Here is a 72089-nt window from a genome sequence, read left to right as displayed (position 1 = left end):
AGGACTAAATTTGAGGTTGTGGATTGGAGATGCCCTAAGAATAAGTTCTCTCTCCTTTGTAATCATGAAGGGGAAAAAACATTGTTCCTCTCACAAGATACTACTGATAAACAATATAATATTTTAGTGTATAGTCTGTGAACAATATTGATTATTATGGAAGCAAGATTTTTTGAGGCAATATCATACTCGAACTCTTAGCACTTTAAGATGAGTTATCAATGGAGGACAAGTGGTTTTTCGAAACTTTACTCATTAATATTAATTTATTAATGATTATTATTTGTGAATGTTATAAAAGATCTAAATAATAGTTGTTTACTAGTTATATGTTATGTGTTCAAAGATATAAAATAGTAGGAAGTTATATATTATAATTGTTTTAATTCTTGGTATAATTAGCTCATATTGAATTTTATAATATTCAGACTTATTTGGCTGGTAGGCATGTAAAACTTTATAATAATTTAAAGGATATTCATATCAGACAAGTTGAACATAACAGCATTGTTCATATTTGAGTGTAGAATGTGTGCATATATATGCTCTAATAGGTCAAAGTCATTGTCAATTTAAATGTCCAAATCATGTAAATAATGTTATTGCCAATGGACATATTTGAATCTAATCATTTTCATAAAGTTCATTCGATGATTGATGTGACAATTTATTTATTAATACATTATTTTTTATTTTTTTTATTTTTACGGATAGGCTACCCAATTTAAAAAAAATCATGGATGTGCACAAAGATGGAGAGTAACTGTAAGCTTAACAAAACCTATGCTCTCACCTTGCGTAGGACTTGTGATTTGATTTTAGACCCTCCTAAAAATAAACATTCTGCGCAAATAACTCAGTACTAATAACTAGTAGGCCAAAAGGGCATCAATGCATTTATAATTTTCTCACATTACCAATAATAAATATTAGCATTCCTAATATGCAACCCAACAAAATCCATAAATGTTATAATTAGTATTTGGTTTAGTTTCTATAATATCACATAACTATAATATAGCTTTTTTTAAGAAGATAAATAAATCACGTGAAATATATTAGAGGTATAGCTATTACAAATACAAATACAGAGAGTGTGGTACAAAGGAGAGGGTACTAGAGGGATACAAAAAAAGGTATAAGAGACTAGAAAAAAAGAAGAGTATAGGGGATGAGTCATATATATTGAGATGGGTAGGTAATTCCAAAAAAAACCAAGACAACTAGAAGGAAAATGAGAAAAACCAAGACAAAGCTTCTAGGAAATGATCACCCATTGAATCATCTATTCATAGGTGCTCTATTAATTGTTGGGATGCTATAACCAATTTTTACTGTATCTATAGTCAGCCAAACACTGTAGTTGTTTTAGCCAGCACTGTAGCAGCATGTTACTATAGCATCACGAATTCTTCATTACTTCTTTCTTCTTTCCTTCTTCTTCTACTTGCTTTAGCTCGTTCGACCAAACACCTCAAACCTTAGAGATTTCTCTCGCGAGCTTTTCTGGTGAATCAAAGCATCCATTCTCCTCCTCACATCCTCTTGAGTAAGGTAGGAGATTCAATCCAAAGGTTTTCTTCCGTATTTTCTCTCGTTTTTCTTTGTTTTGAAAATCTTTGAAAACCTAGAAATACACCTTTCATTGGGTTTTTTTGTAGGCTCAAATCGAAGCCAATGCCTTTGTTTTTCATTTATGTGATTTTTTGTAAAACAATTTCTTGATTAGATGTTGTAAATCGGGAGAAACCCTTTGTATTATGGCCGGTTCTACTATAGTAATTCGAGTTTACTGTAGCACCAATAAGCTTTAGTTGTTTCTTTGATTTCTTTGGATTAGAGTGAAGCTCAAACCCTTAGGACTTCATTGGTAACTTTTAGACCTAGCTTTGAACTAACCCTAGGATCGATTTAGGGTTGTTTGGTACAAGGAATCTAGGGTTTCTTTACTTGGATTTTTGTACTAATCTTTGATGTTGTTTGTTGTGATTGGCAAGCAGGTGAAGCCTTGGCTTGAGGCAAAGAGTTAGCCAATGATTATCTTGCGAGGAAGATAAATCATCAATTTAGTGAGTGGGATTATTAAGCATGACCCTATTAGAAGATTACCAATATTTATATGTTTATATATACTCTATCTTTCTTAATGAGATTTTTGTTGGTTTCATGATTGATTTTGAGATGTTTATTGCTTTGGAATGAATTTATGGATTAGGTAAATCTTTATTGGTTTATACTTTTTTGTATTTGTTGAATGTTAAAGATCTTGAATGTTTTATTTGGTGTTTGAACATTCTTGTTTGGCTTGTGATTGAAATCCTTCAAGGAGTTTGCAAAATCTTTGTTTTGTGAAACTTGGGATTTGTCGTGGAATTCTTTGATTTTGCGTAATCTAAGCTCGAACTCCTTTTTGGTTGTCGAAAGGATAGAATTTCCATGTTGTTTCTTGTGTTGGATTTTGTAAATTGATTTTTGTTAAAAGCTTGAATTTTGCTTGTGCTTTTATCATTTCCTTATGAAAAGGCTAAGGTATTGTTGGCTATTGTACTCCGTGTGGAGTTGTATTTATTGTTTGAGTTGGATGGTGATACCCTACTGCAATAGGCGGTCTCCACAGCCAGTCTTTTGAGGTGGCATGGTAGACCGACTGATTACTATGAGGACCAATTCATGTGGGAGTGTAGAGTCCTGACTGGATATTCATCTAGTAGCCGTTGTCACCATGCGGTAAACTGATGGGTCATCGTCAAGGACATGAGTATTTTGATGGCTCTAAACCTAGATGCGGCAGCGGTGAAGGTTTAGGGAGGTTTTTATACCACTTTATGTTGGGTGAGTGTTGGGTGTTGTTTTATGATAGGTTTGAGATATACTCCCTTTTTGTTTCTTTTGTTGTGTTATATTAAATTTGCGGTGAGGGAGCGAAGCCCAACTGTTGCTTTTAGGAGGGCAGTCTCCTGTAACCGATTTGGTACTAGTATTATGTTTACTTATTGTGAAACTCATGTTATTTACTTTGTTATACTTATAATTGGGAACTATTTTGATTTACATGTTTATTATGAAAGCTTTGCTTCATGATTAGCTTATTCCTATAATTTAGAACTCTATATTTAGTAGTTTTACACTTTGATATTCTAAAACCCTAATTGCGGTAGAATGACTTCTTATTCTATCTTTCTTGCTATTTTGTATTAAAGTTTGCTATTATATGTATTCATGCTCTAAACTAGTTATTTTTATTTGTAAATATCATATTTGGAGATTTATGTCATCATTGTGGTATATTTCTATTAGAGGTTTGCTAATCTCCCCTCACTGAGTAACGCTAGTTGCTCACCCCCTTTTCCCCTTCCCAGCCTGTTACAGGTAGTAGGTGCGGTGGTGTGGCAGTGTGCTGAGCATTTGCTACTGTTTTCTCTATTGCATTTCCGTTCAGTTCATGTATGTTTATTTTGTTCATGCATATGTTGTTGAGTCTTGGAATCCACTAGAATGTAGTAAACCTTGTTGGCTTGTAGTATGCAACTTGTAAACTTTGATAAACTCGCTTTGTTACTGTTATTAGTGTTGCTTCCCTGTGCATTTGTAAACCTCTTTATGTATATCCTTGTTGTTGTTACTACTTCCGCTGTGTATGAGTGTACTTCCATATCTTGTACCAGTGTAAATATTGTTGTTTCCATATTATTGGTTAGCCTTGCGGTGCCCCAAGAGTTGAGTGGCAGAGTGTCTCTCCTCGGGATCGACATGGCGGTTGTCGCATTCTGTGGTCCTGTGGGTCGGGGCATGACATGGGATGTCAATGATCTTGGACTCATCTCATCCCTCAAAGAAATAGATAGAAAGTTGAGGCTTCATTTTATAACTTGAGTCGTCCCCTAACCCTCAAAGTCAACCATTCGAATTCTAAGATACAACTAATGAAAAAAAGTATGATTAATCTTAATAAAAATTTAGATGTCTGAAAGAGATATCATTTGAATATGAGGCTATAACTTTTTTATTTCTAGCCAAATAACTCAAATGAAGAGATCCTAAATATCCCGGGAGTCATATTCAAGGTTAGTCTCTTAGGAGGATCATGTCTCAGATACTAAGGTTGGGCACTTTAAAATGAAGGAGCATTGCAAGAACTGATAGTCAGTTTCCTATACAACAACATTGCAAAACACACATATTGCCAAGGGGAGGCCAATCTATGTTTTTTTTTTGTTCAAGATATCCAAAGCAATAATTTTGTTATCCTAGACCAAAAAATTGAAGCTATTAGTTTTATATCAGCCCTTTGTCTTGTGTTTTCATGTCAAGAATTCTTTGTAGATGAAGAGATGTCAAAGGGGCTTATTACTTCCCAAAGAAATCCATCTAGTAAGGTTCTTCGGTTCGTATCGAATTAAACCACATGCTTCACCGCTTGTGAGGGCTTCCATCAATTCCTTTGAGTTTCATTCTTGTGAATATACTGTCTACGGGATACTTAACGCAGCTACTGTCATGTGATAAAACCAGTTGTTGCTAATACTTCTTTCTCGGTTCCATCTTCCATAACCTGAGCTCAGAGAAAGAAGAGATAAGAGGGCCCTATCGAGAATGTGGTCAGAAATCCAACTCATTTCCATTAGAACCTGTCGTAAATTTGAACTTTAATATAATTTAATAGTTTATTTATTCTACACTACAAATTTTTAAAACACTAATAAAACTATAAATTAGTAAATTTACTTTCATCATATAAGTACTTTATTTCCAAAAGATCACATGCGACACACACAAATTACTTCCAAACCACTAAACGAAAAAATGATATATTTTTTAATAAATTAATTTCAATAGAATACATGCAACATAAATATGGTTAATTGTTAGAACCCAAAAAACCTAACAACATGATCATCATGTCCAATTTCCCAATGCATAATATGATCTTTGATCTTACATATATATTTTTAATTATTTATATATTTATTTAATAAATCCAAAAAAAAACATCCACGTGGACAAAACCAAACCACCCAAACCTACCCAACCATCCAAGTGTGGATAACAGCAACACCCACCTCTTTCTTTCTTCTCCTTCTTCTCAATCCAACCCTAATAATCCCATGGCCATCCTCTTCACCACCAACCTCTCCACCACCTTCTCCTCCACCTCCAACCCTAACCCTAAACCTTGTTGGATTTTGGGCCACACATCATGTAGGGATTTAAGGATATATGTGCACAAGTTGTGTAGATGTACACAAATAATATATATGATTGTGTATATCTTATCATATTTAATTTTGAATGGACCCAATTGTGATGATCTAATTAAAGTTTGGATAGGGTTCTAATTATCTAATTTTAAATGTGTGGATTTACATATTAATTATATGTTGTGTATAATTGCTGGGGGCAAAATCGTCAAGTCTATGATTGCAGACTTGTAATTAGCCACATAAAGGTTTTTTATAATTATGGTGTGGCCCCTGATTGAGCATGCAATGATCTGAGATTCAGAATTAAGTCTTTCTGAATTAGGGTTCCCATATCCCCTCTCTGCGTGTGATCAGTTAAAAGAACCACAAGGCTCAATTATCATCATCATCAATGGATTCAAGTGCAGGTATGCTTCCGCAATCTATGTTATTTCCAAATAATTTTCAATCAAGAAGAAGATCCTAGCTTTTCATAGGGATTATTCCCATTGTGAAATCCATCAAGTGGTACTAGAGCGATCTTGCTTTGGAATTATTTGGGATTTATGATTGATTAGATCTTTTGATTAAATCTTAATGCTTGAATTTATTGATTTATATATATAATTTTATTTGCATGTTTGGGTTGATTTTCATGCTAATATAAAATTATATTGAGTTATATATATATAGTGATCTCAATGCAGAAATCATTTGACTTCCTTAACATATATATGTGATTGGTGTTAACATATATATGTGATTAGTGTGATAATTACACGTTGATTCGATATCCATGTATGTATGTTAAATTTAATTGCTTATTTTAATCTCATGAGAGTCCTTCGGAAATTTTGAAAATCATTAGTTGATTTATATATATATATATATAATATGATTTTCATGAATGTGGGCCCTCTGATCTCATGGACACTGAGACTTGTGTGATATGTGTGGAGCTTTTGATTACACACTAAAGTGTTTGTGGTCATCGGATTATAGTTACCCACTTAAACTTGATTTGCTGACTTATGGATTTTGACAATAGTTGATTGGCCATATATACATTGGCCTTGTTTGGGTTGGCTTCTCAAAAAAGCACTTTTTTTAAGTTTAATAGAAGTGCTTCTGGAAAAAGTGCTTTTCCAGAGTAAGTTAAGCACTTTTATATTTTTGTAGTTTGTATGTCAGAGCTTTGCAAGCGTAAGTGCTAAAAAACAGCCTTTTTCGAGTCGCTCATCACTAGCTTCCGAAAAAGCTGTTTTTCAGCTTTTCTACGCCTTGCAGAAAAGCCAATACAAACAACTTTTTTTGAACCCAGAAGTGCTTAACTTATAAAAAAGCACTTCTGGGTTTTCCAAAAGCTCATCCAAACAAGCCCATTATCTACTATTTAAAGTTATATTTATGCATTAATCAATCCATAAAATTGAATCTGTGATTAAGATGGATTTTGTTATAGATTATGCTCACAGATTTCAATATATATTTATATTAAGTTTATTTTCATGATTATCAAATTCAGAGTTAAGGAGATAATATTAATTTAAATGTTACTTTGATTTTGAATTAAGATAATATTCGGATTTTAGTTTAATTATTGAGGTTTATTTTTAAAATAACATGAATTTAATTTTTGTTCATGATTATAAAGTTATTTTAATAATCATTAGGAAAAATAACAACTTAGAGTTGCTTTTATAAGCTTTATTGGGTATTTACTGCAATTGGTAGAAGCAACATCATCACCAAAGTGGCCTCTGTTGTGAAAACTTTTTGTTTGTGAATAACCGTGGTATTAGTGCATGCTTATTCTCATGTAGTCAACACGTCAGCCTACAGGAAGACTGTTGTCTGGCAGAGATTTGTTTGCACATGTGGTAATAAGTTGTTTATAGTTATAAAGTGTCTATTATGAGTATTTAGTGGGCCCAAAAGAAGACTTTATATTTTACTGGATTTTACTATAAAACTTGATTATTGCAACAAGTTAATTACTAGTGAATTGAATCTTTGTCCAAAGAATAGATTTGATGTTACTCGATTAACTTGAAGATGGGTTGTTGTTATTTGTATGTTTTGATTATTAGAACTCTATTTAATTTAACTGTGAGCTAATTATTTATTATTGCTCTCTGTACAGTTGCCATCATGAGTGTTAATAATGTGTTTGCTACACTTAATGGCATAAAATTTTAGGTTTGGAAAGATAAAGTAACACTCATTTTGGGATGTGTGGATCTCAACATGCGTTAGGAGAATCATGTCTTGCACCTCTGATAGATCAAAGCTCCATTCATTATAAGAGGGTCTTTGAGAGGTGGGAGCGGTTTAACCGTATCAGTTTAATGATCATGAAGAATACAATCCTGAAGGTTTTTCAGGACACTACGTTTGAGAAAAAAGATATTTGTAATTCCTCGACACCCTAGAAGAGTGCTTCGTAAGAAGTGATAAGGTCGGAGACTAGACTAGCACTACTATAAGGAAACTAGTCTTTATGAGGTATAAGGGTGAGGAATATACAGGAGTACTCCTTGATTTGTGTCATTTAGTTGGGAAATTAAAGGGCTCGATAATTGAGCCACCAAACATAGAGAGAGAGTTTAGAGTGGTTATGTGAAAATTGAGCTCATAAGGATAAAGTCCATTATTGTGGATCCACTTGCATTAGCACCTGTAGTTTTCAACAAGCATGTTGCTTATATGATTGGCATTAGTAAAGATGCTTTAATTAGTAGGAGTTTATATTTAGTTAGCTTAATATTTATATTAGTGTCATGACATTTCTAAGAGATTTTATGAAATTTTTAGATTATTCATTGTTTTACTCTGAACTTTGATCTCATAAAGTTATTAAAGTTGGACCAGTTGGAAATAGACAAACGTAGATCACATTAGCTTGTAATTTCCATGCTACACATCCACACTTGATCTATGTCATTAGTTAAATCGGTATATGTGATCATTGTGGGTTTAGTTGCATTATACTGGTGACGACTGCCCCTTTGTTCTATGTATTGATGAGGCTAATGGACGGGATTTATCTAGGTAATTTTTCAGTTGTGATCACATTTTGGTTATTGATGGTAATTTATATACATTTTTTTTAATTCCTAAAGATGCATGATTGTATGGTCCAAGTGGGAGATTGTTGGGTTTTGGACCACACATCATGTAGGGATTTACGGATATATGTGCACAAGTTGTGTAGACGTACACAAATAATATTTATGATAATGTATATCTTATCATATTTAATTTTAAATGAAACCGATTGTGGTGATCTAATTAAAGTTTGGATAGGGTTTTAATTATCTAATTTTAAATGTGTGGATTTACATATTAATCATATGTTGTGTAGAATTCCTAGGGCAAAATCGTCAAGTCTATGATTGCAGACTTGTAATTAGCCACATAAAGGTTTCTTATAAATAGGGTGTGGTCCTTGACTGAGCACACAATGACCTGAGATTCATAATTAAGTTTTTTTGAATTAGGGTTCCCATATCCCCTCTCTGTGTGTGATCAGTTAGAAGAACCACAAGGCCCAATTATCATCATCATCATCAATGGATTCAAGTGCAGGTACGCTTCCACAATTTATGTTGTTCTCAAATAATTTCCAATCAAGAAGATCGTGGCTTTTCATATGGATTATTCTCATTGTGAAATTCATCAAGTTCCATCAAACCCTGCTTAAACCCTAAACCCTCCAACCTCCCCTTCCTAAAACCCGTGGCCACCTCCCTCTCTACTATTTCATTCCTTCTCTCCCTCTCCTCCCCTTCCTTCAACCTCTACCACTTATCACCACCAATGAAGCCAACTATAGCGGTAACTTCTCCAAACAAGACACCTCCGAGTACACCTACGAGGTCCCTTCCATCTGGAAAGACTGCCTTGTTTCCAAGGTGGAGAAGGGCACCAACGGCACTGACTCTGAGTTTTTCAACCCTAAGAAGCATTCTGAGCGCGTCTACCTCACCTACCTCACCGGCTTCTGAGCTCTCGCTCCTATGGACACCGTCCACTCCAACCTTGCCTTGTCCGACGTTGAGCTCCAGGACTTAATCTCCAGCGTTGATACTGTGTGCGCAGTGGAGAAGAAGGACGGTAATGGGCAGGTTTATTATGAGTATGAGATCGACGGCGCCGCTGCTCACTGGCTCATTAGTGTTATGTGCACGCGCAGCAAGCTTTACCCGCACTTCATCGCCGTGCCGAACATTGAGTGGCTATGTGACAAGGATATGCTCACAAAAATCCATGACTCTTTCAAGACTGTAGTTACTTTATTTGTTTCTGTTTATCTTAATTTTGAGGATGCACGTTAATGGTGATACTGGTGATGCAAAAAGTGATTGTGATATTTCATTGGCAACAACAGTTTACTTGTTCTCTTGGCCATTGAATTGTATGTGTTCTCTGTAGGGTTCTCATATCCTTCCCTTCAAACAAGGTTCAAGGCATACATATAAACAAGCTATCTTTACATATCCACATGTACTTATGTAAGAGAAAGATGGATGTTTTCTTGATGATATTAATATATTAATTAGGATTTTTCTAGACGGATGTTGTACATGTTAAAAGACATTAATATGTTAATTAGAGTATTTAAAGGATAAATGTATATCTACACACACACACACACACACACACACACACACACACATACACACACACACACACACACACACACACACACACACACACACACACACATATATATATATATATATCTATTTATAAAGATTAGGGTTTTTCCACATATATTTATGTAGGAAAGTGATGAATGTTTTCTTGAAGACATTAATATATTTCTGGGATCGAAAATACGCGTCTGGCATCATGTCTGTGAAGAATATTGATAAGTGCTTGTGTAATAGTAATACAAAGTATTCTTTTCTTATATAGAGCATTGCTTTTCTCAGGTTTTATCGCTTATGCATGTGTATTTGTGTTCTTTTGCGCATGTAGGGTTGTGAAGACAATTATGAAAGAAAGAAACCAAAAGTAGATCATGGATGTAATTTGTTGATGAAATTTTGGAGTGAACAAACGTGAAGACACAAGTTGTGCTCAAAGACATGTGAGTGTGTGCCAACCTCCGTTGTGCTCGAGTGAACATGCAAATTAGAGGGGTATAAAGCCAGTCACGCTCATGTGTTTTGACTTGTGTAACACTAGTAAGATCTCCGTCAAATGTGATTTTTTTGAAGATGTAATGCGATCTACTGCGTGGATGTGTGCCCATTCATGTGGCCTCGATGAAAAGTGTGGATTTAAGAGCATTTTGGCGAAGTATTGTAGCAGTTACTATAGCAAATCACTGTAGCAGTTACTGTTCATAGCGGGCTGAAAATTCAATTCCTGGAGATTCACATGGGCCTGTGGAAATTCCACACACTCGTGTGGATGCCCGATTCCATCCCTATTTAAGTCGCTATTTGAGGTGTTTTGAAAGATCTTTTTCCCATCTTTATCTCATCTTTTCCCCAACTTCAGAGGTGCTCGCGGCTAGGGTTTGGAGAGGCTTTGGCAATATTTTTGGAGTGGTTCTACGGCTTTCAACACCGTGTTCCTTCGGAAGATAGTTATTGGGGGAGCTTTCGTCAGCATCGATTCGGCAAGGTGTGCCCTAGGCTTGACGAGGGAACCTTTGGAGAAGACGAGGCTACTCCACAAGACCATCGATACGGACTACAAGGGGGTTTTACTTATGGATTGCATGTTTCTACTTTCAATTTCATTATTGATTGTATCTTGCTCCATGGAGAGCTAAACCCCTAGTGGGTTCTTCGACTTGTAAACCCTAAGATGATTTTGTTTCATTGACCTTTCATTATGTTTTCTTTAATTGATGTCCTACTTGAGTTCCAATCTTAAATACTTGTTGAAGTGATTTTCCCTTAGAGTGACACTAGGGTTGAGAATCCATCTTGGTAATCTTTGTGGATGAGTGACACACCATGAGGGTTAGACAAAGCTAGATTGAAGAGGATTGAGAAGTGAGTTGAGAGGTAGCGGAACATCCCCTTTCTCTTCCGGTGTAATTTATCCTACCTCCGTATTCCAAGAGTTCTTTGCGGTCACAATAAAGTGAAGTGCTATAAGAGGAACTCCGCTGGATCTTAGTTGCACAAGCAACAGAGTGAAGCATTAAAGTAATCCTTAGTACTGGGGCTTAATTGTAACTAGGGGTCTTTTGCCTAAACCAAAGGGTTAGATCTAGATTAGGGAATAGGGTTTATCACTTGGAGTCCCTAGAGCTTCTTGCAACCCCACACAGTGTGAGGCGTCGAGAGCATTTCTTTCCGTCGGGGCCTATAGTGTAGGGATAGTCACGGTTGACCTTAGGTTTGGGACCGTGTGTTTAAGGATCTCCACGACTCATTAAACATCAGTTAGGAGATATAATGATTGGCCTTGCACTTAAAGTAATAATCCTAGGGTGATCAATGTCCGGGTGCCCCACTTTCAATCGATTGCCTCTCCTATCATTTTATTGCGTCTCCTTCTTATTCTTTTTATTTCTATTTGCATCGATATTGTTCACACCACTTTGAATCATCTTCACCATAGTTAAATAGCAATTCTTTTGTTTCTGATCACTATTCTCTGTGGATACGACTACCCATTCACCATGGTACTTTATTAATTTGACAACCTACACTTGCGGTACGCCTTCGCAAGGGGTGTGTCAAAGATACCAGATGATATATCAAAGCAAAAATATCATATTTGTTTCATGGGTTCTTCTACTTCTAACAAAGACAAGCCTCTATTATTAATTACCCTAGAATGAAATCTTGGGAACCTTTGATTAAGGGCTCAAGTACAAGTAAAAGAAAGAAGATTTGTGAATTATAAATTTTGTTATTTTATTATATTCATTACATCATTAGCATATAATTTATATATTTATACATATGTCTTATATCATTGCCGTTGCTTGTGCTTTATCACCGCGTTGCATGCCTCATTGCTACTTTGAGATATATATATCTCGTTATCACCTTGAAATTCGCCATTGTCAGTGCTTTATCACCGCGTTGCATGTTTCATTAAAATGTCTTTCTCATTATTGCCTTAAGATATATATATATATATATATATCATTTCCATCTTTAATATATTTTCTAAAATTTGTCGTTTCCTTGGATTGAACATTCTTGTTATTGCTTCGGACCAAGTAATTTTTTCACTACCCTGGGATAAGTGTCAGATGTTGGCATAAGGCCATGCCTTAATCCCAAAGAGGATAACAACATGTCATTTACTCTCGGAGTTACTAGCAACGTCGGTATTTGATATATTTGTCCGAACCTTTTTTTTTATTACTGCACATCCCCTAGTTCTCTTCATGGTTTGTATCATTGTAGTCACCATCTTCTTCCTTATTTAATCAGCATCACCAGCATTCTCTTCATTAAACATTTCAAATGGATTGTTGGGATACTCATTCAGGTTTGGAAACATTGTTAATGATTTATATATATATATATATATATATATAATGATAATGAAGCCAATATTATCACCGTTACTAACCCTTTTACAATCAATCAAGCCTTTGGTTTAAACTCATGAGATATATATCATGACAAAGCTAAATCATGCATGCATGGCATGATGTAATGTTGGGTTGCATTCCCAAGGATTTTAATTTTTTTAATTTTTTAATTTTATTATATATATATATATATATTTTTATTTTTTTATATTTTTTTTGCCATTCATGTATGTATGCTTTTCATTTTTTTTATTTTTTTATTATATTTTATTTTTGCCATGCACGTATGCATACTTCTTATTTTTTTATTTTTTGTCATGCACATATGCATGCATCTCTTGAGATTTATTCATTCTCATATGCATGGTGATCCTGGCTTTTAGATGTGTGAGCACGCATGCTTTGAGAGCTCCATGTGTATCTCTTGTGTAATGGGATTTTTTTTTTTTGGATTCTTCTTTCCTAATAAATCAAGTACGTATGCATATATACCATTGCATGGTTTTTCAAATTATTATCATTTTTTTTATTTAAAAAAAATGTTCATATTCAGGACTAAATCATCAAGGAACAGATAGGAAATGAATTGGAAGATGGAAACAGTGTTTTTGCTACTCTCTATCAAAGTGTTCTTCTTGCAAATTACCATGATTTGAGGACAAAAGCATTGTTTAAGAATTTCTAATCGGTCTCCAATTTCAGTCAATTCATTTACTTTACCTTTGTTTCTTGGTACTTTTTTGTTCTCTTGAGAACCAGCATTTTATCTGTAGGATGTCTGGTTTAATTTTTTCCTGTAAATGAATTTCATCATCACTTTCGATTTTCCAGCTTTTGCTCTCGTCTGTTACATTCAAAGCATTGAACTTTTCTTTTCTCTTTCTTTTTTTTCTTTCAAGTGCTCATGTTTCCTAATTCTAGTGTCTCCAATTCCACAATTGTTTGTGCTTATCCTCCATGCCCATTTCTATCTGCTTCTTCTTGTCTTATTCAATATGATATTCTGCTTTTCTCAGCAAAATCAAACCTGTTCATATATTCTTCAATTCATGGCAAAATGTCTATCATCAATCGGAACATATAAATTACATCATTTCTTTTGATTTTTTCTGTTTTTTTGTTTTCCTTAATGCTGTTAAATGTGTGGGATTTTGCTTGGCCAGGTTTTATCTTCTGGTGGAGTTTGATGCTGCAGAAAATGTCTCGACGGCCATAACAGGCGTCGGAGGAAACCTCAGGAGGATCCCCGATCAATGCTGCAAACTTGTTCACAAATCACCAAGGTTTGTCTCATGCCCATTAATCCTTCAGCTGTTACAACATTATTTGATGAATGAGTTGACTATGTCTTAGAATGTTTGGTATTACATATAGCAGGAATCCGATTCACATCACTACAGTGAGCAACGACTTCTTATGGCAGCGGTAATCTTGGTAGTAGATTCATCAGCAAGCTTTTTGAAAAAGAAACTATTTTTTTTTATTTTGAATGCACTGCAAAACATGCAAACCCTATTTTTCATCTTTGTACAAAGTTAAAAGGAAATACATTCCTGTTGTTGTTTCGCCATATTGCTAGTTTACAAAGAACATCACACTGTGGACCAGCTTAGTGCTTATAAAAAGGAAAACAGAATGCATCTCCAAATGCATCAAAGTTTAGGATGAGTTAGGCTTCCCGGAAACCTTCTGATCAATCCAACCCAAGCCATCATATAGACCTTCGCCCGTGAGCGCACAGTAGGCTTGAATGTGCCAATCATGGTTCTTGATGCTATGGTGGGAGAGTGCGTCTGTAATCTCTGCTGGAGTCATGGCTTTGAGGTCCTGTTTGTTGGCAAAGACATGCACAATAGAATGTTCAAGATCTCCGTGCTGTAGGAGCCTGAAGAGTTCATCTTTCATGATGGAGATACGAGCTCTATTAGCGCTGTCTATCACTGCAATAATAGCATGTGTTCCTCGAAAGTATGTTGCCCAACATGTTCTCAGCCGTTCTTGGCCTCCCAAGTCCCAAACCTCGAATCATATGTTATATGTATATATATATATATATATATATATATTGGCGTATATGTCATCTTTTCCTCCTTCAAAGCTATCCACACGTTCAGGCGTCGCAACCTCCTGCACAGTAGCGCGTTCTCCAACTTTAAATCTTAGTGGCAAACTTGCAGGTGATGGTACTGTTTGTGTTGGTACATCTTCCATTTCTTGGAGGATTGCATCATGAAGTGCAACTGATGGCATTTTGATTGCATTGTTGCAACAGAGCCATGACTGACTGATGGCACTTGCCTTGAACAGATGTTGGCATTTGTCCAGGTATGACATGACGTGCGAATAATATTGTGAAAGTTTCCGTCTCTGTGCTATTTGCATTGACACCATCACATCTTTAATTTGTATTGCAAATGAAGAAGTCTGGACAAGATGAGAAACCTGTCTCTTCTTTGAAATAACAATAACCTTTGAAGCTTGTGTGTTGGCATGCATGATAGCGGCGGGGTCCTAAACAGATGTGACGAGACGTGAACAGACGTGAACTAGCAGTAACCTTTGAAGCTTGTGCGTTGGTATGCATGAGAGGCACGGCGCCGAGATGGAGGTAAACGAGCTTCTTCATCCTTTTTTTTTGGATCTGTTTTTTTTTTCTTTTGACCTTTCTCAACACGGTCAGCAACACCTTTTCTTTCTTGCCGGTGATGGCAGACTGGCATCATCTTCTTCTTCATTTCTTTGTCATCTCAGTCCTTCAGGCGTCTTCAAAGACTTGTGCCAGTTTCCTCACCAGTCTCCATTCCTCTCTGACAGCAACATCAGTGAAGAGCTGGCTTTGGTTTTTGCATACAACGTGGCAACATCAGCAACGATGGCGGCCTCAATATGAGACGGCGATGATGACAGGCAATGACAGCAACAAGGCGATGGCTGCAGCGACATCATGCAACGTTGGCGACAGCAGCAAGCATGTTGGTGTTAATCCAGACGTGGGTGGTGTTAGCCTGTTGACTTAGCATGCCTTAACAGCCAGGTCACTAGACATGATTGCTAGTGAAAGGGGTAGGCTAGCCAATGGGTTCAGGTGGTAGCACATGATGCTTGGTACTGTTTCTTGTTTGATTGTATCTCGTACAACAAGTAGGATTTAGTGTTTACCAGCCCAGATCCTGGTCTTTATTTGCTATCCTATCTTCCTGTTTTTTTTGAAAAAAAACTGCTGTGTTGTCATTTCCTTTGTTTCTTTTCTTTACTTTAGTTATGTGTAATATATTAAGCATCCTGTTGTAATGAATTAGAATGAGAGAATTGGTCTCTTTGGAAGACTAAATCCTTTCTTCTCCACTTGTTTTCTTTTCCTCTTATTGTTCACAGGCCAAACAGCTTTGCACCTGCAGCTGCCGATCGTGACTGTTCACAGGCTTGAAACCAACATCTGGTATCAGAGCGCCGTCGAGCTTCCAGGTGCATGCCAAAGTACCTTCGTCTTGAAGATATGTCGATCTCAACACAGCAAGCGACGAGGGATGGGATGGTGCCTTTGCACTATCCGATGCTTACGTCCACAAACTATTCTACGTGGGCGATCAAGATGGAGGCTAATATGGACGCCCAAGGGGTATGGGAAGTTGTTGAGCCGGTGGCCGGAGTGGCGGTGGATGTGAGGAAAGATAAGTTGGCTCGCGCATGCATTTTTCAAGCCGTTCCTGAAGATGTGCTGCTGCAGATAGCAAAGAAAAAAACGGCAAAGGAGGCATGGGAGAGCCTCAAGACTCGATACCTTGGTGTGGATAGGGTAAAGAAAGCAAGAGTGCAAACTCTCATGAGCGACTTCGAAGCTCTGAGGATGGACGAGGTGGACTCCATAGATGTTTTCGCTGGGAAAATCAGTGGTGTGGCTAACAAACTTAGTGAGCTTGGAGCTTCTGTGAAGGATGGCACACTTGTGAAGAAGCTATTTAACTCGGTTCCAAGCAAATACCTTCAAGTAGTGGCCTCACTTGAGCAGCTGTTTGACGTGGATGAGATGCCGTTTGAAGAAGCTATAGGTCGTCTAAAAGCTTATGAGGAGAGGGTTAAGAAAGATAATAAGCAAGGCAACCAGCTTCTCCTCACTTATGAAGAGTGGGTTGCTCGCACTAAGAGAGTCAGTGGGGAGCAACAAAGACATGGTGTTACCAGCTCTGAGGGTCAAGGCTGGGGTAAAGCTCGGGGCAGAGGACGTGGACGGCACAGTGGAGGACGCGGTGGCACAGCATTGTCACGCTTGGATGGTGCAAGTGGAAGTAGAGATAAACAACATATAAAATGTTTCAACTGTGATAAAATGGGACATTTTGCCTCTGAATGTTGGAGTAAACGACGAGAAGATGAAGTGAATCTCATAAACAACCAAGAAGAGGAGCCGACGTTGATGCTGTCTGTAGCTCAGAAGATGGAATACAAGGAACAGAAGCAACATGGTGTAGTATTATTGAATGAAGAGAAGGTAATACCCGGATTGTTTGGCGCTAAAGAGGGTGATGTACATACTGATATTTGGTACTTAGATAATGGTGCTAGTAATCACATGACGGGAGAAAAAGGAAAATTCTTTAAGTTAGATGAAAGCATTACTGGAATGGTAAAATTTGGTGATGGATCAACATTTGAAATAATGGGAAAAGGCACTATTCTGTTTCAGTGCAAGAATGGAGATCAATGGGCTTTGTCTGAAGTTTATTTCATTCCAAAATTATGCAACAATATCATTAGCCTTGGTCAAATGACTGAGGAGGGAAATGAAGTCAAAATGGCAGGAGACTTACTGAGAGTGTATGACAGAAGTGGCACACTACTAATGCGAGTGAAATGCTCGTCAAACAGATTATACAAAGTCAAGTTAGAGGGATGCAAGCCATCGTGTTTCTTGGCCAACTTGGAGGACCCGACATGGCTATGGCACGCAAGATTGGGGCATGTCAACTTCCGGGCCTTGAAGCTTATGGCTGAAAATCAGTTGGCCGTCGGCCTCCCTGCTATCACTCAACCTAACAAGATCTGTGAAGGATGCCTTGTAGCCAAACAAACAAGGAATCCGTTCCCAGATCACGCACACTTTAGAGCAGCGAAGCCGTTAGAGCTAGTGCACATTGACCTGTGTGGGCCGATATCGCCTTGCACCATGGGAGGTAATAAATATTTTTTTCTTGTTGTAGATGATCACAGCCGGTGGATGTGGGTGTTCTTCCTTAAAACTAAGGACCAAGCATATGCAGAGTTCATAAAGTTCAAAACCTTGGCGGAGAATGTGTCGGAGCACAAGATCAAAACATTACGATCAGATCGTGGAGGCGAATTCCTATCAAAGGAATTTACAAGGTATTGTGAAGAACATGGTATAGAAAGACATTTCACTGCTCCTTATACCCCGCAGCAGAACGACGTGGTGGAACGAAAGAACCGAACGGTGATGGCCATGGCGAGATCCTTACTCAAGAGCATGAGTGTCCCGGGGAGGTTCTGGGGTGAAGCAGTAAAGCATTCTGTCTACCTACTGAATCGCCTACCAACAAAAGCGCTGAGAGAAAGCACTCCCTATGAAGCCTGGACTGGAAAAAAACCCTCTCTTGATCACCTGATAGTATTTGGATGTGTGGCCCACGCTTTAGTAACACACCCTTATCTCAAGAAACTCGATGACCGTAGTCAACCAATGATATACATTGGGGTGGAGGATGTAAGCAAGGCCCACCGCCTATATGACCCACATCAAGGTAAGCTTCATATAAACCGAAATGTGTGTTTTCAGGAAGATGAAAAATGGCAGTGGAGTGATTGCACTGAAGAAGATACTAATGGTCAACCAGAGTTTGCAATTGCAACCACTATTGAGATGCCAGATGATACACCAAGAGAAAGTACTAGGATGGAAGGAAACATGACAGACACAATGGGAACATCACTAGATGAAGGGAATGAATCGCATGAAGGAGCAATAGAGTCGGCAACAATTTCCATCACACCCTCGGTAACATTGTCCACAGCTGTACCTATAATTGCATTCACTGAAGACACACACTGTGTCACACCGGATGATAGCGAGAGATCAAGTCGTTATCGAATGCTCACGGACATCTACGCTGAGACAGAAGAAGACCAATCTTTTGAACATCTGCTACTAATGGAGGCTGAGGAGCCCACTTCGTATCAGGAGGCTGTAAGTGAAGATGTGTGGGTGCAGGCCATGAAGAGGGAACTAGAGTCCATTGAAGACAATAAAACTTGGTATCTCACTGAACTACCATCAGGACAGTACCCCATCGGACTGAAATGGGTGTTCAAGGTGAAACGAGATTCTGGTGGGAATGTAGTTAAACATAAGGCGAGCTTGGTGGCAAAAGGATACAAACAACGGCAAGGTATAGATTTCGATGAGGTTTTTGCACCGGTAGCAAAATTAGACACTGTTCGTGTTATACTTGCTGTGGCGGCTAGCCGAGGATGGGAGGTACATCATATGGATGTGAAATCCGCCTTTCTAAACGGTGATCTAGTTGAAGAGGTCTATGTTACACAACCGGAAGGGTTTGTGATTCGAGGAAAGGAACACATGGTATACAAGTTGTCAAAGGCTCTATATGGCCTTCGTCAAGCTCCTAGGGCATGGAACATACGCCTGGATGGGAGTTTAAAGCACCTTGGGTTTAATCGATGCTCGCAGGAACCAGCACTTTACACCAGAGGAGAAAGAGACAAAGTTGATGTTATAGTTGGAGTGTATGTCGATGATTTGGTCATAACCGGGAGAAACACCGAAGAAATCAAGCTGTTCAAGGGGGAGATGATGAGGGAATTTGAGATGAGTGATTTGGGGCATCTAACATACTATCTGGGCATTGAAGTAGAGCAAAAGGAGGAGAAAATAGTGCTCATGCAAACAGCTTATGCGAAAAAGGTATTACATCAATTTGGTTTGGCTGAGTGCAACTCGGCTAAACACCCAATGGAACACAAGTTGAGATTGCACAAAGACAGTGAGGGAGAAGAGATAGATACAACTGAGTATCGCAGGGTCATTGGGTGTCTACGTTATCTCCTCCACACCAGGCCGGACCTCTCGTATGCGGTTGGGATGGTAAGTAGACACATGGAAAGACCAACCATGTTACACCATAAGGCAGTAAAACACATAATGAGATACTTGAAAGGCACAATCTCATTTGGTTTGGTCTACACGAGGGGAAATGGTGAAGAAAAACTTGTTGGTTTTTCGGATAGCGACCTCGCTGGTGACTCAGATGATAGGAGAAGCATGGGCGGCATGGCTTTCTATCTGAACAACAATCTAGTCTCATGGACATCACAGAAACAAAGAACTGTGGCACTATCTTCGTATGAAGCTGAGTTTATGGCTGCAGCAGCTGCAGCTTGTCAAGCAATCTGGCTGATTAACTTGATAGGAGAGATGACTGGATATAGACCTGAACCGGCTTTATTATACATCGACAACCGATCAGCCATTGATCTGATGAAAAATCCAGTTCACCACGGACGCAGTAAGCATATCGACATGCGCTATCACTTCATTCGTGAGTGCATTGAAAGAGGGCAGATCTGTGTGAAGTATGTGAGTTCGGGTGAACAGAAGGCGGATATCCTGACAAAAGCTCTACCGTGTATGAAGTTCGCCATGATGCGCTGTCAGCTAGGAGTTTGTGAAATTGAGCCACGTCGGGATTAAGGGGGAGCTTGTTGGTGTTAATCCAGACGTGGGTGGTGTTAGCCTGTTGACTTAGCATGCCTTAACAGCCAGGTCACTAGACATGATTGCTAGTGAAAGGGGTAGGCTAGCCAATGGGTTCAGGTGGTAGCACATGATGCTTGGTACTGTTTCTTGTTTGATTGTATCTCGTACAACAAGTAGGATTTAGTGTTTACCGACCCTGCATCCTCGGTCTTTATTTGCTATCCTATCTTCCTGTTTTTTTGGAAAAAAAACTGCTGTGTTGTCATTTCCTTTGTTTCTTTTCTTTACTTTAGTTATGTGTAATATATTAAGCATCCTGTTGTAATGAATTAGAATGAGAGAATTGGTCTCTTTGGAAGACTAAATCCTTTCTTCTCCACTTGTTTTCTTTTCCTCTTATTGTTCACAGGCCAAACAGCTTTGCACCTGCAGATGCCGATCGTGACTGTTCACAGGCTTGAAACCAACAAAGCAGCAGTAACAATTTTCTTTTTCTTTTTATTTTTTTTTATTTTTACTTTATATATATGTACATGGGAGGAGAGGAACAACTTCGTCTTCTTTCTTCTTCCAATGCTTCTCTTTCCATATGTTCTTCCTCCTTTTTTTCTCAATTCTTTTTTTTTTCTCTCTTTTCTCTGTAAATTCTTCTCCTTCCTTTTTTTTCTTCCTCCCTTCCCTTTTAAAGAAACTCTGCCTATTCAATCCTAACCTCCCCTAAAAATCACAAGACCAAATTAAAATAGGATAAGATCAATTTATTTAAAAAAATTAATAATAATTTTATTATTATTATTTTTTCAATTAATTTCAAATTTGAAATTTTAATTATTATTATTTTATTTACTTATATATTATTTCTTTTCAAAATTTAATTAACCCAATATGCCTCGGGATATGTGTCTGGGTGCCTCGGGATTTGTATTTCTCAAATTGCTTCAAGATCTGTTCTTAGGTTATATGAAATTTAGGATCACCTCGGGATGAGTATTTGGGTTATCCTAAGATTTGAGATTGTTTCGAAATATGTGTTCTCAAGGGGTAATCTTGTAATTTACCTCGAGATATGTTCTCAGGGGCAACTTTGTAATTTGCATTTTTTTTTTCTTTGTGCGCCTCGGGATTGATATTCTAGTCCAAGACAACCAAATAATCAATTAATATTAATATTAAGACGTTTTAAATTTTAATTCTAAATATATCTATGATTAAGATATATCAAAATTTAAATTAAATTGGGATTTGGTTTCTATTAGGACATATGTTATATTATGTATATATAAACAATATTAATTAGGGGTTTCCCACATGTACTTATGTACGAGAGAGATGGATGTTTTCTTGATGATATTAATATATTAATTAGGATTTTCCTTGATGGATGTTGTACGTGTTAAAAGACATTAATATGTTAATTAGGGTATTTAAAGGATAAATGTATATCTACACATATATCTATTTATAAAGATTAGGGTTTTTCCGCATGTATTTATGTAGGAAAGTGATGGATGTTTTCTTGAAGACATTAATATATTAATTAGGGGTTTTCCACATGTACTTATGTATGAGAGAGATGGATGTTTTCTTGATGATATTAATATATTAATTAGGATTTTCCTAGATGGATGTTGTATGTGTTAAAAGACATTAATATGTTAATTAGGGTATTTAAGGGATAAATGTATATCTATATATATATATATATCTATTTATAAAAATTTATGTAGCTAATAACCTCATAGTATCAGGCATTGGGTTTTCTATTCAAGGTCTTTCACACTACTTGCAAGGATTAGAGGTCGAATCAATCTCCTTATACAGAATAAGAGCGTGTGGTATAGTCAAAAAGACCTATGCATACTTTTGGCATATGATTTGTTCACGTTGTTAGAAAAAAATTGTTTGAGATACACTATAATATTGTGATATAAGTTTTTTTATTATTATTTTTATTTTTTGCATTCTAATATAAAGTAAAGTAATTCTAGGAAATACTTTTTATGAGTTGCTCTTGTGTTAATATTTGTTATTATTTAACTATTTTTCAAGTATTTAATATAATTCTTATATTCGTGAATGCCATAACTATTACTTGACAACTCCATCGTTATCATGTTTTGAAAAATATAAATTTAAATAATTTAAAATATCTTTATTATTTAAAAAAAAATAATTTCTTTTAACACCAAACAACAAATGATGAAAATAAATTCAAAGGGAAAATACAAATGGCATGCTATATATATTATAAAATATATATAGTAATAAAAACAAACATCAAGAAGAATGCATGGATAAAATCGACTTGAATGCTCCTGCGGCCAGGGACGGAACTAGGACTTGATGGTAAGGGGGGCTGAAGCCTAAAGGCAAAACAAAAAAAATAAAAAGTGAAAAATATTCCAACAAAATAATTATTTTAAATGAAGAATAATGTGCTAATATAACTAAAATTTGAATACACATATTAAAAAATATAAAGTATAATTTAAAATTTTGTTATTACCGATAGCAAATATATGAGATTTTCAATAATTTAACTAATAAAAATGCATCTCAAGTTTGTATTTTTTTTTTTAAATATGGTAAAATTGATCCCTCTCACCATAAACAACCAAACTATTGTTTATAAAAAAACTTTTGTTGTTTCACTCTAGAATATATGTTACATTATAACATATATGTATATATATTAGGGCTCATGATCAATTCAAACTTTTTTAAATTATCAAAATTTGTATATAAGATTTATTTTATTAAAATTTTAAAATAATAGTAATTTTTAAATTAAAATATAAAATGTGAAAAAATGCACCAAGTGCGATTTGAACTTGGGTGGATCAAGAGATCACAAACCTTATATTGCTTAAAAAGTATTTTCTGCAACGCTGAGAGGGGGCTTCAGTACTTGCTAGCCCCCCTTGATTCTGCCCCTGCCTGCGGCACATCAAAGCTATCATCATCAGCTAATCAATTTATAAAATGCTCCAGCGGCGCATCACAAACGAGACAACTAGCAAGGGTAATTATATAATATCAGGTAGCACAACTATATTTTCCCGCTCATTTCCCTCCACCACCTTTATAAGCTCTTCCTCTGGATCAAAGGATCCCATTGCTATCATCGAGGTTGCACGAGTGCTAGGGTTTGATCTCATTTCACTTGCTCTTCTTGCAAATCAGGTCAGTATGAAGATCTCCTGTTTTTGATTATTAATTGTCGGTTTTTTTTTTCTTGTTATTATGTTTTTCTTGAATTTTTTTGGGTATATGGAGAAGAATGGTGATGTGATTATTCTTACTCGCATTCATTGAGAGGATAGCAAATGCTACCAGTTTGGTAGCGGAACTAGTAGCTATGAAACGAGGGCTTCAAATAGCACTAAATAAAAAATGGTTAGTTTTATTGGTGGAAGAAGATGCACAAAATGTGAGAGACCACCCTCCTAAGAATGACAGATCAGACAGACAAATAGACAGACAGACAGATGGACCCACATCCTTTCATCACAAATTAGGTATTGTACAGCGAAATACATTTTTAGATTGTTTTCCCGTTTTAATACAAGATCCGAACTCTAGACCTTGAAATCAGCCGGTCAAGGTTTGGAATTTGAGCGGGTATATCTTGATATTTTGTTCTTATTTATCTCCTTGGTTGTGCTTCTTGTTTTCTCTTTCCTAATATCTTGTTCTCTTTTGATGTATTGCTCGACAGAATCTCTGGAAAGATGATGGTCAGGGGTTGGAACTCAATTTTGAGGTTATTGATGAGAAAATATCATCAGACCACATAACGAGGACAATTATGGAAAAGGCCTGATGAAGGATGGATAAAATTAAATTTTGATGGAGCCTCTATACAAAAAGAAGGAAGTGACTATCGGTGGGGTCTTTAGGAACCACAAATGTTAGTTCTTACTCGCATTTGTTGAGAGGATAGGAAATGCTACCAGTTCAGTAGGGGAACTAGTGGCTATGAAACGAGGGCTTCAAATAGCACTAAATCATAAATTGTTAGTTTTATGGGTGGAAGGAGATGCACAAAATATGAGAGATAGCCCTCCTAAGAAAGACAGATTAGACAGACAGACAGATGGCCCACGGGCCCCTCATCACAAATTAGGTATTTTACCATAATCACGAAATACATTTTTAGATCGTTTTCTCGTTTTGATTCAAGGTTCAAACTCTAGACCTTGAAATTAGCTGGTCAGGGTTTGGAACTTGAGCGGGTTTATTTTGATATCTTGTTCTCATTTATCTCCTTGGTTGTGCTTCTTGTTTTCTCTTTCTTGATATCTTTGTGCTCTTTTGATGTATTGCTTGACAGAATCTCTGGAAAGATGATGGTCAGGTTTAGAACTTAGTTTTGAGGTTATTAATGAGAAAATATCATCAGACCACAGAACGAGGACAATTATGGAAAAGGCTTGATGAAGGATGGATAAAATTAAATTTTGATGGAGCCTCTATACAAAAAAAGAAGGAAGTGATTATCGGTGGGGTCTATAGGAACCATGAATTCGCTGAGAGGATAGGAAATGCTACCAATTCAGTAGCGGAACTAGTAGTTGTGAAATGAGGGCTTCAAATAGCACTAAATTAGAAATGGTTAGTTTTATTGGTGGAAGGAGATGCCCAAAATGTGAGAGACCACCTTCCTAAGAAGGACAGTTCAGACAAACAGACAGATGGGCCCGTGGATCAATTGGAGAGAGGAGCTCACCATAAGAGTGAGATAAAGAGTAGGTCGCGGGTTCAATCCCTTGAGGGGATGAATTTGGTTGTTACTGTACAATACCTAATTTGTGATGAGGGGGCCCATGGGCCCATCTGTCTGTCTGTCTGATTTGTCTGTCGGTCTTAGGAGGGTGGTCTTTCACACAAAACGTTATCGATCATCTTACACACAAAGGTTTAATAAAAGCACGAGTGGATGCTATATATGCTAGACAAATAGACTAGATTGTTGCCAGGTTCCAAAAGTATCAAGCGAATCAAGATACCCGATGGTTTGGAAGGATCAACCTCCGCATGAGATCTTGAATTTCCTTGCTGCTGACTATGAATCATCCCATACAAGAACCTAATTCATCAAATAAATACATTAGTTGATTAATAGATTCTTGTTAACACATTGTATTGAAATTTGTAAAAATCGATGTATTGAAAGTTTTGCAAATCAATGTATTGAAAGTTGTACAAATTGATGGCCTTCCATGATAATATAGGCCAAGAAAGTTTTGAAACCGAGTCATGGAACAAAAATTGATGGATAAAAGGGTTATAAATTGATATAATTATAATAATTAAATTAATTAATCAATAGATTTAATTATAATAATTAAAAATAATGATATTTAAATTATTTTATAAGTGAAATTTTTTATTTTTGTTAATTAATTATATGTTAATAAAAATTATTACTTTCAAATTTAATTATAATAATTAAAATTATAATAACATGTTTACATATTGATGAACATAATAAAATAATTTAAATATCTTTATTTTTAACTATTATTATTAATTATTATAATTAAATATGTTAATTAAATATTTAATTATTATTATTTAAATATTTAACTATAACAAATTAAAGTAAATAATTATATTCTAACTATTTTGTTTATATAGGATTTTCTAATTCCTAGTTCTATTAGGAACTTATTATTCTATTTTGAATTAGAATTAAAGTAAAACAAAAAGAAGGGAGATAAGTACTAGTAGTAGTAGTAGTAGTAATAATAATAATAATAATAATAATAATAATAATAAAACTCTATTCTCTCACTTCAATAAGAGAAGGAGAAGGGGAAGAGATAAGTAAGAAATGGGATATTATTATACTATTCCAAATAGGAGTGAAAAAAATAAAATAAATACATTTTTTTTAAGAGAGAGAGAGAGAGAGAGAGAGAGAGAGAATATGTGTATATAAAGATGTATTGATTAAAAAAATTTAAATTTAAATTTAAAATAAAAAAATATTTTGAATTGAAATTTTGAAAATAAAATCTCATAGAATACGGGGAGTTCACGATATGATGGAACAGAAAAAATGGAGAGAAAAAAAAAGGGAAAAAGAAAGACGGTTTTGAGAAGAAAAACAGAGGGAGGGAAAGCAAGAGGAGGAGATAGATAGTTTGAGAGAAGGGAAAAAGAAGAATGTGAGAAGATAGAGAAGACGACGAGAGGCTCCTCTGTCTTACTGGAGAAGAAGAAGAGCTAATAGGAATTAGCCGAATTCTGATAGAAAAAAAAGTATACTATCTTAAGCAGGCATGCCATATACACACACCAAAACATAACATAAGAAAAAAAATGCATTGATCTTGCATGAAATGCTCTCAAGACAAGGAGATAATTCAATATAAACAAAAATCAAGAGATGCCAAATGAAAACAATGCAAAAAAGAACAAGAGACATAGTAAGTGTATAAAGAGGCAAGAGCTTGAGAGTTTTAGGAAGAATTAGCTGCCCACAAGGTGACACAGTAGCACAAAATTTATGATAAGAATGTAGACTATTAATGCAAGTATTTGTAATTTGCTCTTGGACTTGAGGAAAGAGACCGATAGGGATGCCACTGGCAGCTATGCAAGGAAAATAATAAAAGCATTGTAACCAAAATAAAGCTAATGTGAAAAAGAAAATTGATGATGCTTATCACAAAACTTCAAATCATATGAACATTTTAAGGGGCCAACAAGAAGGAGCCAGTATATTGCTTAAGCTGTGCCTCTAAGCTAAGCGGTTCCATCTCCTCCTCCTCTGACTCCTAAATCAATATGAGTATCTTCCATACCACTGACCTCCTCTCCCCAATGGCCCTGTCGAGGGATGTCACCACACGGCCTTGACCTGGCCCTAAGGCTGGCATATCCTGGGCAAACATTGTTAACTCCGGTTTGTCCTCCAGTCCCTCGGGCATTCCCCTCTATCTCTTGAAATCTCATTTCAACAAAATCAATTCCACAACCCGTTCTTTAATTACTATTAACCCTGAACTTTGGTTCTCTGCTCCAGATGGTATGCAACCCTCTATTTATGTGAAATTTTTTATCAAAGCTCTCCCTCTCGATCAGGCGAAGTTAGCTTTAAAAGATGCTTGGCGGGGACTCGGGGAGTTCTCGATAGCGGACCTTCCGAACATATACTACTTCATCTGATGCACTTCGCTGGAGATGCACAACAAACTACTCTGGGAGGGTCCTTGGACGGTGGCCGGCCAAATCCTTCAACTCACACCTTGGAGAGAAAGCTTTCAGCCGGCATTCAAACGTTTAACTACAACTATTGTTTGGATCTAGCCCTATCATCTCTCGATGGAACTCTGGGACTATGAGATTCTTGATATGGCCGCCTCTCAATTTGGTAAGGTGCTCAAAATTGATTCATATACCACAGATTGTTCTCGAGCTAAGTTTGCTAGAGTTTGTGTAAAGTTAGACCTCTCCCTTCCTCTGCAACAGGGGGCGTGGGTTAACTATGGCACTAACTCGGTCTTTGTTCTTGCTCTCTATGAGAAACTCCCGGTGTTTTGCTATCATTGCTGAAAAATAGGGCACGATGAATTTAAATGTGACCAATCCGACAACCGCCTGTATCTATAGATACAGGGCTGGTGCAAATTGTGCAAGGGATGTAGGTCGACGATGCTGGAGGGAGCAGGCTAACATTGTCGTGGATCCTGTGTTTCCGCTAGACCCTCCAGACTCAAACGCCTCTTTTGGACCTTTGTTAAAGCCGAGATTGAGGCGTGGGTCGACTTCGGGATGGGGAGGCAACTGTGGGGGCTCTCATGGCTGCAACCGTTCCCGATAGTTGACGACAAGCCTCCTAGCACTAATGGCCCTGATCTTGACGGGTGGCCTCCTGCATGGGTAAGTAACCGACATGTGGATGAGCCTTCTCATCAGCTTAGGTCACGTGGCGGACATGCAGGGTGTGGAAGCATTTCTCATCATTTTCGCCCTGGTCCTTTCGCTCCCCCTCCAGGTCCTGAGGGAATCAATGCCCTTCTTTTAATACTTCGCACAATCCCGAGGGCGGCCCTCCCATTGATCCTTGCCACCCTTTGAAATCTTCGTCCAATCCTGAGGGTGACTTTTCGGTTGCCCCATGCCCTGACATCCAGGATCCCATCACTTCTCAGCATAGCCTACAGATCACATCACTTCTATGCTCCTTTTCTTTTCCCAACAAAAAAATATCCCTAAAAATTCGATGCTTATCTCCTCGGTTGTTCCTTGCTCTCCTATTGACAATGAAGAAGAAGATAGATCTAATCATGTCATAACGGTGGATAAACTTATCAGGGTCCTGACAAACTCTTCATCCGCTGATCATGCTATGGAAGACTCTCTCTCAGTTGTTTCTGGTTCCTCTGTCGAACTGGATGATGATATGTTACTGAGTCAATTCCAAAACGAAGCAAAAATGGAGGACCTGGCAAGGCGTGGTCCCTCAAAAAGCGGCACGAAACCTAAGAAAGGGAGAAAATCTCCCAACTCTGAAACCTTCTTCCCTTCCTTTTATTTCTCGATTTTTCGTTATATGACTTTCATGAATCTCAAAATCCTTACTTGGAATTATAGGGGCATCTCTAACCCCAGGTTGAACTCCCGTATCCGAGACTGTATGGCTCGTCTGAAGCTCAACTTCCTCTGTTTAGTTGAAACCAAAGCAAATGCTCCTATAATTCTCTGTTTTTGCAGGCAATATCACCGTTGGTGAGACTGGGCTGCCATCCCGTTCAACAGTCTCTCTGGCAGAATCCTAGTTCTCTGGAATAAGGCGGTCGGTAATATCACGCCTGTGGCTTCCTCCCGCACGGTCCTTCATCTCGTTATTACTTCTGCTAAAAACTTGGGTTCTTTCTATTATCTACAACTCTCAAGTCCTCTTAGAGCAGAAGATTCTTTGGAGATCTCTCAGGGGTTTCTCTTCGCTCAACACCCCGTGGCTCCTCACCGGTGATTTCAATGACATCACCTGTTGTGAGGAGCATAGAGGGGAAATTTTAATCATTATGCTTCTAAATCAGTTTACTTCTCTAATTTTATTCTTGATAATTCTCTTATCAATTTGGGTTTTTTAGGTCCTAAATTTACTTGGTGTAATGGGCAGTCCAGTCTTGCCGGCCGCTGGGAAAAATTGGACTGGTTCTTAGCTAATTCTTTGTGGATCTCGGACTTCCAAGGTTTTTCCAACCTTCACTTAGCCCACACTATCTCATATCACTCCCCCCTATTTCTAACAATGCATAATGCCTCCTTTATTTTCATAAACCCTTTCATTTTGAGAATTATTGGTTCGAATATGACGGCTATCATGATTGTGTTTTCAAGGCCCGGTCTGATTGCTCCAATGTCTCTCCTCTCCAATCCTTTTCTCGAGCTATCTCTCGTTCCAAGCATAACATCCTTAGATGAAGGAAATCAAATTGATATAATATTGAAGAAGAAATTGTTAATATTGAAAAGGAGATTGCTGCCATGACCCCTTAATGGACATTGCTTGGCAGGAGACCTGGTTGAGAGCCCTCCATAGCCGCCATAATGCCCTTCTGAGACATAAAGGCATATATTGGAGCCAACGAGCCCATCTCCTGTGGCTTCAAAGGAGAGATAGAAATTCTAGCTTCTTTCATAACTCAGTCAAGATTCGCCGGCACAAAAAACAGGATCATCTTCATTAGAGATTCTTTGGGTACTATCTTTTCAGCTTAATATGATATTGAAAATTGTTTCAAAAATTATTTTCAAAACCTCTGAACTTCTTCCTCTTCTCATTCTTTGCATACTCTCTTCTCTGCTCTACCGGACAATCTTGTGACTTTATCTGAGGAAGACACCGAGATTCTAACCCAACCTCTCTCCAAACGAGAGGTTTACAGAACTCTCCTATCCATACCTCAGGGAAAACGTCCAGGACCGGATAGTTTGAACGTTGGATTCTATGTGTTTTATTGAAATATTATTGGGGACCCTCTTTTTAATGCTATTGCTTATTTTTCCAATGCTGCTTCTCTTCCCCCTTCTTGGGGTCAAACTAGTGTGGTTTTAATTCCTAAAAAAGACAATCCCAATCTCCCCTCTGATTTTCGACCTATTTCTCTTTGCAATGTTTGTTACAAGATAATCACCAAAATCCTAGCAAACCGTCTTAAGTCTATTATCCATAAGATAGTTGGTACAGAGCAAAATGGGTTCATCCCTATGCGCGGCGCTTTTGATAACATTATCGCAGCCCAGGAGATCGCCTATAGTTTAGAATATGATTTCCCAGCCCTTCCTAGGATGATGATTAAAATAGATATCGAAAAGCCTTTGATTCTATCGAATAGCCAGCTATTCTTGCTGCCCTTAGACGAATGAATTTTCCACCTGTTTGGATTAATTAGATTAATGCCTGTCTATCCTCGGCCTCATTCTCTGTTTTAGTGAATGGTCATAACTCCGATTGGTTCTCGAGCAGTCGGGGAGTTAGACAAGGAAACCCCATCTCCCTTCTTCTCTTCCTCCTAGTCACCTAGAATCTCTCGGCCATCCTCAGCAAAGCCTTAGACCTCCAACTAGTCCTTGGTTTCTACAATTCTTTACCCAGAAATTTCAACCATCTCATGTTCACAGATGATTTAATCCTGATCATCAAAACCTCTAGAAAAGCTACTAGAAATTCTCTCTTTTGCCTTAACCTCTACCATAATCTTACTGGCCAAAAGTCCAATCCCAAGAAATCTCAATTCTATCTTCCCTCTTGGGCCAACAAATCCATTGCCAAATCCATATCTAGGATCCTGGGTTTCTCTTAGGGTAACTTCCCCTTAATTTATCTTGGTGTTCCCATTTCTCCGAAATGCCTTCCAGCTGCTCAATTTACCTCTATCACCAACAAAGTCAGCCGATCTATCTATGCTTGGAATCATTCTCCCATTTCAATTGTTGGTTGGGTTACTCTTATCAATAGCATGATTTTATCTATCCCTACCTATCTTCTTTCAGTTATGCATATCCTATTTCCCATTTTGAATGAGATTTCCAAACTAGCTCATTCTTTCCTCTAGGGTTCCAAACGTAATAGTAGTGGCTTCCATTCGGTTAGCTGGACAGTTACTACGCTTTAAAAATCTGAGGGAGGGCCGGGAATTCGTAATCTCAACTTTGCTAAACACTCTCTTATGGCGAAACATATCTTCTCAATTCTTAACATGGATAACAGACTTTGGGTGGATATATTTAACATTAAATACAAGGACTGACATCTTTGGAAAATTCCTTATTTTCCTCGTACCTCTTGGTTTTTTAAATCCATCTCCAATTCTGCTATCCTTCTTAAAAATAATTTACAAATTATCTTTTGTAACCCCTTGTCTGTGGATTTATGGAAGGACCCCTATCTTCTGGATATTCCCGTATCCTTTAAACCCACTTTCCTGAATATGGACTGCCTTTTGGAAAATATCTCCTTTTTTGATTTAATTATTGGCAACTCTTTTAGTCAAATCTCTTTGGAGAATATTTTTGGCTTCTCACTCAACTGGGATTGGATTGATAGGATCAAGATTGATCCTTTGTGTTCCAATCTTTGGGTTTGGGGCCCTCAAAACAATCTCACCTCTATCACTTCTTAAGTTTACTTAAACCTAGCTTGTGATACTCGGGTTACTCCTTGGAAAGGTTGGCAGGAAATTGGAGCCTCAAAGTTTTGCCTCGAATTAAAACACTCATTTGGAAGCTGGCTCTTTGCAAATTGATTACTTGGTCCTACTTGTATCATCTCAACATTGGCCTTTCACTAACTGTCCTTTATGTTCTCTATCTAAGGAGACTACTGAGCATATAATCTGAAATTGTTCCAAACTAGCTCCTATTTGGAATGACCTTCTTTCTAGGCTTGGCATTATGCCAAATTATGCTCTTACTCTTCACACAGGTCATTGGCTTACCTCCTACCTCAACATTAGGGCTAAGCCATTAATAGCTACTTCAGATTGGCTCATTTAGAAAGAGAGGTGCAACATGATATTCAGGGATTGGAAGCCACCGTCTCAATACAATAATTTCTCGAGCCTGGTCCTTGTGCACTGATCTTCACAACTCCTCAACCAAATTATTCAAGGAGTCTTCTAAACTCTACTCCAATTCCAACTCAATTTACATCTTCACAGATGCCTCTTGGTCGGCCTCCTCCTGTGAGGCAGGAATTGGGTTTATTATAGTCTCTAATCCGGGTATTGTCTTACTTGCAGGAGCCGATAGCAACCATGTGGACTCTCTCTTGAAGTGCAACGCTTTCAGTAAGAGCCCTTCTTGGATTTAACTTGGCACCCATGTGAGGCAGGACTTGGTCAGTCCATTCCCTGAAATCACAGCAGTTAACTTTGCACTCCATGTCCGGGTGTTCACAGCTGATCTCCAATAATTTCAACCCACATCGCCTGACACCTCTCTGAAGAACTATGCTCTTTGAAATCAAAACTAAAGACCCTCCCAGATATCAGCGCTGCCATCATCCCCAGAGAAGACAACGTCATCGCTGATGAGCTCGCAAAACATGGCAAACACCTTCACGGTCTTTCCCTCTTCTTTCAGGGAATGGACTGACCGACCATCTTGGCTTGATGACCTTTGCCTTCTTCACAACTTTTCCTTCATTGTTTAGTTTCTCTTTTAGCATCTCTTTGCTGTTTGATTAAAAAGAAGCAGCCAGAAAAACGGAAAGAGAAGAACCTTGTTTCAACAAGTAAGCAAATTGAGCATCCAAATTAGCAGAACAAAAAAGGTTGCAGAGCACAATTGTGCAAGGAAATGACAGATTCAGAACTCAAATTCTTCTTTGCCCATACACCGTCGTGTACAGAGGAGCACACTAAAAATGCAAATTGACAGATCCTTACTGAAAGAAATTGCCATGCATAATCAACATAACCAGGTAACTGGGGCAGTGTTAAGCAGAAAATATCTCAAATAAAAAGTATGCAGTATACCTGAAATGCACATTTTGCACCTTCCTGAAATTTATCATCCTGTTTGAAAGTCACAATAATGGTTTTGTCAGAATCGATCTGCAAATAGGTTTTGGTTAGAAATGAGTCAGCTCCAGAGCATGCAATTGTAATCAAATTTCACATTAATCAAACAATAAAAAATGATGCATAAAGAAGCATTAAAACGCTCCAAACATTTATAAATTAGTACCATATTACAAAAAAGTAGTATCCCTGCATATCTAAACCTCACAACTTCAAAAAAGAAAAAAAAAGTCATCAAATTGGATAGAGTAAAACACCGAATTAGTTCAAGTAAAGAAACAAATTGTACAATGAAGGACAGATGATATTCTTAGATATTAATATTCACCGGCCAAGAAGAATCTAAATTGTTGAACTTTTCTGCATTTATTTAGATATAAATAGAAAACTTTCTAGAATGAAATTACCTGATAGAGAAAGCCTCAAAGTTTTTATTCATAATTGCTCTATTAGATCAAATCAAACTATCATGGATGTTATTGCAGGCTGTTCTCTATCCCACAATGAGAAAGTTTGGCTTTGATAAAAAAAGAGACAGAGAGAGGCCAAAATCCTATAGTTTGTATATCATGCCCATGATTCATGTAGGATGGGCATTTTCAAATGAATGTACTATCTTGAATCAATCCACGAGTAAAAATTTCTCTTGATCCAAAAATAATCTTCAAATTTCAAAAATATATTATTTCAGAAAAATGAAATAATGTAATGGCATCATTTTGACCTCCAGAATAAAAGAATTAATATGTAATCAAAATTCATGCCATGTCAATTATCAAGCTTTCCATAACCAAAATTTGCGGTTTATCTCCAATACAAGCCCCATCTTCTTGCTACTAGGAACATAGCATCAAATTCTATGCAATCAATTTACTGCACAAGCAAGCTTCCATGAGTTTAATTCCAACCAAAATATGATATTTCAAGAAATGCACAGTATAAACATATTGTGATTTAAAAGTCTTCTAGTAGTCAACTAAATTTTCAAGGGCAGGATGCAAGATAAAAGATAATGGCACTCACCCCAGGAAGATCAACATCAGTTGGAAGGCGCTTACAAAAATTTCCAGAGTATTCTTGTATTTGAAGACCCTGCAAGAAACATAAAATTAATAAAAGAGGTTTCTCTAGCAATAAATTTACCTCACTACATCTTATACGCATCACAGCCTCAAAGCCTTGGGGCCTACTGATGTTCCACCTAAGGTCATTGTATAGCTTGCCAGAATCAGAAAGAGCAGAAAATGGATGGTAATAATATACCTGCAACCACAACAGCAACAACATAAAAACAAACAAACAAAAAATTAAAAATAAATAAATAAATGTTATTTCATGAAGGAACCAACAATGCAATAGGCCTTCACTAAACCAAAATAGCACCTTTTTCCATTTTTTTTCCTTGCTAATATAACAGGGATTTACATGAACTGAATTAAAGCGCAAGTTGGTCCATATCAATGGCTGTTCTGGCCAATACAAGAAAGACAACAAACTTGACTTGGTAGTTACCCATCTTTAGAAATTGATATACAAGTCCTGAGGTAATAAAATGGATTAATTGTCATTTGGAGGAGAAAATCGCAAGAGCTATGTGCTCTTCCATTGTTGTACAGTTGAAATTTCACAAGCTATAATCAAGTACATGATCTATAACAAACACGGCATAAAAAAACCAACTGACTAAAAGAAACTCTCTCGCCTAAAAATTCAATAATTTGTATTATTAGCAAGTAGAATATAAAATGATTTCCTTTGTATTTTGGCCCACATCAATGTTTGGAGATCGAGGTCCTCTCTTTAACATAAACAAAGTAATAATGAACAGCCGAAAAAATAAAATTCCCAGGAAAAGCAGATAAATAAAGACAGCAAGGATATAACAGTATGCATACTTTTCTTAAAAGAAATGAGGCGTAAAAAGGCAATAAGCAACTCTAGGAAAAGTTATATTGTCCTCATATTAACATCATGGTCAGCAACACTCAATCAGATGAAGCCGGTAATGCATTTGATACGTCTGATTAACACATTAAAGGTAAAGCATACACTTTAAGCCAATTTTTAGAAGAGTTGATAATCATTTTAACGGTGCCCTGTCCATGAATTATCTAATTATCAAAAAGAAAGGAAAGGAAATTCAGTTGAGTTTCAATTTTCACCACATAACCAATAATAATAGATCGTTTGACAAAATATACTGTTATTTATGCCAACAAAAAAAATGGTACAAACTACTCCTGCAAAGTTAGGAGGCTCTCAGTCATCCAATTAGTCAAGACCCATTGCCAATCAGCAAGATTTCCACTTGCATGAACAGACATTTGCGAATGGTATATACTTCTTATTGCATATCTAGCATCTGAAAAGGATTACCTGTTGTGAAGAATGTTTGAGATTGTAGAAATGAATTGTGGAATCAAAAGTTGCACACCCACCATTGTTCGAGGACCTTCCTACAAATTGACAGATTATTTCATCAAGGTAACTGATAATTCCAGTCAAGATATTCATCAAATAGCAAAAATAACTGCCTGCTTTAAGCAGAAAAGATTAAACGATAAACCATATAATCAAAGCACATATGAAGTCATATCTTTAAGGGACACTTAGCATTCCACTCAATCAGTAGATCTAAATTATCATGAGTTCTGCAGCAAAATTTGCTTACTAAGAAACCTGATTTTTGGCAGCAATAAATGAAATATTGATGTTGAACTCTCAGTAGAAAAATAGTTTGACCCTCTTCATAGCAGTGACACAGCCATAGGCTTAGTGGGTTTTCACTGCCAAGGGATAAGTTCTGTTGGTCTCTTCAAAATGGAGGGCATGCTCTGCCTCCTCCAATATGCCTTGGAATAGGCTTTAACATTGAGGGCGACATGATTTGTGAGCATACTGTAAAAGCCCAAACAAATTGATTTTTTATATAAAAATTTTCGAATCTTTCAAAATTTACATTGTATGGCTTTTTTTTTTAAAACACATTTGTAAGAGCTCAAGAGCAATAATCAGACTAGCTAAAAGCATAACAGAAAAAAGCTATCACCAAAAAATTCAGAGTAAAATTGCCAATGAATATACCCTAGCAATGACTAATGGTATTTCCTATTCAATCATTCAAAACCAAACTTGCAAGAGTAAGAATTTCTCAACGAAAAAGTTACGAACATCCGTATGAGGCAAATACCAGTGAATCTCTAAAACCGTCTAAACATATGGAAATATACACTTTGGAAGAAGAGCTCTTCGAAAACTTGAGAATGTCTCCAAGCATATTTTGCAAGGAAAAATAATATACTGAAAATGGACGGTCATTTATATTCCACTAAACCTGTATCAAGGGGTATTAGATTTGTTAGAAAAAGTGGTACTCCTATACGGAAAATCAATCTGCTCCCTGGATACTTTCCAGATTTGCAATGGAAACCACTAGGAGACTCTTTTTTCTTATACAACAAGCTATCTCCAAAGAGAATATTTATTGGTAAATGTTGATCATGTTTGCTTCATTTTATATATGCTATACATCAGCAATATGCAAAATACATTGAAATTTGAATCTTACTGGAAGATCAACAATAGCTTGGCTTATCGCACTGCAAGCAACTAGATGTTGCCCCAGTCTGAACAACATTCATTGAGACATCAATGAGAAAGAAAAATACAGCAGGCATTGGATCAAGAACCTGCCGATGGATTGCATAATTAGCCAACAACCTTGAATAGCAAACAAATTATAAAACTTACAAACTTCTCAGGAGACTGACATTTTAAGCTTTCAGGTCTCAGTTTCAATAACATTTGAACATGTTACCAACGACCAAGTAGTTTATTGGTAGCCGAGTCCCCAATAGAACCCTTCACAAGTAATGAGAGTTTGAATTTTGGGTGAGGACGCATTTCTGAGAGTGTGAGTAGTGGTTGTGTGTGGGTGATCTCAGCACCCATATATGCGTGGGCCCCGCTCTCACTTGCTCCGCTGAGGCTTGTGCACGTCCCTGCCTTTTTTAGAGGCTAGGCCGCTCACCTTGGCAAAAAAATAATAATAACATCCGAACATGTTTGAATGTCCAGAGACATACCCAAACTAAAGAAAGAGTAGCCAAAAAATTTCTGGCATAGTCAAATGAACATAGCAGTGTTTCAGTCAACAGCCTTAAAATTGCAAGTGTGTAGCTTAAAAGAAATTAATTCTGATTACCCAATTCTCTTTGCAGTCAAACTAATCATCATAAAAAGATGCAAAAAGTAATGCCTAAGATAGTGAGAACAATTAATTTGAACAACAAACGAGCCGCTACCAATAGGAAGGTAAGTCGGCTAGTTATGGTAGCTACGGAAGCAATAGCAACAAGGCAAACTATGGTCTCAGGCAGTCCAATCAGAGGAAGAAGCTGAAGCAGATGCATACAAACAAAGCAGAAAGCAGGAAGCAGAATCATCTATCCGTATTTAACCAATGGAATTATTTTACATCAAAATAGGTGGCACGCCCATCTCAAATATCTGTATATTGAGAATTGACCAAAGTAATGAGTTATGGTAAAAATGTAGAATGGGTGACGCATCTATCTAAAACACCTATAAATTGAGATTTGAGTAAAGGAATGAGGAAAAGTATGGTAGACTACAAAATTTGAGAAGTATTATAACAAAGTTAAAGAGCAATAAATAGTAGACTATGTATTTTTTAGTAGCAACAAATTCAACTGTTCCCCAGCACAGCTCAACTCTTTCATCAACATCATGGTGTCTGCCATCCGAGCCTAGATCACAATAATACAGTAATAATCCCGAGGAGTCTCATTCGTGAATCCTGCAAAATATATGGCAGTAGGCTCAAAAGAAGCTGGAGTCTACCATTATTTAGATCAAATAAAACTAACTACACATGTTCACAGTAATTACATTAACTAGGGGTGAGCAAAAAAATCCACCGATGCTCCAATCCGGTATCCAAATTTTTTACCTGAATTTTTTGGGTATCCGATCCGAAAAAAAAGGGTTGGATACCATATCCGAATTTTTTAGATGAAAACCGGATCCGGGACGAGAGAAATTAAAAATCGGGTAACCGAATCCGAGTTTTTGCTTTTTAGTATATTCTTATATATATCTATAATAATTTTAAATTTTATATGATCTAAAAAGTAAAAAAGAAAAAAAAATCCAAATCCCTCACATCTAAACCCTTTAAGAGTTATATATATATATATATATATATATATATATATATATATATTAATAAATTTAAATTTTACAAGGGCTAAAATAAAAAAAAATCCAAATATCCAAATGGCTAATCTAATAACTTAAAGAGCTATATACTTTTATATATATATATATATATAAATAAATTTAAATTTTACAAGGGCTAAAATAAAAAAAAATCCAAATATCCAAATGGCAAATCTAATAACTTAAGAGCTATATACTTTTACATATATATATATATATATATATATATATATATATATATATATATATATATATATATATTTAAATTCTACATGTATTAAAAGTAAAAAGAAAAAAATCCCAAATCCTTCCCTCCCAGTACCCAACAGCTATCATCCTGCCTCTTCTCTTTAGTCTCTATCCAAATCTCTTCTCTCTCTACCAACCAATGATCATTATTGATGAGACACTTGATGCTTTGGATGATTTTTTTTAATGACTAAGATTGATAAAAACTTTTTATTATTTTTGTTATAACTTTTGTTGTGTAGAGAATAATATAAGAGTTTAATGCTCTTTATAAGTTATAAGTTTTAATATTTGCTTTTATGTAATGTTGTTATATAAAGCAAATCTATAAAGTAGATAAAACTTAAATTCATATCTGGACATCCGATATCTGAGTTTAAACCGAATACCAGATTCTCGGCATCTGGTTTAAACCGGATCGGATACAGGTAGAGTTTTTGTCGATCCAAAAAACTGGGTACCCATTTCTGCTCACCCCCTGTCATTAACATAGAAAATTTAATAAAAACACAAGAAAGCCAACGACTTGCGGGTCTATTGGTACACGGGTCGCCGATAGAGCTCTCACCGAGTGGTGTGAGTCCGATTCTCGGCTGAGGGCACATTTATGTGAGTTGTGAATAATGGTTGTGTACAAGTGGTTCCAGTGCCCAAGTGAGCGGGGCCTCGTACCCATTTGTTCCACCGAGGCTTGTGCACGTTCCTAGGGTCTCTAGTAGGTTCGCCCCGCTCCTCTTCCAAAAAAAAAAACACAAGAAAATGAGATATGCCAAGAACACAGGTAACCACATTATTAAAATAATATATATGTAACATTGGAACCAGCAAAGAGATATCAAACTTATACAAGAACTTCGGTGTCCACAAAATATGATCTAAGGTGCCTATCAATGATGAAACCAAGACTCGATGGTAGGGGCTGAAACCTAAAAGCAAAAAAAATAAAAAATAAAAAAATAATACAACAAAATAATTATTTTAAATAAAGACTAATGTATTAATATAACAAAATTTTGAATACACATTAAAAAACACATCGAATATAATTTTAAATGTTGTTATTATATATAGCAAATATATAAGATTTTCAATAATTCAGCTAATAAAAAAATACATCTCAAGTTTGTACATTTTAAAAATATATATGTATATAAGTTATAATATATTTGCAATGCCTCATGATTAATTTCTACTTTTTTTTAAATTATTAAAAATTTTATATATAATTTTTTAATTTTTTTATAAATTTTTATTAAAATTTTAAAATCCTACTAATTTTTAAATTTAAAAATAAAATGTGAAAAAAAACATGATTTGAACTTGCGTGGGTTAAAAAATCATCACATGTTTTATGACTAGAACCACTAACCACTCAAGCACAGCTCCATTCCACAATTTCATGTATGAAAATAATCTATTTTACATTAATTTAAGTATTAAAAAAATCGAGGGAGGCTTCAGCCCTGCTAGCCTCCTTGGTTCCGCCTAGGGGTGAGCAAAATCGGGTACCCGATTTTTCGGGTTCAGCAAAAACTCGACCCGTATCCGACCTGGTTTAAACCTGATCGGATATTGGATATTCGGATCCGAATTTAAGTTTTATCTAATCTATAGATTTTCTTTATACAATAACATTAGATAAAAAACAAATATGAAAAACTCATAAATTATAAAGAGCATTAAACTCTTAAATCATTCTCCATTTAACAAAATTCATAACAAAAATAATACAGAGTTTCAAGTGTCTCATCAATAATGATCATTGGTTGCTAGAAAGAGAAGAGATTTGGATGGAGACTAGAGAGAAAAGGCAGGATGATGGCCGTTGGGGACTGGGAGGCAGGGATTTTGGATTTTTACCTTTTTTACTTTTAATCTATGTAGAATTCAAATTTATTAATATATATATATATATATATAACTATATAACTATATAACTCTATATAACTCCTTAAGTTATTAGATTAGACATTTGAATATTTTTTTTACTTTTAGCCCTTGTAAAATTTAAATTTATTAATATACATATATATCTATATATATATATATATATATATATACTCTTAAAGGGTTTAGATACAAGGGAATTAGATTTTTTTTCTTTTCTTTTTTACTTTTTAGTCCATATAAAATTTAAAATTATTATGTATCTATATATAAGAATATACTAAAAATAAAAACTGGATCAGATTCGGTTACCCGATTTTTAATTTCTCCCAACCCGGATCCGACCCGGTTTTTATCTAAAAAATTCAAATCGGGTACCCGACCCTTTTTTTCGGATCGGATACACAAAAAATTTTGGGTAAAAAATTCGGATACCGGATCGGATCATCGGATCTGAATTTTTTTGCTCACCTCTAGACTTCCGCCCCTGGTGCCTATACTGAGATAAGTGCAATGTCGAACAACCTGACCAGTTTGCCAAGGTGATTGCTTCCATACCACATTGGCATGGACCACAAAATCAGCCAAATATATCATAAAGCATCAGGGTGTCATGATATTTAAGTTCAATAGTGCAGGTTTAGACATGCCTATTTTAGATGTTGGGATTGCAAAGATTTTTCTCAATTGCACTGACCAAGCTTGTTAGATCTTATGCCTTCAGTGATTAGACCTTTGGGTTGAAGTTTCAAATTAAAAAAATAGAAGTTCTCCAGGTAAGAAATTCTTATCATAGCAAATATAAGCATGATTCACTTGCAGATTGTAATGAGAGGGAACCAGGCCCAAAACATGATATAAACAAGACAGTGTGTAAACAGCAGTTGAGCATGAAATAAGGCAAACCATTAAGTAGCAACAGTATAAGTCCCACACAAAAAAATTTTAAAACTAACATGTGAAGATTTGAAGGCAGAGATCAGGTTTAAAAAGCATAGTTTCATAACAAGTGACCATTGATGCATACCACATAAGTTGCAAAAAAAGTAAAAAACTGCCTTCCTTGGTCAATAAATCTCATGAAAGGATTAATGCAAGCTTTGCAACGAGAACATCTTAGAGGTCCACTTTCCCCAAAATCCACAACCTACCCAAAACAACAAGAATTGGGAATCAATACATGCGCGCGCACACACATACACACACAAAAGCATTAGATAGTGATAGAAATTATATAAAAGAGTAACAAGTAGAATATAATATAGAAGGGATTATCTCGATAATTTTCTATAAGTGAATAATGGGAGAAAATTCATTTTTAGTATGCAAGCTGGCACCTTAATTATAAAGCTTAAATTCGATCTAAAAAATGTAATAAAAAAATTTAACTATATGGATTAGGTTGAGCATGAGTTTACGTACACATACACTTAGCTCAGATATATAACCATACCTCCAATTGGGGACTAGGCCTCCGCCCATAAAGAAAATATTTTAATATATATTAATAGTAGAAAATAGAATAAATCATGCACTCTTGATCGTTGCCCAAAATAAATCAACAATATGAAGATGAACAAGATGAACAAGAAGAGCGAGGGAATATGAGAGCCTTCGTACAAGGAAGATACGGACAAAGGCACATGTACGCCGAGTTGAGATTAGAAGGTTATGCCAAAGATATGCAAAAGAAGACAATGAAGAATTTTCAAAACTTGGTATTTGAACGCATATTTGAAGTAGATGAACCCGAGAAAATTGAGATGAAAGGTAGGTCTACATGATCAATATTTAGGAGTTAATTAAATTAAATTGGATTATGAAACTTTAGTGTTTTTTTAATTTTCTTTCTTTATTTATTTATTTTTGTTTAGTGATTCTTATAATAAAACTTTTGGCCATATGCACTTTGGATTATGTCTTGGAAAATTTCATTCATAATTTAATCTAAAAACTTTTAGTGGTTTTTAATTTAAATATTTTTCACAGTAAATTAATTAATATTAATATTATTATTATTAATATTATTATTATTATTATTATTATTATTATTATCCTACCCACTTATGCATGCACAGTTTATTATTATTAAAAACACCGTAACTAATGCACCACTATAATTGAAAATCCCTTAAATACCCCCTTGTGAGGCAAGCCTTGTTGCAATTCTTAAGATGACAACATGGAACTATATACATCAAAGTTAATATATATAAATTAATTTGTTCAAATTGGATTATGCAGCTTTAGGGGATATTTTTTTTTTTTTAGAAATTGAAACTATAGCTTTTTGTGTTTAATGATATTTTAATAAAATGATTTTTGTTTTTTTAAAAGGAAAAAAATTAGAGCAAGTTGATAAATTGCCTATATGCTGTTTGTATTGTGATTGGAAAATATTATTCATATTTTTATATAAGACTTTCGAATGATTTTTAATGTACATATTTTCTACAATATATTAAGGATAATTTATTTTTGGCATTGAGAATTAATAATTTCATGTGTTATTTTAGGGAATATCAACATCATTAAATTAGGGATGACTTATTTATTAAAATCAATTAAAATAAATATTTTAAAACTTGAATTTACAACATTATTTAACAATTAATTGTTAAAAAGTTCATAATTAAAGTTTTCACGGCTTTAATTCTCATTCAAAGATTATGGATTTGGTTCAATTCTATGTGCAAACAATATCAAATGGTCTAAATACACCACTTCTTTTAAAAACCAATTTAGATCATTCATTATATATACACACACAAAATTTAGGGGGACAACCACAGCCTTTACCCGTCACTCCTATCCTAATTCTTCAATGTATATATCTTCTAAATGATTAAAATTTATAATTCTCCAACCTTGGGGTCTATTGGTACACGGGTCGCCGATAGAGCTCTCACCGAGTGGTGAGAGTTCGATTCTCGGCTGAGGGCACATTTCTGGGAGTTGTGAATAGTGGTTGTGTACGGGTGGTTTCAGCGCCCACGTGAGCGCGGCCCCGTCCCCACTTGTTCCACCGAGGCTTGTGCACGTCCCTGGGTCTCTAGTGGGTTCGCCCCGCTCCTCTTTCCCAAAAAAAAAATTTATAATTCTCATCTCATGGGATTAAAATTATTTGTTGTGGTTCATTTCAAAATACTAAGTAACGTATTACATAATGATAAGTTACAAATATTTATAAAATCATAATCCATATGTTTCGAAGCATGTCTATAAATTCATATATTTTTTATATATTTTAAAAAAATTATTTATAATCTTTACAAATTTTAAGTTGTTTATAATTTTTTTAAAACAATTATGAATAAAATATAAATTTAAAAAGGAATTGATTTGTTACTAAATTTAAAAACAAATTTCAATTTTTTCTAAAATTAAAAATAATTATTTTGGTTTCTAATTACATTATTTTGAAACCACTGTAAGTTAAATAATTTTATATAATTTTAACATTGTAAATGTTTATGAAATCATATTTCATATATTAGACTTGTAATTACACATAAAGCTACTTTTGATAGTTTCCTAAACTATTATATTAAATATTTATAAATTTAAAAAATTTATAAAGTTTTAAAATAACTTTAATTGAAAAATAAATTTTCTAAAAGAGCGATACTATTTTTACCGAATAGATTTACTAGGTTTCGCGAATGACGTGGATGCCCAACTTGTCATCCACATCCTCATCCACGTTATTATTTTTTTTTATATAAACTTCAAATTTGAACTTTAAAAATTCTTAAATACTTAAAATTAAAAAAAATTATAAAACTGTATTTAAAATAAGAAACCCAAATACTACAAAATTTATACCCTAAAAATCTAAAAATTTAAACCCTAAATAATAAATACTAAACCGTAAATCCTAAGCCCTAAATCCTATGCCCTAAACCCTAAACAAGAAATCACAACCCCCGCATGGGGTTGTGATTTCTAGTCTATGGTTTAGGGACGGGTTTTCATTTTATCATTTACATGTTTATCTTTTAAGATTAAATGTTTAAATTTAGTATTTAGATAATAAAGAGAAATTAATTTTAAAAAAAAAATAAAAAAAGAATGACGTGGAACATCCCTATTCGGTAAAAATATCATTACTCTTCCTAAAAATATAACACAATTCAATTTCTAATTATTAAATCTGAAAATAATTAAAATAGAAGAAGGTCAACAAGAAGAGGAATTTGAAGAAGAAGAAGGGGACAGGGAAAATGAAAGCCGGCTTTATAAAAATAAGGTCCGGAGAAGAGCAAATGGATGCCGACTTGATATTATAAGGTTATGCCGAGATATGCAAGAGAATATTTTAAGGAATTTTGAAAACTTGGTATTCTATGCATATATGAAGCAGATCATGAAAGGGAGAAAACTGAGGTGGAGGGTAGGTCTACATGATCAATATATAGGAGTTAATTAAATTAAATTGGATTATAAATCTTTAGTTTTTTTAACTTCATTTTTTTATTAATTTGGTTTAGTGATTCTTATAAAAAAACTTTTGGTCATATGCACTTTGGATTGTGTCTTTGAAAATTTCATCCCTAATTTAATCTAAAAATTTAGTGGTTTTTAATTTAAATATTTTCCACAATAAATTAATAATTTTATAATTATTATTGTTATTATTATCCTACCGACTTATGTATGTACAGATTATTATTATTATTATCATTATTAAACCACCGATACTGATACACCACTATACTTGTATGTTCCTTCATACCCCTTTGTGGGGCAGCCTATTATCATAACTTTAGGGGATTTTTTTAGAAATTGAAACTTTAGCTTTTGTGTGTGTTTAATGATTTTTTTAATAATTTTTTTTTAAAATTTTTTTAAAGAAAAAAATAAGAGCAAATTTGATAAATTGTATATTTGACGTTTGTATTGTGTTGGGAAAATATTATCCATATTTTTATATAAGGCATTCGAATGATTTTTAATGTATATATTTTCTACAATATATATATATATTAAGAATAATTTATTTTTGATATCGGGAATTATAAATCTCATGTATTATTTTAGGGAACATCTCCAACATCATTAAATTAGGGATGACTTATTTATTAAAATCAATTAAAATATTTTAAAATTTGAATTTAAAACATTATTTAACAATTAATTGTTAAAAAGTTCATAATTAAAGCTTTTACATGCTAAATTTGGTCAGCTACGGGTCTTTGATTTCTCACTCGAAGATTATAGATTTGGTTCAATTCTATGTGCAAACATATCAAATGGTCTAAATACATCACATCTTTGAAAAACCAATTTAGATCATTCATTATTTATATATATATATATATATATACACAAAATTTAAGGGGACAACCACAACTTTACCTTTCATTCCTATCCTAATTCTTCAATGAGTTAATATATATCTTTTAAAATATTAGAATTCATAGTTCTCATCTCATGGGATTAAATTATTCTTTATGGTTGATTTCCAAATACTAACTAAAGTTTTACATAATGATAAGATTATAAATATTTATAAAATCACAATCCATATGTTTAGAAGCATGTCAATAAATTCATGTATCTTTTTATATATTTAAAACATTATTTATAATCTTTCCGGATTTAAAGTATTTTATAATTTTTTAAAAATAATTATGAATAAAATATAAATTTTAAAAATATAATTTAAAAAAGGAAATTGAATTTGTTTCTAAATTTAAAGATAGATTTGATTTCCGTTTCTAATTACATTCTTTTGAAATAATTATAAGTTAAATAATTTTATATAACAATAACATTATAAATGTTTATGAGATCATATTTTGAATAATTAGACTCGTAATCATGCATAAAGCTAATTTCATTGTTCCCTAAACTATTATATGTATATTTTTAAAATAACTTTAAATTAAAACTGAATTTTCTAAAGATGGAACACAATTTTTTTAGGTACGCAATCATGCAGGGAAATTACTACACGTCCTCATCTTACTGAAACTGGGGGAGTATGGTCAAGAAATTGTCTCTCACAAACCAGAGGACCCAGAGTACCACTAGGCTAGAAACCTATTTTTAAAATGTAACACAATTCAATTTCTAATTATTACATATGAATTTGAAAATAATTAAAATAGAACTAATATATTTTAAATATTTGTAAAGTGTTATATAATTATATTATATATTGATAATATTTTAAACATTATCATTACCAAAAATATATATCTATATGCATAACTAATCAATATATATATGGATATATATATATATATATATATATACAACAACCCCCCTCATTATTTGATATTAGAAATGGGCAAAAGAAAGTGGAAGCTAACTGGATATTAGAAAGGATAATAATAATAATAATAATAATAATAATAATAATAATAATAATAATAATAAACTCCCGTTATACGACCCTGGAGGAAAAACGAGAAGTATTTCTTACATAGAAATGAAAAGAAAGCACAATAAAACAAAAAAGTTAATTCTAGAAGAAATTTAGTAACATAGCGCAAACAAATAATCAAACATTTATGGGACACAGACTGTATCATAAACAACTTTTTTTTATAATTTAAATTATAAACAAATTCAAAAACGATGAATGTTAAATCCAAACAAATATAATGATGTTTAGATCAAGAACCTCTCCTCCAATTTACTCAGCATAAATGTCCAATCCTTACTGATCGGACTAATATCCATCTCAAGTAAAATTAATAAAAATAATTAACTATCAATAATTTTGAATGGTTGAAGTTATTACTCAAGGTGTTGTGAGTCAACTTCAATATTTTTTTTTTAATTTTTGTTTAGACTATGGATAAGAAATTGAGTTTAAGAAAATTTTAAACTGAATAAAATAATTCCTTTCTCCTATAGGGATAAATTCAGCTTTCAATTTAAAACTAAAATAAATAAAATAAAAATTATTGTGAAATTATAACTAAAAAAATCATCATTTAGATCAAATTTCACATGGCATAAGGTAGCATGTGATTCCTTAGAAATATGATTGAATCTTATCTAAAAATAAAAACTTACGGATTCTGGACAGAGGGGTGCGGCTGCTGGGACTCGTGCCGCAAGAAAGAGGGAAGTGGCAGCAGGGAGCGGGATGCAGGAGAGAGGGAAGTGGTGCCGGTAGCGGGGGTGCAGGAGAGAGTTAAGCGGCGCCGGGAGCGGTGGTGCAGGAGAGAAGGAAGACACGAGAGAGAGAGAGAGAAAAAGGCAAAGTCCTCTTTTTGTGTTTTTATTTTTATTATTTTTTTATTTAAAAAAAATTAAAAGAGGAGAGAGAAGCAACCACGTCACCAGCCACATTAGTTGTGTAGTTGGTTCATGTGTCTGCTTCGCTCTATATAGCATTACTCTTTAAAAAATCATCCTCATTTTGATAAAAAAAAAGTACATATCTGCATTACCAACAAGCGTCAATATGCAAAAATATATTAAAAATGACTAGTGAAAACAACACAGGCAAAAGTGAAAGGTATTAGATTGTTGGCCTGATCTTTCCAATCGTGTGAGAAATCACAGTGTTCCCCTTTCAAGCGTGCCCCATGCACAAAGAACTTGCAAAGAACTCTAGATAGGTCATAAGAACTTCAATCAGAAATCATTTACCAAATAGCACAAATATCACATAGCACAGAGATACAAATATGAGATTTAACAGCTAGGGTTCCAACTCATCAAGAAAACAAAATAAAAGAAATCTAAAACCATCCAAGCCTCTTCGATTTTGCCCTGTTTTCATCAAAATTAGAAGCTTGAACACATAAAAAACCAATTTTTTCTTCAAAAATAACAAGAACAAATCATCACCATCACCTTTCATCATCTAAAAATCCAAAAGTAAAAGAAAAAAAAAGCCAAGAAAAACATAACCGAGAAACAATCAGAAAAAAAACCCAATCGAAAAAAATGAAGTGGAAAATACTCGAATTAGCTAATCTAGGGTTCATAAAAAGGACTTGAAAATAGGGAAAAAGGGTACAAGATCGTACCTTTTCGACATGGAGAGACGAAAAAGAAGAGGAAATTGAACCTTTTTCAATATCTCACTCACACTTCGGTATAAATATTGTTTATTTATTGTGTATTGAGTTTCACATGTAAGGAATTGTATTTATCACTTTTCTTACAACTGTTTATTTATTGTGTATTGAGTCTCATATGAGAGGAACGGTATTTATCACTTTGCTAGAGTTGCAAGGTAAAAAAAAAAAATTAACACCATGAGATTATGGTCCTTGACACAAGTACCAAACCTTTCTTACCTCCACATGGCAACTCTCCACAAATGATAGTGTTGATAGAATCGATCTAATTGAATTAAGGTTAGGAAAAATTGTTCTAATCAAATTAGGACTATCAATTATTATTGATTGATATTTAATCAACAATAGGATTGATCACATGTATATGTGATAAATCATGGTTACCTCAGAGAGATTTCATAAGCGCATACGTTCTCAAACTTTTCACCCGAAAGTGATGGCTTCTTTGAAGCTTCTTTTGCTTCAAGCAACTAATGTGAATATTAGGGTTTTCTCATAATCGTCTTTTGATAGCAATAACAATTAGTTAAAACCCTAATCTTTTATCACATATTAAAGTATTAGGGAAATGTTAGACCATGCAGGGAACGGATTTCTACATCTTTAACAAATTATTCCATACTAATTTTAATTATCATAATCATCCATCAACAAATTGCAATTCAATCCAAAGATTAGAGATATTCATATGTGAGCCCCCCAATATAATATTTCACCTATTAGTCCCTTTATCAATAAATATTCCATATAAATGGGTATGATTTGACCATCAGTTGTATTGTCGTTCCTCACTTATATATGTGTTTCCTTTATAATATTGGAGAAAAAACAATTTTAAAAACATGTATAATAATACATATTCTATATATAATAAAATACTTCTAGACAATTAACAGGTTGGATTTTTATCAAACATATAAAAAACACCTTTCTCCTACCATTAAGATTGATAGATCCCATCTTAGATAACTACAAGCCTTTACAGATTCATTATATAACTTAACATATCCATATATAGCCTCAAATTAGTATCACTAGTTGACACTATCAAAATAATATAACTTCTACATGAGATTTAATAACATTTTTCAGGTAATAAAGATTTTCTATAACAGAATAACTTATTCTTTCTATGATAATGTTTGGTCTAAGAGTTCTGTAGTAGTTCAGCTCAATATTTGTCAACTACAAATATCTACAATATTATTAAGAGAATTTATTCCAGAGGTTATGAAATATTTTAGGTTGCAAGGAACATAAATATGTCATCAAACATGAAAAATACAATGCCCATAAGTATACATACAACAAAATAAAACTATTTTATTATTAAATAATAATTAAATTTGATTTTGTAGGGCATATTAATTTTACAAATAAACCTCTAAAAAATCCCATTCCACATGATAAATCTCTAAAAAGTTCATTAAACCACGTAACTGGTGCACAATTATAACAGCATATTGTTTTGACAATGTTTTATGAGACAACACTTATCGTCTTTGCCAAAGAAAAAAAAAATTCTCACTAACAATATTTTAGAACCCTTGAATCCGTGACTTTTAGAAAATTGAAAAACAAACATTTTAATATAATGTAAAATAAGTACACAGAGACAAGCTTTTTCCACAACCAACATTCCACATGATTCAATGTTTTCTCTTTTCATTTTAAAAGTGTGTATATATATATATATATATATATATATATATATATATATATATATATATATGTTTTTTTCTTTTCAATCCATCAAATTTTACAAAGAATTATGGACAAGTAAATACATAGAGATTTTACAGCTTTGAAAAGGATTCTTTTTTCAGTAACAGATACATTGATGAGTATCTCAGAGATCTCATGAAGCAGTTCCCTTTGATTCCTGAATCTCAAGTTCATGTTCTGCTACCAAGATGCAAGAATCTGCTTCTAGAGAAGAGGCTGAGCTTGAGTCTCTTGATGCCGATGATTTTGGTGAAGTTAACATCTCAGGAGTGCATTGTACATCAGGAGTTATGCCAACCTGATCAATGTCATGCAAGGCCGGCGATACGTATTTTGCAACAGTGATGAAAAGTGCGGAACCATCATGGAGCTCGGTCACACTCTGCAGTAAATTAGAAACCGGTATTATATTAAGTTTTTCGGTCTTTGTGGTTTATGAAGTAAAGAAAATTTAACTTTGGTGAAACTACATTTGCAAAGGTCAATAAGATGTCTAATCATTGACAGTGGATCAAAACTTGCAACTTCATGACTCACCAATTTGCAGGATCTAGTGAAGAAAAGTATTCGACAATCATGGTTTATGGAGCTCAGATTATTAGGTTTTTGGTGAAGAAATATCATTGCAGAAATCAACAATCATATCCAAGACTTTATTGATGGATACTAGTAACTGGAACCATATAAAATTTGCAGGATCTAGTGCTCAAGGCTTTCAGAAGGGATTGTGAAGAAAATATATATTTGAATAAGATGAAGATCTCACTTCTGATAAAGCATTTGGAATAAGTTGAGTTCATTATTAATTAGTGAGAAAGTTACGAATAGCTCGGCAAGTGCAAAATGTGGCAAGAGAGTTCAACTTTCACAAAGACAATCAATTGCTAGAGTCCTAAGTACAGGTGAAAATCATTGTGTCTAAAATATAGTCTTCATTTAAATGGAAGGACGATGCTTTCTTTGCTAAAATACACTTTAAGCAATAAAAGCCGTAAAATTGTTAGTTGGCTTATGTGTGTAGCTTCATGTAGAATGTGAAACCCAATCCCTCATAATGAAATGTGCATCACATCATTAAACTGACAAGAATTATGCTGAGATCAGATGAACAAAAATTACCTGAATTTTTCCTTTGCCAAATGTTTTATGCCCAATAAGTATGGCACGGCCATTATCATGCAATGCGCCTGCCAGAATTTCACTTGCACTCGCACTTCCTTCATTTACCTAAATGTACCAAAACTTTATGGTGAATTACAACAACAAATAAAAGAGCAAGAATTAAGTCAATAGTACGATCAAACGTAATTATGGAAGCAAAGAAGCAGAAAACGAAAAGTCGCACGCATTCCCTAGTTAGAATAGGAAAATGAAAATGAGTTAACCAAGACAATCCTAAATACAATTTCGCATAATTGCTTTAAAGCTCAAAAACATTGATAACAGCTATGAAGATGTAGCACGCATACTTCAGATGTAAGCTCGTATTCAGACTAGGATATTGTTATTTGTCAATTAAAATTTTTGTGAGCATCACAAGCATTCTTGTACCATGAAACAATATCTGTCAGTGTTTGCACGACAGCTACAACCAAGTAATTAGATTATGTAAACTGCTAATAAATTAAGTAATTGGTAAAGAAACAGCTTACAAGGACAACAAGAGGGTCATGTGTTATTGCGTGTCCGTTGCTCATATTAATGGGTGACATATTCCCTTCTCGGTCAATCGTGTTCACCAGAGTCTCATTCCCATCTAACCATATTCGGGCAACTTCTAGTCCAGCTTTTACCAAACCACCCTGCAGAGACATTCAATAAGTTAACAGTACAAATTAAACCACTTGTAGAAGCAACAATTTTAAGAAATATAAAATCATATGACCAATTTACAATATAAATAAAATATAAAAATAAGTATGACCGACCGGATTATTTCTCAAGTCCAATATGTATGACTGAACACCTTGCTCCTCCATATCTTGGACAGCTTTCTCCATCTCAATAGCAGCAGTCTAGTCAACACCATGCCTCAAAAGAACATCAGTATCATGATTTGAGTAACAACATATATTTCTAGGGTTCTCAATCTACAGCTGCTTATTTGGTTTTCCTACCAATTTACCAACAATATAATTGATTAACCTAACTACCAAAGAATTAACAGTAAAACTGATGTTTGACAAATTTAATGGACTTCACAAACAACACCATTGTTATGTACAAGTAATCCCAAGACATAGTGAAGCACTGAACTATCTAGTAATCCACCACCAAAAAATAAAAAAGTAACATAATGAGATTTTGTTGAGACCACAAAGGCCACTTACTATGCACCTTAAAAGAAAAATAATGAATGTCTTAAAGTCAGGCTCGCGGTTCACCTGAGAGAATGCAGAGAGCCTCACATATCCAGTCTTCACCTCATGCCCATCACCTAATTTATGGGAGATGATTGTGCTAAATATAGGTGAAAGCTTAATAACCTCTCTAGGGAGTTTCACCTTTAAGAGAAAAAAGTACATAAGATGAGAGGTAAATGTGACCCAGTGGTAAGCCCACCACTAGGATCATTTAATCCAGATAAAAAATATAGATAAAAATAGAACTCGATCAGTTTAGAAATTTTGCTGGCATTGATGTATACTAGGGCTTAAAAGAAGTATGAAATGGAGTACCTCTCTTACACCTGAATCAGTTCCATGTTGTGCCCCCTAAAAAGCATGATCATACATAGTAAGGTTATGCCTTCATTCATCATTATCAAAACTAAACATATGTAATTTAGCCAGTGAATGCAAAAAAGCAAGACCAGCATTACAGTAGTTCATGTACAGTCTGTACAAGGAATAAGATGGTAAAGTCAACTACGAAGTACAACAAAACAAGACATGCAACAATTTTGAATTGGGTATTTCTCATAATAAGTTATTTTTATAAATAGTCCACGTCATCTGTGAGCTTTTGCAAGTAGTTCCCCAAGAAATATTAATTCATGAGCATATAACAATAATGTCTAAGAATTTGAAATTGCATATCACAACACGCCCATGAAAATCTTCCCTTGGCCAATTGAATTTATGTTCTGTTTAAGATTATAAAATTAAAAAAAAAAAAAACCCATTGCAGAAAGCACCCTAAGCATCATCAATTGAATGAGGACCAAAAGACCATGTGAAGTTGGAGATCCAATAATTACAAAGGGAGGAACCTTTAATATTTGTCTAGGTGTTCACTCGTTTCATCATCAGAACAATAGCAACATGCTCATAAGAAGCTAGTGTTTCATAACATTTGATGGTAAAATGAAACATTTGATGGTAAAAAAAGAACAAGAAGAGAAGCAACTTACACAGTAAAGCTTTACTGTCACAGTTGTCCCAGCTCGCCCTCTAAGCTTTTGTGCTGCTGTTTCACCATCCACACCGACAAGAGACTCTCCTAATAATGCCAAATAAATAATGAAGTAAAAAATAATAATCTAAAAATTATGAAGCACCTTCACAAACCATGCTACTTGAGCCATGCCCACTTTATACTCACCATCAATCTCAATTAGTTCATCTCCTTCACGTATACCAGCACGAGCAGCTGGGCTTCCCTCAACACAAGATAAAACAACCTGTTGATAGATCGTATGGAACAGTAAATATCTAAAGACAGGCAAAATAAGCTGTAGCTAGTCTAAAGAGTGTTTTTTATATTGCAGGCCAAAAATTAGGCGCAATATTTGTCACTTCTAACGAATCAAAAAAAAAAAAAAATCTTATACACAGCAAAACAAGAATAGAAGCAGACTGTTTGGATGAACAACCTAGTTTGTTGCCACCAAATAAGTCTGAATGTTCACCATTCAACAAATGTCCTAGCCTTCCCTAGATGTAGACAATATTTAAATTTAGTGTGAAAAGAAAACTCCTATAAACAGGCAAGTTTTGAGCCAAACTTGATATAAAACGCAAAAATATCAAGCAAACAGGGAACGAAGCCTACTTACAGTAAACTTCTAATAACATAAACCAGGAATTCTATTTATGAGAATGACAATAATGAATTTATACTTATTTACCAACATATAGAAGAGAAACTAATGATTTACAATGTAAAAAGTGTTTCACTGACCAAATGTCCAGAGCTTGGTTCAGCATTGATAAATAGACCAACCCCTTGAAGATTTCCATCACTACCTATTCTGAAATTTTGATATTCCTGCAAGTTGAAACAACTGTGAGATGTATGGATACGCCATGTCAACCAGAAATTGCTAAGTAAGAAGCTAACAATGATCACAGACAATTCATGCACTATGTGCAAGTGTTTACAAATGGCATGATGTATAACACCAAATAAAGACAGTGTAAAGATTTAAGTAGTCATAAGCATAAAGGATATCGAGTAATCTCATGCTTCATTTTCTATTGAACCAATTAACCGGAACTAAAGAATAACAAAGGTGAACTTTAGACACGAGGACCCAAAGCTATATCCAGAATTAGCTCTAAGAATTGAAACCTTGGATTACTAAGGTCACTATACAAGTTACGCAGATTACTATAAAAAGAGACTCTCTACTACACGGTGCCTCAAAGTCCACATTTAAGAGTGACTTTCCTTTGCATCGACCCTCTTCGATGCTAGAGGTTTCTGAACACTACCAACACCCCTAAAGGCCAACCTGAAAACAAAGTTATTTGTAAAATGAATTACCTTTGGACTAATTATTCTGGTAAAGGGATCCCCAAGAGTAGCAAGCATTCCACTAATCTTGCTATATGCTGCATCTGCTGACTTTAAAGGAAACATCTCCACCATGGTCTGTTGCAACTTCAAGTCCCAATCTACCCAAAAGACACCAAAAGTTAACCTCACTAGTGCATCAATCTATATTACAAAATCCAATCTTTGACAAAGAAAAGTATCCAAAAGTAGAAGAGAAGCAATGGAGCAATACCTTGGTGGTTGAAAGTAGGATCAATGAATGACTCACGAATCAAGCCCCATGTTTCTACAAGTGTTCTCTGAACTGCGTTCACCTACAAGATGAACAGCAACAAAATCATAGTAAAATCCCATCCCCAAGAGAAATAGTGGAAATTTCCACAAAATCAGCAATGCCAGTGAAGAAAAGAAAGAGGAACGAATCATCTGTTCTCACCTCACGAGCTCTGGAGACAGGGAAGGCGACAGTGAGGGACTCAGCGAGAGCCGAAGAATCAGAACCAAAGACCGAGATGACCGCGGCAGCGGCAGCAGCGACTCCAATGGCTCCCCGGCCAAGAGCTCGTGCCCAGGCTCTATCGCCACCGTGAGCACCTTCTTCGGCCAATGATATCCTCTCGGAACGGATCAAGAATCTCACTGGAGGGCGAAATGGGAGGGGACCGGCCATCCTCCGCCGCGAGGGGTGGCGGTGGAGAATCGCCGGCGAGAGCGCTTTGAGTGCCTCCATTGTTGCTGGCCGGGGAGGGGTCTGTTGTGCCTGCGGACCAACATAAAGAGGTGGATCTCGAGGATTATTAATAGAGGGAGAAGGGTCTGGTGTACCTTCGGACCATGATTACGAAGGGTAGGGCCCAATAAGAGATGCGGGCCCGGCCCAGTGCGACTTGTGGCTCTGGTGTGATCCTGGAATCCTTTGCGTCTCGAGAATCAAAGAAAGCCTGTCGTTATATGACACGTGTTAGAATAACTTCAGGTAGAGAAGTTGAGAACGTAACTCATGGAAATGCGAATGTAAGTGAGGACAAAGCATCTTGCGGACTATTTTGGGCTGTTGTTAAAGAGACTTTACGGTTTTTCTTTTTAATTTTTTACGATGGTAACTAGTGCCAATAAAAATAAATAAATAGATACGGAGAGTGGACACAATTTTAATGGTTTGAGGACCTCTAAGACCACCTCTAATGTAATTCCTAACTTTGGGGTTTGGCATAGAATGAATTCAAATTTAGGGTCATAATATGGGGGTTCTACATAAATATTAATTTTTTAAATAATTTTTTTTTATTATTATTGTAATTAAAACTATAAAGTTAATAATTCATTAATATAATTATAACTAGTCATTATATACCTACAATATTAATTTGTGTGCAATTAATTAATTAATTAATAATAAAATTATTAATTAAATTAATTTAGGATAAATTTATAAAACTATAATAGTTAAAATTTTATTAAAAATAATCTTAATAAAAGCTAATATAATGTAAAACTAATTATATTAAAACTAATATTCTGGTAAATCAGCCGCACTTCAGCATAGATTGTCAAAATAAATTTTAAAGGGATTCGAGATTGAAGGAGGTGGTTGTTGAAAATGTCCTCTTTTTTATTTTTATTTTTATTTTTTATTTTTTATTTTGCATACTTCGTGCTTGTTCAGATTGAATATAAGCACAAATACTAAAATCAGTAATTATACTCAAATATTTAGTCAAGATCTTATTTTTCTTCTTTAAATTCTTTCATAGTCATTTTACCTGTATTTTTCTTATTCAGTATCTCTATAAGTTGTCGGTTATCTTCTTGTAATTTGCCCATTGCAGATATAAGATCAGCTTCATTCTTTTTGTTCAATTTAATCTTTTCACACCAATTGGACGTTGGGAAGAGTTTCCACCACTATCATCATCTAGGTTAATTGAAAATTGTGACAATCTAGAGGATCTTGCAAATTGAGATTTCTAGTGTTGCACTGTTTGGCTAGCTCGGAGGAGAGAAAATTGACATTATGTGGTCCTTAAATTTTTCAAAATTTTGTACCTTATCCAATACATGATCATACTTGAAACCTTTATGGTATTTTAGATCTCGTCCTAGCAACAGTTTTGCTTGACTTAACTGCAAAATTTTGTAATGTCAAGCTAAAAGAAAATAATATATAGTTTACATGCAAGAATCGTAAAGATGTACTTACAATATCTTGATCTGAAGCACCACTAGGATTTAAATTCTCTATTTGTCGAATGCATGCATTCAATTTCCGGCAATCGTTCTCTATTGCTTGAACTCGTTTCTTCAGAGAATTCGCATCATGAGACACCAATTACTTTTTTTTTTCTCTGCATACTTGTCTTCCACTAGAGACCAAAAACATTCACCGGATTGGTTTACACCAATAATTAGATCTTGAGAACATGTAAATTTGGCAAAGGCAGATATCCTTTGCATTGATGTATCTAGATTGACAAGAATTCATTTTCAATCAAAGGTAACAAAGATGTGTTCTAGAAGAAGTTATATATAATGTGTATCTAAATGGTTACCAGTGACTAGCACAGACGAACATGTGAAGACACAAGAGACCCGTGACTTGCACATGAAGACATATGAGGACACAGGAGACCCGTGACTAGCACAGGAAACATGTGAGCACACAGTAGACTATGACTTGCACATGAAGACATGTGAGGACATAGGAGACCCACAGCTAGCACAAGAAGACATGTGAGAACATAGGAGACCTGTGACTTGTATAGGAAGATATGTGAGGGTACAGAAGACCCATGATGACACAGTAATTTCTGGGCTCCCATATTAAGGGCCAATTTGGCATCCTTGGAAGGCAACTGGGTTTTTCCTTGGCCTCTTGCCTTGGCAATAAATATTCTTCAATCATTCCATATAAATTTTAATATTGGAGGCACTTCTAATTTAGAGGATAAAGTCATGGAGACTCCTCATACTAGGCTATAAGAACATGAAATAGTTTGCCAAATAAGACATAATAATAATAAGATTATGCAAATTGCTCTCATGCTTGGTAACAATGAACCTGTCCGTGGAGGCTCCGCCCCAAGTTATGCGATGATACATCGAGATCGTGAAGCGGTAAAGTGATTATTTTTTTAAAAATCCATGACATAATGAAAACGTGTTTCAAAGACGTTTTCGAATGTTAAGATCTTTGTTCCTTCGGATAGTGGATGCAGTTCAAAGCTATGACAACTATTTTCAACAATGAAGAGATGGGCTTGGTAGACTTGGGATGTCAACTTTACATAAAGTAACTGCTATATTCTAGATGCTAGTGTATATGATGAGTGTACAATGTTCATATATTGCAAATCAATTTGTACACTCAATTGACATGTATTAGAATCATAATATGGAATTCGATGCTAAATATTGTGTGTTTTATATTAACAGGATTAGGGTAGTGCTTAAAGACGAGGGAGAGCTAAAGGAAGCTAACTAGACCAAAAAATATGAGTTTGGAGCTCTCTTGGCATCATTAGAACAAGGACAAGGCAAACTGGGTGGCTTACAGGGTAGCTTACAGTCATCCTTACAGCTGTAAGTCTATTCCAGAAGACATTGCGGGCATGCTTATGCCCGTAAGAGAGAATTATAGCTAATCCAAAGAACCTTCCAGGCAAGGCTTACGCCCGTAAGGATGCCCGTAAAGACCATCCAGAGGAGCTTATGACCGCAGCAAACATCCGTAAGGGCAGTCGCAAGAATCAAAACAATGAAGCTTACGATTTAGCTCTTATGGTTGTAAGCTAGACCGTAACAATATCAGAAGACCTTACGGATGGGGCTTACGACCGTAAGCTTTCCTGTAAGGCTCACGATAATCCTCTCCAGCTCCCTTACGGCCTAGTCCTTACTGCCGCAAGCCGTAAGCAGTCGAGTATAAATATAACTTATGAGGATTTCTAGGGCATTATTCTATATCCTATTTTTCTATCTTTTGGGGGCGACTCTTAAAGGTGAGGTTGAGGAAGAAAAGGGCCGTATCTCTAGTACTCTAAGGGCGGTTTGGAGAGGGATTTGGTCCTACATTCAATGGGATTAAAGATCGCAGTTGTTAAGCTCATCTTGATGGCGTGCGTGGAAGTTTCTTCGGTGACTCTTCATCCTAAAGATTGAAAATGGAATTTTCATGGATTTCATGTTTTCCTCTATTCTTTGTATTTTGAATGCTTGCCTTCCATTAATGGAGGGATAATTTGTAAATGTTTGGGTATAATTAAACTCTAGGGTTTACTTCTATGACTTTGGTTGTTGGATTTTTTATACTTTAATTGATTTCTTGTTTGCAATCATATCTATTTGAATCTAATTGCTTGTTTAAATGCTTGGTTGTAAACCAGCGAAATCCCTAGTTATCATGTTTGATGTGCTACGTGACAAGTAGAAATACCCACCTAGCATAGACATGCCATGATTAGAGGAAATTGTGAGTAAGTCTGAGAACATGGTACTTTGGAGACTCCGTCTCCCTCAATTCTCCCGAGTGAGTTGTTGGGAGTCTTCGCACTCTTTGCAATCATGTGGAGTGGATTTTAAGAGAAATCGCATCTCTGCTCTGTATTCGGATTAGGGATCATCTTTCTCTTTGGGGAAGATTATCTACTTAAGAGATTGTCATTAGCTCACAGTGAGGTTTTATATAGTGTTAATACGATTGTGTGGATGTCTGTATCAACTCTGCACCTATTCAGTTACTCTTCGCTTGAAAAATTGGGGTTTAGTATAATTCTGGAAACCTATTGGTTCAAATAGGATTGTTTGTTTAGCCGGCCATTGCCTTGTACTGAATAACCCTAGAGGGATGCTATGCCCGGACATTACTTTCTTCCTTGATTTCCCTTCTACTTTTCCCGTATTTCTCTTGTTATCTTTTGCTTTAGTTCACATACAAACAATTCACTATTCAGGCTATTTTTCAGATATAGAGTTATTACTAGTACTCACTATCTTCCCTGTGGACCGACACTTTGCATTTACGCACACTTTATTAAGCGATCGGCACACGTACACTTGCGTCCTTATCTGTATAGTTTACTAGTAAATACTAATGAGTATGTGAAAATTGGTGAGCCAACTGCCATTGAAAGCTTGAAGAGATTTTGTCATGCAATTGTTTAGATTTTTTCAAATCAATATCTTCGCAAGGTTGCTACACATTGGGCAATAACGAGGCTTTCTTGGAATGTTGGGCAGTCTAGATTGTATGCATTGGAAGTGAAAAAAATTGTCCCACAGAATAGACTGGCCAATACAAAGATGGGAATGGGTCATGAACTATTATTCTTCAAGCAGTTGCTGATTATGACCTTTGGATATGACATGCTTATTTTGGGATGCCAGGTACGAATGATGACATTAATGTGTTAGAATCATCTCATTTGATCTCTAATTTAGCCTAAAGTATTGCTCCTTCTGCTCATTATGTTATTCAAAGCAAAGAATATAACATGGGATATTATTTAGCTAATAATATATATCCTAAATGGTTAACTATTGTGCAAACTATTCACAAGCCACGTAACCGAAAAAAGTACTTTGCCAAGAAACAAGAATCATGCAGGAAAGATGTGAAACGTTCGTTCGGAGCTCTATTAACAAGATTTGCAATTCTTGCAGGACCTATACGTTTTTGGAGCAAGGATGTCTTCGGTGACATAATGAAAACTTGTATTATCATGTATAACATAATAGTTGAGGACGAGAGAGACCTTAGCGCATCGACTGTGAAATCGACAGATATGCTTGGACCAACTATAGAAGACATCGAAGATGAAAATGCTTGATTTGAAAAGTTTGTGGCTTGATATAGTCAAATTAAAGGCAAAAAAGCTCACATTGCACTTTGCAATGCGTTGATAGAGCATTTGTGAGAGCAATATACTAATTCAGAAAGTTCTTAAAACTAATGAGACAATGTTCCTTTATAATGTTATGTTGTCATATTAAGTATTTATTGTATTTTGTCTATGATTTTCAATGTAAAATATATAATTAAAGTAATTTTATTATTGTTAAAATTGTAATCAATCATGTATTTAAGTATTAAATATTTTCCTGCTATATGAAAAATTAATTTCATTATTTATCAAAACAATTAAGAAATTCATAATTCAGTTTTAAATAAATTAAATCATGAATTAAAAAAATTTTAGTTGTAAAATTTTTTAATTTATTTTTATTAGTAAACTATTAAATTGTAATAAATATTTAATTAAATCATTGTTAAAATTAAATGAGTAATTTAAAGTTTTTATTGAATAATAATAATAATAATAATAATAATAATAATAAAAAAAATGTGGAAGGAATATTTCAAAAATATGTTTTTCCTGGGGGAAAATTTGAGGTTTGTGGTTAAAGTATAATTTAATGTAGCAGAACTAAATTTGGGGTTGTGGATTGGAGATGCCCTAAGAATAAATTCTCTCTCCTTTGTAATTCTGAAGGGGAAAAAACATTGTTCCTCTCACAAGATACTACTGATAAACAATATAATATCTTAGTGTATAGTCTGTGAACAATATTGATTATTATGGAAGGCAAGATTTTTTGAGGCAATATCATACTCGAATTTTTGTTTTTTTAGCAATTTATGATGAGTTATCGGTGAGGACAAGTGGTTTTTCGAGACTTTACTCATTAATATCAATTTATTAATGATTATTATTTGTGAATGTTATAAAAGATCTAAATAATAATTGTTTACTAGTTATATGTTATGTGTTCAAAGATATAAAATCGTAGGAAGTTATATATTATAATAGTTTTAATTCTTGGTATAATTAGCTCATATTGAATTTTATAATATTCCAGACTAATTATAACTTTATAATAATTTAAAGGATATTCATATCAAACAAGTTGAACATAACATCATTGTTCATATTTGAGTGTAGAAATGTGCGCATATATATTATATATGTTCCAATAGGTCGAAGTCATTGTCAATTTAAATGCCCAAATTGTGTAAATAATGTTATTGCCGATTGACATCTTTGAATCTAATCATTTTCCTAAAGTTCATTCAATGATTGATGTGACAATTTATTTATTAATATATTTATTTTTAAATTCTTATTTTTACAAATAGGCTACCTCAATTTTAAAAAAAAATCATGGATGTGTACAAATGTGGAGAGTAACTATGAGTTTAACAAGACTTATACTCTCACTTTGCGTAGGATTTGTGATTTGATTTTAGACCCTCCCAAAAATAAGCATTTTGTGCAAATAACTCAATACCAATTATTAGTAGGCCAAAAGGGCGTCGGTGCATTTATAATTTTCTCACATTATCAATAATAAATATTAGCATTCCTAATATACAACCCAACAAAATCCATAAATGTTAGAAATAGTATCTAGTTTAGTTTCTATAATATCACATAACTATAAAATAGCTTTTTTTTTAAGAAGATAAATAAATTACGTGAAATATATTAGAGGTATATAGCTATTACAAATACAAATACGGAGAGTGTGGTACAAAGGAGAGGGTACTAGAGAGATACAAAAAAAAAGGTATAAGGGACTAGACAAAAAGAAAAGTACAGGGGATGAGTCATATATATCGAGATGGGTAGGTAATTCAAAAAAAAAAAATTGAAGGAAAATGCAAAAAAAACCAAAGACAGAGCTTCTAGGAAATGATCACCCATTGAATCATCTATTCATAGGCGCTCTATTAATTGTTGGGATGTTATAACCAGTTTTTAATGTATCTATAGTCAGCCAGCACTGTAGCAGCATGTTACTGTAGCATCACAAATTCTACGTTACTTCTTTCTTCTTTCTTTCTTCTTGCTTTAGCTCATTCGACCGAACACCTCAAACCCTAGAGATTTCTCCGGCGAGCTTTTCTTGCGAATCAAAACATCCATTCTCCTCCTCACATCCTCTTGAGTATGGTAGGAGATTCAATCCAAGGTTTTCTTCTGTATTTTCTCTCGTTTTTCTTAGTTTTGGAAATCTTTGCAAATCTATAAATACACTTTGGATTGGGTTGTTTGTATGCTCAAATTGAAGCCAATGTCTTTGTTTTTCATTTGTGTGATTGTTTGTAAAGAAATTTCTTGATTAGATGTTATAAATCGAGAGAAAACTTTTGTATTAGGGTCGGTTTACTGTAGTAATACTGAGTTTACTGTAGCGCCGATAAGCTTTAGTTGTTTCTTTAGTTTTTTTTGGATTAGAACCTCAAACCCTTAGAACTTCATTGGTAACCTATAGACCTAGCTTTGAGCCAACCCTAGGATCGATTTAGGGTTGTTTGGTAGAAGGAACCTAGGGTTTCTTTGCTTGGATTTTTATACTAATCTTTGATGTTATTTGTTGTGATTGGCAAGGACGTGAAGCCTTAGCTCGAGGCAAAGAGTTAGCCGAGGATTAGCTTGCGAGGAAGAGAAATCGTCAATTTAGTGAGTTGGATTATTAAGCATGACCCTATTAGAAGATTACCAATATTTGTATGTTTATATATACTCTATCTTAATGAGATTTTTGTTGGTTTCATGATTGATTTTGAGATGTTTATTGCTTTGGAATGAGTTTATGGCTTAAGTAAATCTTTATTGGTTTATACTTGTTTTGCATTTGTTGAATGATAGTTATTGTTTTTAAAGATCTTGAATGTTTTATTTGGTGTTTGAATGCTCATGTTTGACTTGTAATTGAAATCCTTCAAAGAGTTTGTGAAATCTTTGTTTTGTGAAACTTGGGATTTGTCATGGAATTCTTTGATTTTGTGTAATCTAAACTTGAACTCCTTTTGGGTTGTCGAAAGGAAAGAATTTCCATGTTGTTTCTTGTATTGGATTTTGTAAATTGATTTGTGTTAAAAGCTTGAATTTTGCTTGTGTTTTTATCATTTTCTTATGGAAATGGCTGAGGTATTGTTGTTGTTGTTGTTATTGTTGGCTATTGTACTCGAGTTGTATTTATTGTTTAAGTTGGATAGTGATACCCTACTGCAGTAGGCGGTCTCCACGGCCAGTCTTTTGATGTGGCGTGGTAGATCGGCTGATTACTATAAGGGTCAGTTCATGTGGGAGTGTAGAGTCCTGACTGGATATTCATCGGGTAACCGTTGTCACCATATGGTGAATCGATGGGTCAACATCAAGGGCATGAGTACTTTGACTGCTCTAAACCTAACAGCAGCGGCGGTGAAGGTTTAGGGAGGTTTCTAGATCATTTTATGCTGGGTGAGTGTTGAGTGTTGCTTTATGTTGGGTTTGAGGTTTACTCCCTTTGTGTTTCTTTTGTTGTGTCATATTGAATTTGTTGTGAGGAGGCTAAGCCCAGCTGTCGTTCTTAGGAGGGCAGTCTTCCGTAAATTTGATTTGGCACTAGTATTATGTTTACTTATTGTGAAACTCATGTTATTTACTATGTTATACTTATAATTGGTAACTATTTTTATTTACATGTTTATTATAGAAGCTTTACTTAATGATTAACTTATTCCTATCATTTAGAACTCTATATTCAGTATTTTTACACTTTGATATTCTCAAACCCTAATTGAGGTAGAATGCCTCTTATTCTATCTTTCTTGCTATTTTGTATTAAAGTTTGCTATTATATGTATTCATGTTCTAAACTAGTTATTTTTATTTGTAAAATATCATATTTGGAGATTTATGTCATTATTGTGGTATATTTCTACTAGAGTTGTGCTAATCTCCCCTTACTAAGTAACATTAGTTGCTCACCCCCCTTTCCTCTTCCCAGCCTTTTGTAGGTAGTAGGTGTGGCGGTGTGGCAGTGTGTTGAGCATTTGGTACTGTTCTCTCTGTTGCATTTCCTTTCAGTTCATGTATGTTTATTTTGTTCATACATATGTTGTTGAGTCTTGGGATCCACTAGAATGTAGAAAACCTTGTTGTTGGCTTGCAATATGCAACTTGTAAACTTTGATGTACCAACTTTGTTACTGTTATTAGTGTTGCTTCCTTGTGCATTTGTATACCTCTTTATGTCTATATATCCTTGTTGTTGTTATTACTACTTTCGCTATGTATGAGTGAACTTCTATATCTTGTACCAGTGTAAATATTGTTGTTTCCAAATTATTGGTTAGCCTTGTTGTGCCCCGAGGGTTGAGTAGCGAAGTGTCCCTTCTTGGGATCATCGCAGCGGTTGTCGCATTCCGTGGGCCCGTAGGTCGGGGCGTGACATGGGATGTCAAAGATCTTGGGCTCATCTCATCCCTCAAAGAAATAGATAGAAAGTTGAGGTTTCAGTTAATAACTTGAGTCGTCCCCTAACCCTCAAAGTCAACCATTCGAATTCTAAGCTACAACTAATGAAAAAAAAAGTATGATTAATCTTAATAAAAATTTAGATGTCTGAAAGAGATATCATTTGAATGAGGCTATTACTTTTTTATTTCTAGCCAAATAACTTGAATGAAGAGATCCTAAATATCCCGGGAGTCAAATTCAAGGTTGGGCTCTTAGGAGGATCATGTCTCAGCTATTTAGGTTGGGCAGTTCAAAATGAAGGAGCATTGCATGAACCGATAGTCAATTGCCTATACAACAACATTGCAAAACACACATATTGCTAAGGGGAGGCCAATCTATGTATTTCTTCTTTTTTTTTTTTTGTTCAAGATATCCAAAGCAATAATTTTGTTATCCTAGATCAAAAAATTGAAGCTATTAATTAGTTTTATATCAGCCCTTTGTCTCTATGTTTTCACATCGAGAATTCTTTGTAGATGAATATATAAATGTCAAAGGGGCTTATTACTTCCCAAACAAATCCCTCTAGTAAGGTTCTTCGCTTTGTATTGAATTAAATCACATGCTCCACCGCTTGTGCTAGCCTCCGTCAATTTTTTTGAGTTTCATTCTTGCAAACATACTTCCCAGGCGGGATACTTAACATGGCTGTTATCCTGTATACTAATACCTTTTTCTCGGTTCCATCTCCCATAACCTAAGCATGGAAAAGAAAGAGATAAGAGGGCCTTGTGAAGAATGTGGTCAGAAATCTAACTCATTTCCATTTGTAACTGCTGTAAATTTAAACTTTAATATAATTTATTAGTTTATTTAATCTACACTACAAATCTTTAAAACATCATTTTATTTCCAACAGATCAAATCCTTCACACACAAATTAATTCCAAAACACTAAACAAAAAATGATGTTTTTTTAATCATAAATTAATTTCAATAGATTATATACAACATAAATATAGTTAATTGTTAAAACCCAAAAAATAACAACGTCCAATTTCCCGATGCATAACGTGATCTTTGCTCTTACATATATATTTTTTATTATTTATATATTTATTTAACAAATCCAAAAAACACACAAAAACATCCACGTGGACAAAACCAAACCACCCAAACCTACCCAACAATCCAAATGTGGATAACACCAACTCCCACCTCCTCTCTTCTCCTTCTTCTCAATCCAACCCTAATAATCCCATGGCCACCCTCTTCACCACCAACCTCTCCACCACCTTCTCCTCCACCTCCAACCCTAACCCTAACCCTAAACCTTCCTTAAACCCTAAACCCTCCAACCTCCACTTCCTTAAACCCTTGGCCACCTCCCTTGCTGCCACTTCCCTCCTCCTCTCCATCCCTTCCCTCTCCCTCTCCTCCCCTTCCTTCAACCTCTACTACGGCACCGCCGCCAGCGCCGCCAACTACGGCGGCTACGGCGGCAACTCCTCCAAACAAGACGCCGCCGAGTACACCTACGAGGTCCCTTCCGACTGGAAAGAGCGCCTCGTTTCCAAGATCGAGAAGGGCACCAACGGCACTGACTCCGAGTTCTTCAACCCTAAGAAGCGTTCCGAGCGCGTCTACCTCACCTACCTCGCCGGCTTCCGAGCTCTTGCCCCCATGGACACCGTCCTCTCCAACCTCGCCTTGTCCGACGTTGAGCTCCAGGACTTGATCTCCAGCGCTGATACTGTGCGCGCAATGGAGAAGAAGGACGGTGATGGGCAGGTTTATTACGAGTATGAGATAGACGGCGCCGCCGCTCACCGGCTTATTAGTGTGACGTGCGCGCGCAACAAGCTTTACGCGCACTTCGTCGCCGCGCCGAACACTGAGTGGCAGCGTGACAAGGATATGCTCACAAGAATCCATGACTCTTTCAAGACTGTTGTTACTTGATTTGTTTCTGATTATCTTAATTTGGAGGATGTACGTGTTGCATGGTGATAATGGTGATGCATGAGTTTTTTTTTTTTTGAATTAATAATAATTCAAAAGGTCTATCTATATATTTGTATGTATGTATGTATGTATGTATGTTGTTGAGATATATGTTTAGACAGGATGACTCTTGTTCTTCATTTATTGGTACTTCATAGAATGGGTTTGTGAGGAGGATGTGGAGAGGTTTTAGTGATGCATGAGTTTTATTATATGTTTTATGGATTGAGTTTGAAGGATGTGTATAATTTTGTCGTTGTGAGGTTGTGGAAAGGTCCTGCATGAGTTATTATTATTAATAAGTTGAGTTTGAAGGATAAATATATGGCAAGTTCAGACTACTAATTTTATTTTATTTTAATGTTTTTTTATGAATTGGATAAATTACTTATCTCAACTGATGTAATAACTAGTTGATTTCTCAACCTCTCACTTAATAAAGAAAAAAAAATTAATATTTTTTTAATATAAATATTTGATTTTTATATTATTTGTGTATGTATTATATCCGTGGAGAATGTGAAGAAGTATGGAGTGGAGATGAATAAAAATAAAAATGCTTAACTTTAATCTAAATAATATATAAATAAAAAGTATTGTAATTGGAATATATAAACTCATACAACCTATGCAATTCATGTTCATACACTAGTACCTAGTTTCTTAAAACACAATACAAGTAATTCCATAAATCACATTTTAGTTTTATGCAACAACACACAATAGTTAGGTATACTTCTTTTTATTCAATAATCCAGCTTAGAAATTTCTATAATCCATCTAACAAAACCTGTGAATTAATATAAACAAACTGAAAAATAGATATTTCAAATAAAATTCCTAGTAATAATTTCAAGATAATATATACTATAGATTGTGTGCATTCCAATCCCGATTATATATTCAGAAACAGAGCACTCAAGAAGAAGGCAACAAATTAAGACAAGATATAAATGAAGGAATTTTAATGAGCACAAATTAATTAATATTAATACAATGTATATCCATCATCATAGCAAACATGCCAGCCTTTTCTGCAAGGTGTTGCATGCTCATCATACTCCTGGCAGCATGTCCATCTCTTCTTCCAGTTAGCCCTACCGGTGTTTGGCCGGTTTCCTTTCTCATTCCATCGGTAGACTATAACACCACTCTTTTCGCTCCATTCTCCGTCGATACCTTGATGCGGCGGTGCTAGTGCAAACAACCCTCTTTCACCTATAATGCCAAAGATTGGTTGTAGTTCTAGTTAATGAATTTTGATTTAGACATGATTTATGTATTTATTATTGACTTATAATTTTAATATAAATAGTTGAAACTAGTTTCAATTATGCACTTGTCACATTGAGTTAATTATATGGTTTCAATGTTGCACTTGATTTAGGACCAATAATTTTGCATCTTGAAATATGAGGTAAAAAAAAAAGTCAAGTAGTAGTACTCTCAGTTATCATATCTCAACTAACATATAGGTACAATTTCTAAACCACAACTAATGATTGTTGTTTCTCAAATTTACTGCAAGTTAAATGTTTAAAAACTAGTGTAAACAATAAAGATTTATAAGTGTTTGGTCTTATAATTAAGTAAAAGTATATATGTTATACATGGTTATTTCTGAAGTTAAATATAGATATACACCAAGTGATGTACCTTAAAAATAAACAATGTTATGCCAACTAAAACATTAGGTTTCATGCATAAATGGCTAAAATTCACATATATATGTACATCATTTTTATTATTGTTGAAGTTAAAGATAAATACTTGAGAAAAGGTAATTAAGTTAAAAGGTTTATCTTTATAATCTTATACAACTAGCTAGCTAGCTAGTATTTTTTATCTAAATTAATAAATGCAAAACAAGATGATAAAGATAGAGAGAGGAAAGAGATAGAGAGAAAGTAAGGTACCAGTTGTGTGGCCATGAAAAGAGCAAGCAGTGGGGGAGTTATCCATATCATGGTAGAGACTACCACACCTTAAGCATCTCTTCTTTGATGAAAGAGAAGATGAGTTTATGACTTGGTTAGGGTTAGGCTTAGGGTTGTGGAGGTTTGAGGGCTTGAGCATGAGGACTTTGAGATGGAATAGACCATTGGAAGCCACCAAAGCCATGAACTATGTAATATGTTTTGGGAGCTTGAATAAGAGAAGTAGTTCCTTGGTGAGTTATAATATATATATATATATAAACTTGTATGTAAGAGTTTCAAGGAAGACCAAATTAGTGATTAATTGAGAATTAATGATTTTTTTTTTATTAACCAAAATATAGGTTAGATTATATTAGGATTATATATTAGGATCAAAATATAAGATAATTAATAAAAAAAAATATAATGAAAGGGATCTTCATTGTGTTGTGACCTTACATACTTGACTGGTTATTATTAATACCGAGACCGAACCATAAAATTTGACGAATAATTATTATTATTTTTATTAATTTAGACAAAAATGACTTCCTAAATAAAAATTTTAAAATAACTCTGAAAAAATAAATATAAGTTTAAAAAAATAATTAATGAAGAAAAATACTATTAATATAATCTCCATGAAACTAGGGAAATTGTATTTAAGTAGAAATGGTTTCAATGAGGAACTTTAATAGTCTTATCACTATATACTTCATAAATTTCATGAAAAGATGAATCAACACAAAAGTTAAGATTTAGTCCTCCCTTCCTCAAAAAAAAGAAAAGCTTTGTAATTGGATTAATGAATAGGAGCTCAAAGAGGTACAAGTGATGAAAGATTAATCTAGACAACAAGATATAGAATTAGATCTTGATAAAAAGATATAAAGGTTAGCATCAAACTAAAGTGAATATAAGAGGGAGAACAATGAAGATCTTTAATCAAATAAAGAAGAAAAAGGAGATCTGAAAATTTTTTTTTCACTCAAACTTTATTGGGAAGGGAAACTCCTTTGATGTATTTTTGCACTAAGATCAATAATAGACATGGACCATCAAAGGGAAAAGGGAATTGAGGAGTATGAGCACATGAAGAATTTGGATTTTAACTTGGTATTAAGATAGGATTAGTTTTTTATGTAATAAAAAGTAAAAAAAAATTTGGAGGTTAAATTAATTTATTAGTAAATTAACCTTTTCTATTAAAAAGGTTAAATTTGATGTTTATATATGTTAAAAACAAGGAATCTTGTAGGTTTTAAATGTGATTTTAAGTGAAATATGCATTAGGAGTTGTTTTAATTTGTTTATGCATGTAAACCAAAATTAATAGTGAAATAAATAGGTCTATATTCTACTTATTTATTTAAATATAGACCTATTCATTGTTGACATATATCTCTATTGGATTGCAGCCAATTTAAATTTCCTATTAAGTATTATTTCTATGGATAAAATTTTCTTTTAGTCACTGCAATAATGAGAAAATTATTATTTAAAAAATATTTCTCTCAAAACGCCTTATATAGTATATCCACTTTTTCTTTTTTCATACTTTCTCCTTATTAACATTTATTAATTTTTTTTTAATCTATCACAACCGAGCTTGCACTACTTGGAAAAATTAGATAAAGAAATAAAAAGAATATTGAAAATTATATTTAAAAAATATAAAATAATTGTAAGGTTAATTAGCGAATATATCTCTCATCTTTTCATCACCTCTTTTAATTTTCCCATAATTTAAAGGTAGATTAATTTGTTTATAAGACATTGAATAAGAAATTGAGATTAATCAAAATGATTAAGATATAAATGAAACTATACTTATCTTAATATGTAATGTTAGCCCAAAGGAAGTTAGTATTGAACTAGTTTTAATTATAATCTAATAATCAGTAAATTAAACTCCTCCAACCTAATATACTCCTCCATCCTTAAAATTAGAATTATAGACATCATAAATAAATGGTAAAATCTTCGAATCTAAAAATAAAAAAGATTAATTAACTTAATTCTCCATATTATTCCAATATTAAAAGGTTTTATCCCTCTCTTACTCTCTTTTTAAAATTGAAGAAAATTTTCATACATGTTTTTCCCTTTGTCTGGATTTTTTCTTAACAAAATTTTTTCTATTTCTTAAAACACTTGCAAACAAAAGTCTTTTTCCATATTATATAAAAGTAATTTAATGGCAAAAAAGGAATATATATATATATATATATATATAATTAAAATTATTTCTTAGCTTTCTATTCTTGACTCCTCCACTACCCAATCTATACATCAAGGTGTTTTATCAACTTTTTCTAAAATAATAATAAAATATAACAATAAATAATGAATAAAGGCTTGACTCTTCCAATGATGGAAGTAATCAAAACCCTAATGGATACCTTTACTTACCACTTTGCCCAAATAGTTCTTTACTTTAAATTCTTTGGTAGCTTTAATTTCTTTATAGATAAGACCATAGCAAATGGACCCCATTAGGCCCAATGATTAGGATAATGGCCATTAACATCCAAGGTTATCTTTCCCCATGGTCCTAAAAAAACCCTAGAAAATGCTCTTTGCTTATTACGTAACTG

General features: G+C 34.6%; 3 protein-coding genes, 1 long non-coding RNA gene and 1 pseudogene across 4 annotated transcripts; 3 read left to right on the top strand and 2 right to left on the bottom strand.

Annotated features, from left to right (window-relative positions):
- Positions 1 to 8752: 8752 nt before the first annotated feature.
- LOC120252887 lies at positions 8753 to 9517 on the top strand (annotated as a pseudogene).
- A 22852-nt stretch (positions 9518 to 32369) lies between these two features.
- On the top strand, positions 32370 to 33141 carry LOC120252827. The gene is made up of 2 exons (XR_005534146.1): positions 32370 to 32560; positions 32689 to 33141. It is a non-coding gene; the product is annotated as an uncharacterized LOC120252827 (long non-coding RNA).
- A 17524-nt stretch (positions 33142 to 50665) lies between these two features.
- On the bottom strand, positions 50666 to 56118 carry LOC120252860 (carboxyl-terminal-processing peptidase 3, chloroplastic). Its single transcript, XM_039261057.1, has 12 exons — positions 55777 to 56118; positions 55573 to 55654; positions 55329 to 55459; positions 54744 to 54830; positions 54165 to 54243; positions 53974 to 54062; positions 53300 to 53335; positions 53006 to 53125; positions 52550 to 52636; positions 52274 to 52423; positions 51741 to 51848; positions 50666 to 51003 (listed from the first exon to the last, which is right to left on the bottom strand). The coding sequence occupies exons 1-12, from the start codon at positions 56068 to 56070 to the stop codon at positions 50755 to 50757; spliced, it is 1512 nt and encodes a 503-aa protein (XP_039116991.1). The 5' UTR covers positions 56071 to 56118; the 3' UTR covers positions 50666 to 50754.
- A 10668-nt stretch (positions 56119 to 66786) lies between these two features.
- LOC120252800 (thylakoid lumenal 19 kDa protein, chloroplastic-like) lies at positions 66787 to 67608 on the top strand. The gene has a single exon (XM_039260960.1). It carries the CDS (start codon positions 66830 to 66832, stop codon positions 67529 to 67531), a length of 702 nt encoding a protein of 233 aa, XP_039116894.1. The 5' UTR covers positions 66787 to 66829; the 3' UTR covers positions 67532 to 67608.
- A 915-nt stretch (positions 67609 to 68523) lies between these two features.
- Positions 68524 to 69716, bottom strand: LOC120252880. The gene is made up of 2 exons (XM_039261077.1): positions 69490 to 69716; positions 68524 to 68791 (listed from the first exon to the last, which is right to left on the bottom strand). The coding sequence occupies exons 1-2, from the start codon at positions 69692 to 69694 to the stop codon at positions 68562 to 68564; spliced, it is 435 nt and encodes a 144-aa protein (XP_039117011.1). The 5' UTR covers positions 69695 to 69716; the 3' UTR covers positions 68524 to 68561.
- Between the last annotated feature and the right edge of the window lie 2373 nt (positions 69717 to 72089).

This window comes from Dioscorea cayenensis, chromosome 24 (genome assembly GCF_009730915.1).
Source record: "Dioscorea cayenensis subsp. rotundata cultivar TDr96_F1 chromosome 24, TDr96_F1_v2_PseudoChromosome.rev07_lg8_w22 25.fasta, whole genome shotgun sequence".
NCBI lineage: Eukaryota > Viridiplantae > Streptophyta > Magnoliopsida > Dioscoreales > Dioscoreaceae > Dioscorea > Dioscorea cayenensis.
The sequence above is the reverse complement of the archived record's forward strand: the minus strand, read 5'-3'. Positions and strand labels throughout refer to the sequence as shown.

What these genes read in the sequence shown, in the direction of transcription:
- LOC120252860 (XM_039261057.1), bottom strand. Translation starts at nt 56,070, where the DNA reads ATGGAGGCACTCAAAGCGCTCTCGCCGGCGATTCTCCACCGCCACCCC. An exon ending in TCCTACTTTCAACCACCAAG is followed by an intron (nt 55,460 to 55,572) that starts GTATTGCTCCAT and finishes TCTTTTGGGTAG; the next exon opens with ATTGGGACTTGAAGTTGCAA. An exon ending in TGACAGTAAAGCTTTACTGT is followed by an intron (nt 53,336 to 53,973) that starts GTAAGTTGCTTC and finishes CATGCTTTTTAG; the next exon opens with GGGGCACAACATGGAACTGA.
- LOC120252800 (XM_039260960.1), top strand. Translation starts at nt 66,830, where the DNA reads ATGGCCACCCTCTTCACCACCAACCTCTCCACCACCTTCTCCTCCACC.
- LOC120252880 (XM_039261077.1), bottom strand. Translation starts at nt 69,694, where the DNA reads ATGGCTTTGGTGGCTTCCAATGGTCTATTCCATCTCAAAGTCCTCATG. An exon ending in TTTTCATGGCCACACAACTG is followed by an intron (nt 68,792 to 69,489) that starts GTACCTTACTTT and finishes TTGGCATTATAG; the next exon opens with GTGAAAGAGGGTTGTTTGCA.